This window comes from Equus caballus, chromosome 8, assembly GCF_041296265.1.
Source record: "Equus caballus isolate H_3958 breed thoroughbred chromosome 8, TB-T2T, whole genome shotgun sequence".
NCBI lineage: Eukaryota > Metazoa > Chordata > Mammalia > Perissodactyla > Equidae > Equus > Equus caballus.
In genome coordinates, this window is record NC_091691.1 from 43,525,789 (window position 1) to 43,597,710 (window position 71,922).

At 45.3% G+C, this 71,922-nt stretch overlaps 1 protein-coding gene across 1 annotated transcript; it reads left to right on the forward strand.

The window, feature by feature from the left end:
* Nucleotides 1-16,375: 16,375 nt before the first annotated feature.
* Nucleotides 16,376-50,011, forward strand: APCDD1 (APC down-regulated 1). The gene is made up of 5 exons (XM_005612734.4): nt 16,376-16,768; nt 29,273-29,456; nt 32,278-32,809; nt 46,149-46,470; nt 47,914-50,011. The coding sequence occupies exons 1-5, from the start codon at nt 16,711-16,713 to the stop codon at nt 48,363-48,365; spliced, it is 1,548 nt and encodes a 515-aa protein (XP_005612791.1). The 5' UTR covers nt 16,376-16,710; the 3' UTR covers nt 48,366-50,011.
* Nucleotides 50,012-71,922: the final 21,911 nt, after the last annotated feature.

Here is a 71,922-nt window from a genome sequence, read left to right on the forward strand (position 1 = left end):
TAGCTCCAAATGGAAGAAACTTTATATTGGTTGCATATTCCAAATCTTGACACTTGTTTTTCAATCCTATCCACCAATTTCATGAAGATTTCATTGAAATTGGCTAAAAAATTTCCATTTCCTTTATGTCAATCAAGACTTTGTACTGTTCTGTTTCTTTGCAAGCTAATCAGAAAGCTTTGCACTTTACTGTTTGGGTGATAAATTGGACAGTTTAAACAGTTTTCTTTCCAAGTGTTTTACAAGTAGAGATATGAGGGCTTTGATATTATTTCAGCAACAAAATTGTAAAATGATTGAAACAATTGCAAACATTTATTTTCGATATTTTTGGGTAGCGAGAGTGTTTTGAAAACCAGTTTCTTCCTCATTTATTTTTTTTAATGTCACCTTTGCTTGGAGAGAAATATAATAAATAACTGCTGTTACTTATTTTTGAGCTTTGCTTATCCAAGAGATTGCTTTCTGCCCGCCCCCTCGCCCCCCAAAACCCTACTAGGTAGCTTTCCACTGACATGGACTTATTATTACAGAAAAGGTCAGAATTTCTGAAGCATCTTGCCCTTTATGAAGAAGAAAAATATACTACTTATTTTATGCTAGACAACTCTCCCAAGAAATTTCCCATAAGATAATGGTAAACCTCACGGTGATACAGAAGATGTTCATGCTAACTCAAAATCTCCTTAGAAACGTTTGTAAAGGTTTCCCATCTAAAGTTCTTAGTTCGTGAAAACAGCGCATCCAAGGCATCTTGCGATGCATACTGCCCCACTGGCCTGGGCTGAAAGGGAAGCTGGGAGACAGGTGGGGCTCCCCAGGCTGTACGTGCGATACGAGACTTAAGACCTCCTGACCCGAAGACCCAAGAGGGTGATGGTCAGCCTCTGCATGAAAAATTAGGAAAGCTTAATTTTTCTCCTATTTTTAATGTAAGAATAAAAGTAAGTAGAAATGCTGTCCCCCCATGAGGCAGGAAGTGCACACACTGCACTTGAAAACCGCTGGCTGAGTGGCTTTCCCTGCAGTGTTTGTATGTTCCACCCTCCTGTCTCCAGTCTAGGGTCTGGGAATAGGCAAGGGAGAACCATGTTGTAAGATGCAAAATCAACACATACCACTCACGCCCAGAGAAAGCTGATGCTGGTAACCCTTCCTCGCACAGAATGCACCGAGGGGGCAGGAAAGCGTTGGTGATCGTTCTGGGACTTTCCTGGCTTGGCTTAAGGAGGAGTACAAGTTCTGAGTGCACCCAGTAGGGGCACAGGAGCATCTTCAGTCCTCCTCCGTACACAGGGCTGGGGCTCAGACAGTGCACGCCAGAGCCACCAACAAGGAACAAGATGCCCTGAGCTGCCCTCCCAGCACCCAGGTGCCCAGCCCCTGCTCAGGAGTACAGCTCCCTGTGCTGGTGGTTTTGAGTAGTTGTCTTGGCGACCTCTCTTCTCAACATTCAGTGATCTGCCTTTCATACACACTGGCACAGTGCTTTCTATTCCCAACTTGTTTTCCCTCATTTAATCCTCTGGATGTCATCTCCAAGGAGGCCCATCAGTTTCTGTCTTTTGAGCTTCAGGGAAAACCGAGGCTGGTACAGCTGTGCGGGCCAAAGCAAAACATGTGGGGTATCCAGAGGCCAGCCGCCATCCAGTCCTCAAATATTCCTTCTTGAGCCACAGCGCCCAGTGCTGGAATCGACTCCATTCCCTGAAGGCAGAATCAGGCAGCCCCTGGAGGGAGTGGTGCCGACAGCCTGAAGGAGAAGAGCCCCTCCCCCCCGCCAAGAGCAACTACCAGGGGTCCCAAGGGTGCAAAACTGAACCCCACCCCTCCTCCCCAGGTTTGTGGCTGGAGCTCATGGTGACAAGAAGGGTCCCCTGGGAATCCATTCTGGTGTGAGTCAACTGGGCAGGGGCAGCAGTTTAAGTGGCTGTTCCCCGGGCCCAGTGTCAATGGTGTTCACAGGGCAGTCTGCATGGCCTGCTCCAGTGGCAGCAGTTGCTATGACTTTACCAGACCAGCTCTGTGCTTTCTGTTTAAACTAGCTAAAGTTGTTCTCTGGCTTCACAGCCAGCAACCGTAGCTCATACGATCAGTGACTTCAAGAAAGAGGTGAAGAGCTGCGATCAGCTCCGAGCTGGCGGCCAGCACAGGCTAGCCCCAGGAAGAATGCTTCTGGTCAGCTTATCTCAAAGGCTGCTCCACTATCACCACTACACACTCATTCAGTGACATTCACTAGACGCCAGGCACTACGCACAGAGCTTTATGTGTTATCTCATTAATCCTCACAATAGCCCTGTGAGATCCACACTGCTGTTGTCACCATTCACGAGTGAGAAAACAAGCTTTCTGAGAGAGAATAATGCACCAAAGTTACATGGCGATACTAAAGATCTGAAACCAGGCCCATCGCACAGCAAAGTGCACCCTCTCACTGCTGCGACCCTCTCACCCCGTGCATTTATTACCATGCACATCAGCAACTCATTTCTGACCCTCATTGGACCCCACAATTTGATCCAGTATGAACTAATTTTAAAATGGGGAGCAGTTTTCAACCTAGGCATCTGGACCTCTGCTGCCAAAATGCAGGTGTGAGAAACAGCTGTCAAAACGACCAGTCCTGATTTTTGTAAGGTGTGGCTGTGACCGTCAGTGTAATTGAAAAAAAAATTGCTTAAACCATTGTTGATGCCGAAGCCTTAAGTAACTGAAGAGAAATTGGTTTCCCCCCATTCAGCGGCCCGTGGTACTCTCTCCTGGGAGCCCGCGGCAGCGCACCGCCTCCGAGGCCAAACACCCCATCAGTGAGTAGAGGTCTAGCCATCTCAGCTTACGAACACTTATAGGAGACACCACCGGAATTCTTCCTAAGCGTCCGATCAGCTGCCTTGTCCCAGCCAGTCCTAACCACATCAGTGCTGAATAATTAGACACCTCTTTTGTCATCTGTCTGGAGGCTGGGCAACGCCATCACTAGGAGTTGGGACAATAGAAAATGAGTGCACCAAACACTCTTTCACTGTGGATACCAGCCCCATCGCGCCTCCCTGCGCCCTGGTCTTGCTGAACAGATGGTTTGGTTGAGTTTCACAAAGCCGTGCTGTCGAGTCTAGCGACAGCATCTACGCTTCACACACGTCACAAAGGCAGTTGGTTCTCTATGATATGGCTGTAATGTTTTCCCTCTTTGCATTAACGTTAGTGTTAAAATGCTCACAGGAGATTGTCAACTGCTGGCAGCATTAATTAATCTGTCTGGTTTGGTTTTGTTTTTCTCCAGTGTGTTCATATTAGCATGTGTATTCTGTGAACACTATGAAGCAGGCACCACACACACACATACAGAGCTTGATTGTTAAGCAACTGCCTGAAGATGGCTTCATTGCCTCGTAAGATACAATGTCATTTGATATCGTTATTATTTTTCTGTAATTTCAGGCTGGTTTTTAGCCATTCTGTATATTTTATGGACTGTAAGGAGAACTGCACCCCCATCAAGCAAATGAGTAAAGCTAAACTATTCCATTTCTCCTTTGTACCACTTCTGTGTCCACTTAAAATGAAATTAGCTTAATAAGTTGAAGATGCCACATCTTCATATCACTGGGAAAAGCTGTTCTGCTTTGAAAGAAGAAAATAAACAAAGGGGAAATTTTAAATAAACGTGAACAGCCCACCTCTTGGGAAGACTAAAAGAAAATTTCTTGCATTTCCTATCTCTGAAGGAGTCACAGGGAGGACCTACTGCGTCCAGGGAAATGTTTTTAGTTTTACTGTTTGGTTTCTGTCTTTTTATTTCTATTTATTTTTAACTTCAAAGGGTTTTATATCAGAAAGGAGCAGAAATTTTGAACAATTACTTTGGAATTCTGGTAAGAAAATATCTCTGCTTTCACCTGCAATAATGACAAATCTCTTTCCGCAGTAAAAGAAGTGGTGGGAGGTATCTGTTAGAGTCTGTCCTATTTATTTATTTAAGCAAGGTACACCCATTTTCATAATGAGCTGTAAATAAGTTTGTTATTGCTGACATTTATCATACCAAAGTCTCAGATGTGAAAATAGACTACTTTTCTTTTCAGTAGGTAATATTGAAACATCAGAGTAATTTTCTTGGGTCTTGGACCAGCCATACCCCAGCCCCAGGCCAGCATCCCCATGTTCAGTCTTTGACCCATCTTGAGGTCCATCTAGAGCCTGCAAAGTCCATCATGGCACAGAGTGCTGCTTCAGGGGTCTGCAGCATTTTCCTATTTCATAAAGTGTTCTTGGACACCACGGAGGAGCATCAGCACATTCAGTTATGGGACCATGGTCCAGCTCTCGAAATGCATGACTTCCCGTCTATTGTAGGAGACCTCACTGTTGAGGCCACTGGCCAGTAGAGAACAGGGAACGGGAATCTTGCTTGGATCCCCAACTTGCTGATGATGGAGAAATTGCCACCAGGAAGTGGAAGGTGCAGCTATCAGGGCAAAGCATGCAAGGGAGAGCAGGTCGAGCTTTTGGTTACTGCCTTGTATGTCAAGTCTTTTCCCCAGGAATACCTTGTAGAAGATATAGTGACCGACCAAGGGATAGTTTAAGAGGAGAGGAGAAGAGAGAAAGGGAGGGGGAGGAAGGGAAGGGAAGGGAGGGAAGGGTGGGGGAGAGGACTACATGTGAGAAGTAAAACAATCCTGCAAATCTAACTAAAGATATATGGTGACTATCTGCGCCATGTCCCACTCTTTCCCTTTGTTTTCACATGGCAAAGGGAAGGGTTTTGCAACTTGATTAATGGTTCAGATAATTTAGATACTGAAATTATATTGCATAAGGTGGAAAACAGAACAGAACTAGATAACATGTACAAGTTAGAACAGAACCAAAAGACAACACTCCAGTGGCATTACCAAATTCTCCACCCCCACTTAAAAATAATAAATAAAACAACCAGAGCCATAAAGGAAAGAGAAATCTGGCTTCCCTGGAGTTCAAAATAAACGCAGCGAAGCCAAGTACCCCCGCACGCCCTCGCGCACACCCCGCGGGGAGCCAACGCCTTCTTACGCACAAGCGCAGAGGCTTGTGGGCAGTGCCAGCGCTCAGAAAGGTAAGATGCCCGGGGTGACCCAAGACAGCGTGTGGGTGCCCCTCTGTCCTTGCACCTGATCCCGGATTCCACCTTTCCAATTCATGCTAGTGCAAGGCTTCCTCTGCAGTTTAAATGCTAACACCTTAGACTCATTAATTCTCTATATATGAGGACGAATGTATTGATGAGACCAATTCTTGTTCTGTGAAGGAAGAGCAGAGGCTATGAGGGCACTGGTGTCTCTGGGGAGGATGGGGCAAGGGCAGCAGCCCAACAGATGAGTACTGAGCATGGCGGTGTGGAGCGTGACCCAGGGCAGCGCCAGGCGAATGCATCTTTCTGCGAATCCTTCATCTAGTCCTGACGCTCCTCCGTGTTGTTCTGGTGAAAATAGCAGTAACCTTACGTAGACATCTGTGTCTAAAACACAGCTAAATCATTGCTGTGGAATGAATAAATGACTTACGGTAGACACAAGGGCTCCCCCTTAGCCTGTCGGTTCCGTTCTAAGCAACAGTCGTACGGAAGGCCTAGAATGTGGGAGGACGCAACAGGAGGAAGCCCAGGCTGCAGCCCCTGGCGCCCACCCCTCCTGGTTCCTAGAGCCTTGACTTTGAAGAGGACCAGGCACTGTGCTGAGTGCCTCATACAACGCATCCCTCGTCCACCCAGCAGCTCAAAGAGGTCACTATTTCACTTTGCGACCATTTCACCGATGAGAAGCCTGAGGCTTGGGTTGGGCTCATAGACAGTGAGTGGTAGAGTCAGAACTTTAATCCGATCTATAAACCCAAGGCCTGCACTGCTAACCACTGAAAGGTTTGGAAAGGTCCTAGATACAATTTAGTAGATCCTCATGAGAAATTTTAGGAAACCAACGGTTTTCACGTCAGGAGTGCAGCTGCCAGTAGTAATTCCCACCACGTTTCACTATTCTTGTAACTGCAGAGATTTCAATTTTCAAAAACATTCCCAAAGTTACAAATACTTTCAAATGTGTAGGTGCGTGTGCATGTGTGGTGCACATGCGTGTTGCTGTACGTGTGTGAAACGAGGGAGGCAGGAACAGGGAGAGCGAAAGTCCTGTGCCTTTGGGGACTGTGTGTATCTCATCCCAAAGGATTCCTCTTTTATAGTGAACGTCACAGGCACATCAGAGAATCCTGGGCACCAGGATGGGGTCGGCACTGTGCATGGGCGTTCTCCCGGGGTGATCTTTGGCTCCCCTTGTCCTGTCCTGCAGCAGCCACTTGTTTCTGGGCACCGCTTCTTGTGCAGATGCTGCTGCTCCTCGCTGCCTGGCAAACAGGTGCATGCTTATCCCACCTCCCGGGAAGAGCACACACCTGTTCAATGGCTCCTCGTCCTCCAGGGCCCAGCTCCACTCACGCTTCTTTGAGGAGGCTCTCCCCAGCCACCCCGCACCGCTTATGCTTGGCATCGCCGGCTCTGCCCCCTCGCCTAGCTGATCCCAGGACAGTTCTGTAGCTGGGAGCACAGGATCTGGAATCAGAAATGCCTGGACCTGAATCCTGCTTCAGCCCTTTTCTCTACCCTTGGAACCTTGGGAAATGAACACCTGTGGTACGGAGTTTCCTTGTGGGTAAGACGAGGACAATAACAGCTCCTCACTCACCAAGTCTATGAACTGGATGAGTTCACTTGGGTGTAGCTGGAGCCCAGCATTCAGAGGAATGTGAAGGGCAAGCAGCAGAGGGGTTTCCCAGACCTTACCCTGATGAATACTTCAGTCTCACTGCCACTCTTCTCTGCCAGGGACACTGGGAAGGATGGTATTTCAGCTGGTCACATTTCCACCCTAAATAAAAGGATGTTGATATTAAATCAAAAGGCTAGAACAGTATTAACAGCCAGCCTCTGTGGCGTTGGGTTATATATTTTCCATATCCCGTATACATGCCGTAGCCATGTATATCTTTGCTTCTATACTTACAGAGGTTGAATAAAAACATCATTCCCTCACGCCAAAAGTACATCCTTTGGAGAACATATTTTGTAAGATCAAGAGTTCACCTTCGATGGCTTCTGAACAGTACATAGCATGGTGCTGGGAAATCAGCAGACGATTTTAGAAATACCCCTGTCTCCATCTTCTCCTCCCAGCAAAGCCAAGTTTACATAAAAATTCTTCTGCTCCTCCTTCAGGGTAGGACTCAGTACCAGGAGGGCCTAAGGCCATTAACTATTAGGAGCAGAGTCAAAAATAAACCCCCTCCCCCAACCCTCCTCATCATCTCTCAGCTTTCCCTGTGGTCTCATGGTGCCCCACCTAAGGTTACATCGAATGTGTCCAGAAGTTAGGATTCTAACACATTCTTCACGCGGGCTGTGAGCTACCGGGACAAGGGTTCGATTTGATTCCCATTTATATTTCTAGCACCTGGCTAGATGTCTGAAACATAGTATTCATTCTTTCAATCATTCAGCAAACATTTATTTAACGTGTAATTGTGTCATCCCCTGTCCTGGATGCTGGCTTGAGGCCCTGCCTTCCCACAGTCATCCAGTCAAGTAAACTGCCCTTGGGGTTCCTATGGGGGCAATGGAGGGATGTGTGGCCTGAGATCCAGGAAGGCTTCCAGGAGGAAATGACATCTAAACTAAGATCCAAGGGATGTGTAAGAAGATAAATAAGACTTAGTTCTCAATAAATCTTTGTTGAACAAAGAAGAAAGTTTCTACATATTTTCCTTTCTTTGCCGTTTGGCTCTCAGTATGCTTTAGCTTTGTTCTAAGATTGCTCTGTAATGTCTCTTTTCCTTATCCTTAGATTGTTCCTGTTCTTTGGCTTATTGGAGAAGCTACTATTTGTTTTCAAATTATTTTGTACAATATGACTTCAGTGATTGCTGCTGCAGGAGTCTCGGGTCACAGACACGCTCAACCACCAACCTCTCTCTTTGAGTTAACCTGGCCAGCAATGGAGCATCCACTTCAGCACCACTTATTATCCAAAGTGAGGATTTTAAAAGTGTTGGAGCTGGACAAACACACGTATGGACTTGTCCCCTGCCGTCGTCGTAATAACTACTTCCGTCGTACAGAGCTTTACGGCTCTTCCTCTCCAGCACCCACTCTCCACACCCAGGCTCAGCCCTGCACAAGCGCTTGGGCTCGGGGCAAGGACATTTCTCTCGGGCAGAGCTGTGGGTGAGCGTGTTGAGGCAGAGAGGGGGGGAGCTTCTATGTAAAGTTTTGTGCAGGAGGTTGGGTCAAGGTTTTCAACCTGAGTTACTGAATTCAGTATAATATGCGGGGTCAGCACTTTTCAAATGGCCTTCTAGCAAGCTGTCCCACCTCTATAAGTGTCAGGTCTCATGGGGTCTGTCTGCCACAGTGGCTTCCATGGAACTGGCGACAAGGTAGCACCATGTTAGACTCAGAGTGGGCTGGGAATGCCTTAGTCTCCCTTCCATGAAGCATGGAGCCAACCACTGCCCCTCTCCTCATCTGCGGTGTTCTCGGGGAGCTACTAAGTCTTGGCATACACAGATGATCGAGCTATGCAATGGCAGGGACAATGTCTCCATGTTGCATTCTGCATTAAAATACTGGAAAGATGCGTCAGAGGATCTTGGAAGTATGGCAGAATATATATCAGAATGTGGCCTCTAATTTTTGTCCTTTGTCATCTCTCCCCAGGCCTGCTCTGCAGCATGAACGATTTCTCCAGAAGTACTTCTCCCCATGGCTCACTGTCATGGAACCACAATGGCCACCCTGCACAGAGGGGCTTGTAGGAAATAGCTCCTAAGATGGAGACAAAAAAGCGTTGAGTACCATATATGAGGTTGACTCACTGAGTTCACAATCTGAAAAACCTACCTCATGATTATAAACCAGGACCTTGCTGTGAAGTGGAAATTCTTGGATACTAGGACAGAAGAACCTAACATCTCCAGAAGCAGCTAAGGCAGAATCGATGCAATGAAGGAAAGAATTAGTGACGCAGAAACATATTTAAGAGGAAATCCAAAACACTATTAATTTAATAAATATAATGCCTCCTAAGGTCCTGCTGTCCAAGTTTTTAATCATTATGAGAGAGAAAATATGGATCTGTGGAGGTGGTGGAGGCTCTGAAATGAGATGGGGAACCTGGTGTCTGGTGCCAGCTCCAGACCCCGCCCCCAGCTTGGGTAACTTTGGGAAAGTCTCACTTCAAGGGGCCTCAGTCTCCTCTTCTGTGGGCCTCTTCCTCCTCCTCTTTGGCTGTGACTCCAACTTCTTTGCCCCCATCACAGGTAGTGCCCACCTCCCGTAGTTTAGGAGTATCTGTTGGCATCGCTCCCATCAACTTCACGGTCAGAATCCTTCTTGAATTCCCAGATGAAAGAAGTGAGCTCTGGCCTAAATGCCAACAGCCTGACTGTGCAGCTTGACTACCTGCTCCATCTCCGGAGCATCTGCAGACACTGTGTGTGATGGCAACTGTGCAGCCATCCTCACAGGTGCTATTCTGCCTACAGCTGTGTGGCCATCCCCACTAATGCAGGGTCAGCCACCTGATCAGAGTTAGACTCTCAGGCCCAGAGAATTCTTCCTAGACAAGCTGGCCCTTTTGTTCTGGATGAGCTTCCTGTATGTTGACCTCTTGTTCTATGAGCCTGGCTGGTGTGCTTGACCCAGTTTCTTACCTCCTTGTCTATCTTCCAGCACAATTTGCCAGCCTATGTACTGCTCTTCATTTGACTCAATGGGTCCATTGTAGTAAAACATTGTTTCACCTAATTGATTGAGAGTCAGTGAATAGCTACTGATTTAGGCACTGGGATAAAGCATATGAAAAATCTAACGACAAAATGTGAGAAAATAAACCATATACATGTATGAAATTTTCCTGGATGTATAGGGTTAATTCATTTTCCACTGAACTTGGGGCTTCTTAAGTTCTGGGTCTGTTTCTAAAAGCTTCTCCCATGCTGTCTGCCTGAGGATAGAGGCAGCAGAGACACCAAGTTCTGTGTAAGAAAATAACACAGAAGTTAGGACCTGATACACTCCCATTGAATCAAGCACACGCCGTCAGCTCCTGGAGACGCCGAGAGGGTGCAGTGCTGTGTGTCTTGAGGGGATTTTGGTGAGACACAGTACACCTCTCCAAACCTCCAGTTTGCACCTCTACAACAGAACAGCCCTGGCTGGCCCATGCCCTTCACAAAATTGCCTGAAGAGCAAAAGAGACAGTTTATTTGGACTTTTTGAGGATTACAAAGTGTTACAAAAACAGGCAGATGAAGCATGAGTATGGACTTTGTGATGTTGAATTTGGTGCCCCGGAGACTGTTTTGTCTAAGTGCAGCCCTGCTTTAGAGACCTAAGATTCAGGCAGATGAAGTGTGGTCGAATATGGCCACCCCTACACAGCTCATCACTGCAAATATGCACAGCCCCAACCCCGAGAACACAGACGTGCACCTTCTGAGGGGCTGCTCGCGTCCTAACGCTGAGACTCACAGCGGCGGGCCGCGTTTCAGTGACTATCCGGTCCACCCACCTACCGTACAGATGGCAACAACCTATTCTGAGAACTAAACTGTGTGGATATTTTACACACGAAACAGTGAAACGGAACACGAGGATCCCAATACCAACCGCGATGTGTGCAAACAGCCAAATAGCGTTCTTCAGCTTGAATATCTCAAAACGCATCAAAAGCAGATATCTACTTCAGAGAGGAAAGGAACACTTTTTTGTATAGTCTTAGAGCTGAACAATAGCACTTTACTGAGAGTTAGAAAATCTACTGATACCCTTATAAAGTTGTGTGATTTTTAGACAAACCACTGCATCTCTTTGGCCTTGGTTTTCCCATCTGTAAAGATAGACTAGTAATGGCTGAATTATCTAAACCAAAGAAAAACAATATTGTTACGATGATGTAATCAGATGGTCGAATGCCACGCCAGATGGTCAGTTGAGGGAAAACACACTTGGTTTCAGATAGTCAAAACATATCCAGTGAATTAAAGAAATGAAGTTACTAGAAATGTTGGATATATGAGTAATTACAATAAGACTAATCCTATACTTTATTGCTCTAGTACAGTGTTCCTCAACCTTTTCTTCCACACCCCGCCCATTAAACGGTAGGTCATGTGGATGTACATTACACCTGGTTAAGCACTGTGTCCCTTTGGAGGGCCAGAAACCATTATAATAACTATATATTTTTTCACACACTCCCCCCACAAAGAATCAGTTTCACACACATGGGGACAATTTTGAAATTGTTGAGAATGAATCTAAAGTCACTGTCAGTGGGCTATTTTCAGGGTACACTTACATAGTGCCTGACTATGTACTACTATTACTATTATCCTTGTTTTACAGCCGTTGCCCAAGGTCCTACAGCTGGGGGAGCTGAGCCGAGTGAATCTGGCTCCTTAACAAGCACACCACAAGCCTCTCATTTGTCAAACAGGTTCCGCGTTGCAAAGTGTGCCCTAACAGCCCAGGGCATGCGCAGATGGAACGCCAGTGTTTTTGTGTCTTCCTGTTTCGGTAGCTGCGAGCTGCGGTGGCTTAGGGTGGTGTTGGCCTCATAAAGACTCTTTCTTGATGGTCTGATCTTATCCTTCCTCATCTACCAGCCCAACAAATGCCCATTATGGAAGCGCTTGCAAAGGGGCTGGGGGAGGAGAAGCCAACATAATACCCAATTTTCTTCCTGCCCTCGAACAGCCAAATAATCTATTTAAACAGATAAAGCAGTTAGACATACAAGGCAGCCAGCATTACAACAAAGAATATTATAAGGGGCACATGAAAGTACAGACAAAAATGTTGCTGAGATCCTTTATTGCCTCCTGCCCCTGGCTGAGCTCATCTTCTCCTTCAGTGGTAAGGTCCTCAGTCTTCTTATCAGCCCCTCAAATAAACCTGTGACAGAGTGAATGGACGGTTAGCTGAATCACCCTCAAACATCTCTATCCCCATTTTCAGATGATTGTACATATATATCTGATACTCAGCAGTGTGTCGGTCACGTTGGATGGATGAACGAGTGAAGGAATGAATGCTAAGCTTACAAACATTTTAGTGGTTTTCTCTGATAACCGCCATGAGTATAAAATGGAATGTAATCTTTAACTTAAGCTCAGAAGACCATGCTGCTCAGAGATAGATCTAAACGACATTTTATTTTCAAAACAGAGTTTCTTCTAATTAATGTGTTTTAAAAATATAACTCGGGGCTGGCTGGTGGTGTAGTGGTTAAGTTCATGTACAACACTTAGGCGGCCCAGGGTTTGCAGGTTGGGATCCTGGGTGAGGACCTACATGCTGCTCATTGGGCCATGCTGTGGCAGTCACCCACATATAAAATAGAGGAAGACTGGCAACAGATGTTAGCACAGGGACAATCTTCCTCACCAAAAATATATATATATAACTCAGAAGCATGTCCGTTTCTAAGGACTCCTCAGGATAATTGTATTAGCTCTGCCTCTGAGGAGACCATATAGGGTTTTTAAAATTTAACATCTTTACCATTTACTGAAGTCTTGCTGTGGGTAAAATACTGAAAACACTAGCTTAAGTGCTGAAAGGGGTAGCGAGATGTCGAGGCAGCTTCCCGTCCTCCCAGCTCTTACAGTCTGGAGGAATTACCACGCTGTCACAGGTTTGGCACTGACATCTAGCAAGTTTCAAGAACAATCTGTTCCCAATGACATTTCCCCTCCTCTGAGGATGCAGAGGTAGTAAAAGGTTGTCAACCACATTCATAGTTGAACACAATGCAGGATTAATGTTTTAATTCCTCTGATGCTTCTTAAAACTACCATTTTCTTCAAGAACTGAAAGATCTAGAATCTCTGAACTTCCCAATGACTTCCCAATGTGTGATTGCACACCTTTAGATCAATTTTCACAAGTACTGCATAGGAAACCCAATTGTAGCACAGATTGTAAAGAACATTGGTCCTTGCACCTCCCAGCATAACGTTGCAATTGAGCTCTTTATTACTCTGTTCTCATCAAAAATCGAGACACTCTCCTAAGAAAACCAAGCCAAGGTGATTACACGCTCTGTGCCCAGCATAGTGCATCTGAGAAAATTTGCTCATGATTCAATTACTGGGGAAGAGCAAAGGGCTGGTTCTGACTCAAAGACTGAGCCAACTATAGAGGCTGTGCGTTAGGATCAGCAGTGCTCGTGGGAAAAGACCACTTGGTAGACATGTGAGAGGCCTCGTGGGCTGGTGACTAGACAATCATGGGAGTTCCAAGTGTGCCTCTGATTTGCTGTGTGGCTGAGAACTCAGCCCCTTTGAGCTTCTTCTTCCCCATCAACATGACAGAGGTTATTTATGAGAAGCCCGGAAGATTTTAACATACTTATTGATGCTACTATGGGCATCTTGCCCAGCTGTCCCTGCCAGGGACTCTGCCATTAACACCAGGACCCAGCTACACACACTCCTGCTCAAGGCTTGGTCCTTAAGTGGTCTGGGCAAATTCCTCATGCCTGTGTCAGGGGGCAATTCTGAGTTGGAGCTCACACAACCACTTTATTGCCTCCCTGGAAATGCCCTCCTCCCAATTCCGTCACTCTAAGCATATACCCACATACAATCACACTAAGACAAATTGATACCAGTTTTTTTTTTTCTTTATTCTCTTCCAGAAGTGAGCACACTAACAACAAGAGTAAAAAATAATGCAGACAGTGAACCCTATGGCTAGGACAAGTCCAGTCCTTCCCACCAGGCAGAGGGTGATGAGGGAATTGTCGGGAGTAGCGCCTCCGGCTGGATGTTGTGTTGAGGGTCAAGGATCTAAATCCACGACACTACATGTGGAAAATAAACGGGCAAAACAAATTTCAAACTGATGACATCATTCTGGCTATGTTTACACCACACCAGTGAAACCAGTTGGGAAAAAAAAAACTGGATCAACTTGACTGTCAAGATGACACCAAATTATAGCTGGTCTGTTGGTTTCTTCTTTTTTTTAAATAACAGAATCAAATAATTATTTAAATAAATGTATTACCTAATTGTTCTGCTAACATGTGATGAATGATCTTCACTTTTTTCAATTGCTCTCAGCCCAGTTGCTTATACTGAACACACCACCCCTAACATTCTGTTATGTTGTCTGTTTGTTTCAAATATTCCTGATAGACTAAAAGGCAGCAAACGACTGAAAGGCATAGAAAGCTGAACACCCCTAGAATGTGTTCTTGGTGACAAGGCTAAGGCTCTGCTTAAGCGGCCAAGTATGTTGTTTACATCATTTCCAAGTGTCCAACGTTCGTTAAGAAATCAAGTGCCCGCTGTAAACCCGACTGACCCTTGGGCAACATTCAAATCCCACAAGTCACAATCTGCCACCCAAACCTAGTAACAGGGACAAGCGATCCATCGAGAACAAAGTGAGCCCAGAGAGCTGCCGCAGAGCGAGCCCAACTCAAAATAAATCTGCTCACAGGCGTTGTGACAGCTATCTCCCCTTCCTTCACACACAGGGAGCCTTTCATCTCCGAGATTTGCAAACATTGGCACGTAATCTTCATAACATCCTTGTGAGCTAGGCAGGTGGTACGTGTTATGATCCCTCATATTAAAGATGGAAAGATGATAATGATGGTGATAAAAATTAAAGCACATCAAACAGTATCAGCATCATCACATCAAAAGACCCATGGCTTTCTCAGAAAAAAAAATGGAAACTGTCAAGTGTATTCTCATCTGTTTCACTAAGTTTTACACCAATGCAAAGGTCCTCCCAGTTCTGAAGGTCTAAAGCATAAGGAGATGAATTATCACATTGTTCAAGGGGCAGAAAACTCTCTTGGAAGTCAGGCATTCTTTTTTAAGTGTTTTATTTATGAAAAACACCGCAAGAAATGTTCTCTGGATCACATCTGCTCTGGTGGCTGCCCTTATCCCAGTGTGAGGGGGAGGTGTCACTGAGCCCAGGAGATCATTTTAACCTCCTCCTGGGAGCCGGTGAACCGCCCATGGTGAACTTTTGCAGAGGAGAGACTTCCAGACAAATCCGAGAGCCCTGGGCACAGCAGCCCGCAGGCGAGCCGCCATTCGCAGAGGGCAGCTGGTACCAGCGCCCTGGGGACGAAGAGAGCGGAGCTGATCCTCCCTTTGGGTCTTAAGAAGTCACCGTAAAATTGAACATACGCCCCAAAGACCCACAGAACATAAACACTATCAAGATTTGGGCTGGGAGAGAGGAGGAATCAGAGAAGGGGCCGCAGCGCACTTTCTTGGAGACTGTCCCGGAGCGTTTCTCTGAGGTTTCTCCCGTGTTTCAACAAGTCATTTGCCTCCTGGAGGCGGGAGGAGAAAGAAAGGGCTCCTCTGCCTATACCTTCCCTGCGCAGGTTGCGGCCTGTGACAGGGCTCCTGTGCCCCCGGCAGCCCAGGCACTAACCCGCAGTAGGGGCTGTCGGTTAAGACACGTCCTGCGTGTCTCCCGAGGGAGCGGGGCAGTGCTGCATCCCCACCCTGTACAATTTTCCAGAACTGAACTCTTCTCTTTAATCTCTTCTCTCTTCTCTGCTCCTTTCTGTCTCACATGCGCGCGAGCGCACATGCTCCATCCCCCCACCCCCCATCTTTGCAAGCCCACGTTTCTCAGATCCCACTTGAGAGCCCCAGCCTCACAGCGCCGCCTGCCCGTCCTTTCAGAACACCCTTCACGGGGGGGAACCCGTCCCTGTCGGGGAAGAGGAAAGGTCCCGAGCTGCCCGGGGCGGAGGCAGGGCGTTAAGGGCACATTTTCCTTCCCTGCCGCCGGGCGCGCTGCCCAGGGCTGCAAGCCCCTTGCAGGACGCAGCTCTCTTGGAGAGGGCCGCCGAGGGCGGAGAAAGGGGCGCGCGGACCGCGCGGAGGAGACGAGGTGAGGAACCAGGCGGGAAAGGGGGCGGAGAGAGGGGAGCGCGGAGGCAGAGGAGGGGGAGGCGAGGGGGCAGAAGAGGCCAGAGAGGAGGGGAGCGGGGAGGGGAGGGGAGGGGAGGGGAGGGGAGGGGAGGGGAGAGGGAGGAGGGAGGAGGGCGGGCGAGGGGGAAGGGAGCGGGGGAGAGGCGGCGCCCACGCGCCCTTTCAAGTCCCCGCGCCGCACCCCGGCCCGCCCCGCCCCCGGCCCCGCCCCGGCCCGCGGCCCGGCCGCCCCGCCGCGGCGCCCTGGAACTATGAAGAGACGCTGCAGCTGCGGCGGCGGTGGCGGCCACGGCAGTGGGAGCGGCGTGCGCGGCGGCGGCTGCGGCCGGGGCGGGACGCGGAGGGCCGGGCGCCTAGGGGCCGGGCGCGCGGGGAGGGCCGGGCCGGGCCGGGCGCGCGGGGCCCGACGGCGCCGAGGGAGCTCGCGCCCCGCAGCCCCCGCGCCGCGCCCCCCGGGCATGGGGCGCTCGGCGGCCGCCTGAAGCGCGGGCCTGGCCCGGCCGCACGCGGGCTGTGGCCGAGGAGCGGAGCCGCCCCGCTGTGCCCGCGCCCGAGCGCTCGCCTCGTCGCGTCCTCCCGGGCTGGCGGCGGGAGGGCAGAGCGCGCGGCGCCGCGGCGGTCCCCCAGGAGCAGGGTGCCAGGACGGCGAGGGGCTCGGGCGGTTCGGTGCGCGCGGGTGATCCCGGAGGAGGACTGGAGATGTCCTGCCTGTGCCGCCTCCTGCTCACCTACCTGTTCCCGGCCCTCCTGCTTCACGGTGAGTCCCGGGAGGGAGGGTGACTGCCGCCGCCGGGGCCAGAGGATGGGACCCCCGGGAGCCGCAGAAACCCCCCGGAGCCGGGTCCCAATCGCGGTAGGCTCCCGGTCCCCGCGCACGCCGGAGCAGAGCCCTGCCTCCTCCTGCTTGGCGCTTCCTAGGCGCCCCTTCCCCCAGCGGCGCCCACGGCTGTTTGGCGGTTGGAGTTGTCTTTCTGAAAGGGTGCAAAGCGCTCACACACAGACACCTTTTATCTCCTGAATCGATTGCATCAAGTCCTAGGGAAAACTTTGATCCACTCTGTTGGGTTTTCAAACTGTAGCCTGTCATGAAATCGCAGGCTTGGCGATCCTGTTTCCAAAGCGTCAGAGTGCAGGAGGGGCTCCTGATGGGGTCCAAGCGTTTATGGGACTGTAAAGAGAAACTGAGCATTTAAGGGGAAAAACAGCTCGCGGTGTTTCTGTATGCCCTTCTGAGGACGATTGTATGTTGAAGGGGTGGTGATGGGGTTTCTCCTAAGTAGACTGGCCGCAGTTTCAAGGAGCAGGGGGCTTCTAATAGCCAAGATGTGAACATTAAAATAAATCTTCCAGGCTCTCGGAACTTGGCACCTTATTGCCCTCATGCTCTAGCTTGATCGTCTTGTTTCTGTTACTCATGTGCCACGTTTTCTCAGGAGCTCTGTAAACCCCTAGCCAGAGACCATCAGCGCTTTAAAGGAGTTCCAGGAATTGCACTGAGAAAAATAAGACAGAATTGCAGGGAGATTGCCAAGGCAGTTTCGGTGTTGGGTTGGTGTTGATCATCAGGACAGGCGGTGGCAGAACTCGTGCTGATTCAGATGTCCTGAGCCAACTTTCCCTCATGGACACCTGACATTTCAGCAGAGCATCTCCACCAGGAGCACCTGGGCTCTGCTTCCTCACCACCTACCACGCTTCCCAAAACCTCTGCAGATCAGATCAGCACCCTGAGGGAGGACGCTCTTAAGTTTCTGAGCAGGACCTGCAGCTGGAGTGAGCTTCAGAATGCATTGTAGCCAGCGCTGAAGATCAGGTTGTTACTCCCCAGAAGATGGAGGAAGGCTAGCCTGAAAGCTGTAAACGGCTGTTTTCTTATAGTCCTGCTTCCGGGCAGGCAGCTGGGCAGCTCAGCAACTCCGGCTGTGTGACCCTGTCCACTGGGCCAGACGGGCCAAATTGCCAAGGTGTGCTCTGAGCCCCAGTGATCCACACTTTAAAAGTCAGGATGGAAGGCTCGCAGTTGGAAGGCCAAAGAGAGAAGGTATAATTATAGGGTTGCACTCCTAGGCCCATCTGCTTAGAATTACAGAGCAGTTTTAATCTTTGGCTGAAACACGAAACAAATCAGAGCCAATGAACAGATCAAACGGCAACTGCCACACACACCAAAAAAAAAGAGGGCGAGAGAGATGAAACAGAGAAAATTGTCCCCTTAAAAAAATCTGTTGTAATATCTAGGAAGAACAAAGATAGTGTGGTCAAGTGATTTTAAAAAGGAAAATTTTGCAAAAACAGAATTTTTTGCGTAAAACCATTGCCTCTTGACTACCAAAGGGATGCTCAGAGATGCAGCCCAGGCGAGCTCAGACTAAGATTTTTTTCCTCCTTTGAGAGGTGGGGTGGTAAGTATACTTCCTACCCTACCAGTCCAAGCTGGGATATTAATAGCTGGCAGGAAACCTTGGTGAGGTTCGAGGAGAGCCCCAAACCTCCAAATTCAAGTCTGAGTTGGGCTGAACTCCTCGGGATCTGGGATTTACCCAGACCCGGTGGTGCCAGGAGGAGAACAGTCTGGAGGGAGCGAGTAAAGAGGGGGCAGTCCACGCCGTAAATGGGAGGACGGTACATATATGCTCTATGTGCATGTGTGTGTATGGCAAAGAGGATAAAAGATATAAAAGGAGGTCTGTGAAGTTTAATTGGATGACAAAATAGCCCTAGAAAAAGTTATCCAATTTCAAAGTGAGTCTGCAATGGCAAAGTTAACACCGAAGCCCGCTGACGATCTACTCCAATCCCACAGGCAGCGTTGTACTCTAGCGAAGAAGAGAAACAGAGGGCCTAGTGGTTGAATGTAGAAATCTTGGGAATTGGCTAGGATCCTGTAGAAGACCGGGAGAGAATTGGGTACTCTCCCTTTCTCCTCTTTTTGCCTGATTTTTACTTGATTAAGTCATTTTAACAAAAAATGGGTTGTAACCAACTTAACCCAGGAGAAGGGCTTGCTGAGTGCATCCTTCTTGATAGTTTGGGGTTTTGCAAGCGTTTAAAATTTTGAAGTAGCAAGTGGAGCTTGGTCATTTATTTTAATAGAAGTTATAAGTATGAAGGAAATTACCTGAAATCTTTTCGGAACAGCTGAATGGCTTTTTTCTGATAAATAGCCATTTTAGTTTGATAACCATAGGACACCATTTGTCTGTTTAGGGTAGCAATTAGTAGGTAAAAACGTATTTCCTGTGATTTTGAATGTACTTGTGACAAACTTTAATAAATTAAGTGCAGACATCATTTATAGATTGTTGCACTAACAAGTCACATTTATAAGATTAAAAAGTGCACAGGCTTTCATGATTCTGTGAGGGCACTGCTGATACCAGTACGTCTGGCATCCAGTCTTTGTTCAGTTTTGGGGTGATTTCTGTTTCACCTCATTGAAGTCTTAGATCACCTCTAGGTCCCGTTGGTGAGTAAATTAGGCTCTGGCGGGACTCGAGCCTGTTGTTTATTTTTGCTGTTTTTTAAAATGGTAAGTGTAATGCAAGACTCAAGTTCCAAATTTGATGGCGTAAAAGTATACATGTCAGTTTTCCTTTCCTCTCCTTCAACCTCTGAAAACAATTGCATTTCTTAATCCAAGTAAAACCTATTGAATATCATGAAGGTATGTGGCTGGAAGATGTCCATTATTGCTGTTTCTTTGCTTAGGCGAAGAACCACAGAAATCATTCAGCTCCAGAAACCCAGATTAGCGTGAGGTATTCCAGAATACGTGGTGCTTTAACACGCAAGTAATTCTCCCTGATAATGGAAGGTTCGGTTTTCAGGTCTGGAGCCGACGCTGGGAGAGATGTTCTGTTCCCCAATGCTGTTTGCTTTTGTAGAATTCATTGACTTTTCTGACAGGGGAAGACACTTTTGAGCTGTTCCCTTTCACTCAAGCATATTCTATCCAGATTTTAAAAAACTGTAGATAACCGAATGATAGCTTAATCAACAAACTGTGAGGGAACATTTAAGTAGGATAAAATAGGAATCTTTGAAATACTGTTTTACTGAAGACAGTTTTGTAACCAAGAAAACATTGTTTTTCCTGCACTTTACCCCTCTTGTTATAAAATGAAGTCTTGAAATATGACTCATCTCTACGTAACAGAGAGCAAGAGTCTTAGATGTTAAATATCCTCCTGTGAAATAAATTGACTTGCTTCAAACATGCGGCTAAGCAGATTTATAAGAGCCCCGTTCATCCTTTTCTCTCTCTAAATGAGAAAAGACCTGCCCATAAGTGGATGATGTAAGTGTGTAATTACATGCCGTTTAGGGACAGGCTGATGACAACTTGATATAATCAAAGTGAAGCATAGAACCTTTAGGACCAGAATGTGAGAGGACGTTAGTGATGGTATTCGTCTGCTGAAAGCTTACCCACAGGGCTGTCTTCAACACACTCTGCATGCAGAGTGCACGTGATTACAGAGAAGACTTCATTGAAACCTGACAGCGTCATCCATGCACAAGTCTCACTGTGTCAAGATTCTATGTGTACAGGTCGTCCTTTCGTTCTCTCCAGTTTGGGAATAAAATTATTCTGGAAACTCACATGATAGGTATCTAGGTTAGAGAAAGGATATGATGTCATCCAAATTATTAAAGGGAGTCTGCTCTATAAGGGTTTTCCAGTTTCATTCATTCAAGTCACCATTCATTCGACAAGTTCGTTTACGAGGGCCTACCACGTGCCACGTGCCACTGCTTGCAAGCGACGGGGGTTGTGAGGAGCAGCAGTCCCCCTCTCCTGAAGAATATCTAGGGGTGAGGAAGAAAGACTCATTGTAGAGCCCCAGAGCTGGGAGGATGGCAAACTGTAGTCGACGGCAGTATTCTCCCTGCTGGGAATCCTGGCAGACCACACTGCGCACACACACCATGCACATACACCACACACGTGCCCAAACACACGCTGTGCATACACACCACACACACACACATACAACACGTGCCATGCACACACTTCACATGCGCTATACTCACATGCAGAAACACATACTCCATGTACACAGGCGCACACATACACTCCACACACACTATGCTGAGGAGCATGGGCGAGGCAGCAGCAGTCAGCTACAGACCCAACATGCAAATTTCACAATCTTTGGTTCGAACCTAGTGTCTAGCCTGGGGACCATGGCATTAGAAGAAAACAACAGAAAATTACCTTGTGTTCAACTAAAGTTAAATGGAGCCAGGGATTTGAAATCTTGACTTTATTATACTTCTCATAAAGGGAAAATACCTTTAGACATGAAGGTTTAAAGATTGGCAAAAGCAGCTTTCTTTGCCTTTAGCTCAAAAAAATTGGAAATAAAAACAAGAGCTTGGTAAGCATAGGTACCTGTATAGCGGTAAAATTCAGTATGTCTGTGATACATACGTGCGTTTATTCCAAAAAATGGGAAGCTGTGCTGGCGTTTATCTAGCAGGATCCACTTCAAAGCACGCATTTACAGTAATGACTGCTTATTTACGTGAGCAGGGCAATTTCAGGACCAAGTAATACCTGCATTTAATCTAATCGGTCACCTGTTATCTGCTTGGAGTTTTCACGTATGACACCAGTTCTAACTTGAGAATACTTTCTCACTCTGATTATCAAATTAATACATGTCACATTATATAAAGTACAGAAACATGCTAAATGAACAAAAAAAGAGTTATTCAAAACCCTCTACTCAGCGACAACTAGTGTTAATATCTTGACATTATACTTTAGCCTTTTAAAATTTTTCTTTAAGCATTAAAGTACATACATAGACACTAACCTGATCAAAGATTAGTTTAGTCCCAAGTCCCAACAAGTTCAACTTGAGAATTGTTTCCTTCCCAACTGCTTTTACATTTTATGAGTTGTAAATGTAAAATGATTTGGAACTTTTGGTTTTCAATGTAGATGGCAGGTGAAAAACTGCGGGATATATCTAGATGTCAGATTTTTAAGCGTTAGTGAAAAACTGGGGACTTGGACATGGAGCATCCTGCTATTTCACTTCTTCCGTATGTCAACATGGTCCATGCCGAAGAGGTGACCTCACAAGTAGTAGGCATTCAACTGTTGGTTGAACCAATGAATATTGACGTTCAACGGCAGCAGTCACTGCCTCCCTCCCTCCCAGCTCCCTTCCGCCATTCTGCCCAGTCCCTGTCCATGGGCTGGCTGGCTTTCTGAGGCCCTGGGGGTCGGGAGGAAGTTCTGCTATGGATGACAGAAGTAGAAGTCCTACATTTGTCCTCTTGAAAACTATCCTAAGGACTGCATTGTGTGTGCATGATCTGGTGAATTCAGTGGTGTCAGCAGTACCTGGTCACGTGGGCCTTGTATTTAGTGTGTAAATCTCTGTGTAAATGGTCAACCCTATGCTTCCTTTCATTTCAGAAAATATGTTCTTTCATTTGATATCATTGGGAGTTTTCACTCTCTGAAGAGTAGACTATTGCAACTATGATAGTAGTAGATGGTTCTACAGTCATTTAGGATTACTGTTGTGGGTGATTTATCCTATGGGAGTAAACCACTCACACACAGACACACACACACATGCACGGGAATAAGCCCTCCAGAGCCCCAGGACCTCATTCAGTTCTCCGGAAGTGCTAATCTATAAAATGGTACCCAAAGGCCTCAAGAATTAACTTGTTTGCCACAACTGAAGAATTTCCTTCCAGAGTCTACCTTTTTCTTCCGCAGTCACTTGAAAGAAATGCCACCTTTGTCATAATAATTTTATCCAGGCCACGGGGCCCTGGTGTTGGAGACCATTTTATAGTGAAGTCATTTTGATAATCTCCGTATTCAGAGTTCCACTGGACGGGGAAGTGCTGTGGGGAGCTTCTGGGTTAGTTGTACAGCGCACTGGCTGTTGACAGACCACTTCACGTTAAGGAGTGGTGTTCCGCTTCACCTTTGTCTACCCGTATAGGAACTAGCATTTGATAAATGAGGTAATATATGCACAGAGTGAATTGTCAAGTGTTATACAAACTTTAGTTATTATCACCATTACTATAATTTTTACTTTATACAGGGAAAAAAGGGCACACATTAGATGACTTACCCAAAGCCACCTTGAATCCTGAAAACTCATAGCCACTTTCTTCCTGTACCATTGTTGTTTGGTCCCTTCAGATACTCTTCCTTAGATTCATTTACAGCAAAATCTTAATGAATGGAACCTAATTAACTGGTCTTCTCAATTAACTAAAACATCTAGAATCCTCAGTTAGCCAAAATGTTGTTGTCGGTTGTATGCGCTCACACACATATACTTTCTTATTCTTATCTGTTCACTCCAGTACCTCTGTATCCAAGTACCATCCTACAGCACTGATGACCTAACAATGACCTTGAGCTACTTTAAGAACCTGAATCATCAGAGAAAGCTCATAATGTCAACTGTATTCAATATACAATGGCAGAATTTTCAACAGCTAAATATTGTGATTAGCCAACACTTCCAGTTACACAAGCAATCAAATTAAGTGAAGGTTTTTAAAAGTTATTATATGTAACAAGCACATTTATTATTATAAATAATAGGTATTCTCAGAGGAGCTGTTATCATAGTTAGTTGCCATCCTTGGGTACTGCATTGCTTAGTACCAGGATGACGGACTTATATAATTTAAGATATGAAAGTAGGACATATAAATATTTTGCAAAAGTTTCTCTTCAGACTTAGTGTTGAATTAGTATAGATTCCTCCCTTCTTTCCTTTCTTTTAATATAACTTCTTGGTAATACTTCCCCCACAACATGCCACAAATGGTCAGTGCCTGTCCAGGATGACAAGACAGGGTCGCTGCCATTTGTTGAAAGCAGCTCCCTTCTCTTATCCTTCTCATCTTATTCATTCAGGCAAAAATGATACACTGAACCATTGCGGAAGCTTCATAATTGATCTTCCTGCTTCCATCTGCTTCCCATCCCTCCAAAAAAGGGAGAAGTGGTCTTTCCAAAGTGGAATTCTCACCATGCCATCACATTGTTAAAATCTTTTGGTGGTTTCTCTTCACCTTTCCCGGCAAATCTATACTCATTGTGACACATGCAGCCTCTTGATCACGACCCTGCCTCTCTTTTGCTGCTCCTCTGTCGTAGGCCACCCTGTGATCTCCTCCCTGACCCTCTCCAGTTCCTCCTACCTGAATCTCTCGGGCTGCCTCTTTATGTTTGAATGTGCTGTATACTCTACGTAGACCTCTTTTGTTCAGTCTTCAAGGCACAGCTGCCTCTCCAAGAACCCCCCAAGGATGAATTCAGAGCCTGCTCCCTCTGTCCTTATGAGACCCTCCACAAGCCCATTTGGGGCCTGGTTTCTCGCTCAACTGAGACTCCCTCAGGGCATAATGTTTGTACCTTCTGTGCCTGAACAGTCCTGCTCTTCAAGAGCCTTTTCTGATTGAGTAAATGAGTTGCTAGATTGAGTCCCAAATTTGGAGTTGACATACTCTGGGCAGTGCCCTGAATACGGGGTCCCTGGGTTGACCAAAATTCTGAGGCTGGAATCCTTGGAGGGCACACCATGGTTGATTCTGGAAAGGAAGTCTTGGGGTATAAGGATGTAGCTATTATACTTGGCTCCTCCTGCTGCTGGACCTTGCGCTTCAAATGACCTTTTAATTCCAAGCCATTTAATAGAAGTAGCACTTGCAGGAAGGCTGGCCACATTTTCCACTCCAGACGAGCCAAGTCAATATTGGAGACCACTGTCAGTAGGTGAGTGCAGACCTAAGAGGCTGATTCTCCCACCTTACGGCAACTCCTGCTTTCACTTGACCCATGTAACTTTGCTCTCTAAGAGTAGTGGAGGTGGTGGGGACTTCAAAGGGAAAAGATAAAAAGACAATGAATATCACCCGTTTTTTCCACCCTAAAAATGCAGTATCATCCCTGAGTGTGAACTCTAAGTCACCACGTCCTGAGGGAACCTTGCCAGCTGTGTAGTTCTCCATCTGGCTGCTCACTTTGACACTCTTCTGCACCGACAGCCCTGCCAGGTTCCTGAGCTTGGCTCATTGACAATAGTGAAATGGAGGTTTGCTCTAGGAACCCTGAGTAATTTAATCTTTTCCTGCTTCCTAAGGATTTGCGTATTGGTGACTCTTGGATTTTACTTCTTCCACCCTTGGTTCAAAAGCATAACGGTAGGCTCCCTCCTGTTATGACTATCCTTATGAAGGACCCATACAAATCCTGGTCACCTCTCCCTCTGCCTTTGAACTCCCCAGTTTCCTTCCCAGAGCCCTCCTTCATCATCTCTACCTTTGTTCTCTGACATCCAGGCCAGTGAGACCATAAGAGCCTCAAAGTCAGAAAAACGTATATTCATTCTTCTTTATATTTACAGCTCCTAAAATGTACAAAGTAATAGTGAATAGGTATTTGTTAAACTCAGTGGAACTTAACACCCACAGAGCCTGGTGCTTTGGGTCCCATCCTCTTCTACATCAGGGCCGCCTGTTAACCCTGCCTGCTAGCCCGTGTCTTTATTCTGAGCACTCTGTCCTTCTCAGAGCTCAGAGTGAGCCTGGCTCCAGTGACTTTTACCATTCTTTCAACTGTTCTATTAGTTAGGAAGGACTTATTGAGGGCGGGCTAAGAGCCTAATCATTATTTAAAATAGTAACAGCTAACATGTAATGAGGACCAGACACTGTGTCAAAGAACACTCTTATTTAATCTCGAGACCAACCCTAAATGGTAGCTAATGTTCTCCCCTCTCTACAGATGAGTAGACTGAAGTCTGAAGAGGTTAAGGTCACAGTGCTAATAGTGTGCTTCAACAATTGTAAGATACACATTTTTCTCCTGTTGTAAGATCTTCGCAGTGGATGTGCATCTTCTGGTCGATGGGGGTTGCAGTCCCTGTTAGTCTGCGGGCAGCAGTCATGAGGAGGGATGCAGTCCTTGCCTTTATAACCTGGACACAGCTGCAAATAGGCTGGTTTTGAAAACAGAGTAAACATTCAAAGAAAGCGTGCTTGTTTTTTTCTCCATAACTCACTTATAAATTACACTTTCACTAAAAAGAGAAAACACTGAAAATCAGACAGGCCTAGGAACAGAGCCGTGGGGTGCTGGTTTGACGTTAGTGAGGCAAATATTTATCCTTGCAGGAGTAACTGCAGTTATGTGTTTTCTGATGTAGTAACGGTCAGTTACTGGGAAAGGAAGATACCCAAAAAAAGACGAGGCTGTGCTTGCATTTCATGATTGAGATACTTGCAGAGCAAAGGGATGACCTACCATGTGTAAAGCAGTGCCACCAACGGCAGGAGACACTGCCACATCTCTGAGTAGAGAGAAGAAATGTTGAGGCAGTGGAGGCTGCCGTGCATGCTTCCTGGGTCTTTCAGGGCTGTGGCTAAGGCATTGTGTCATCAGGTAAATGCGAGTGTTTTTGTCACTGGTGGTAAAATAATGGTGCATCTCAGCAGTCATTGAAGTCTTGGATTTGATGAAATCCTTTAAGCAGCAGGTCCTGTTTCAAACTCAAGCAGTCCAGCTCCTGAGGACATTTCACCCACGTCCACTACCCTCCCAGCTTTTTCATCTTTAGTGGAAAACATTTGCAGGGTGTAAAGGGGTTTACAGGTCAGGTTTTTGAACATAGTTGGGTTGATAGTAGATGATGGCATGTTTACTGAATGTTTAGTGTCATATTTCAAGCAGAATCTTCCCCAACACAACACCTCGTGACCTGAATTAAATTCTGTTTTAAGTTGGCCACATAATTATAATTGATCACACAATTGACCCAGCAGACTGCGACTCGTATGGTTTCATTCCTGGACTGCCTAACAGGGAATTCGGGAAGTGCTTCCTATATCCAGATGATTTCCACTGTTGGCGTTGGTGGAGGGACAGTGAATAGTGGCCATCTCCCTCCTCTAGTTCAAAGTCAACTGAGAGATCAACACAAGTGTCAGACAAGTGGGGATTAAAACCTGAGAATCATGATAAAGATCCATCAGGAGACACTGTATAGATGGATGTCCATGGTAGGATTGCTAATAGTCCATCCCTGGATGTTTCAGACTTTCCCCCCAGGGTAGTGCCACAGTGAACAACTGAAGGGGCAGGGTCCTTGCTACATGGGGCAGGGCGGTGGGGAGCTGATCAAAAGGCATGCATTGAGAACAGGCTTGTTTTGCAAAGGGAAAGAGAAACACGGCTGAGTCAAGCAGGCTTGTTTCCTTCTCTGTCCTGCAGGCTGTTCACTCCGGGAGGGTTGAGCGAGGGGTGGGGAGAGGACACCCCAAGTGTCACTCTCGTGGGAGCGCCTGCCCTCCATGGATGCGCACGGGCCAGGGAAAGGAGCTCCTCGCTTCATAGCCACAAGGATCAACGTCAACACCACCAGACATGGATTTCTGAGTTTTAGTGTTCCCTTTTTCTAGCTCGGGTCTGAATCCACTGACTTGGCTATTAGTGCCTGGTGGTGAAGTTGCATTTAATTTGAGCAAGCCATCATCATCTTATTTTAGAGTCTGTTTTCACAGTTTCGTCTAGTCGAATTGTACCCATAGGTGTCTCTGCCTCGTTGCCCTTCACTTCACTTAGGATCTGCAGGAGCAATCTGAGGCTGTCGCTCCCTCCCAAGGCCAGCATCTCACTCCGAGGAAACCCCGAGAGTTCCATGGGGAGACTCTGTCTTCTCAGTGCCAAAGACTTTCAATAAAAGATTAGTCCAACCCTCTGAATCATGGCAAAAATCTGACTATTTTACAAATATCTGAAGGTTATCAACCTGCGGGTCTGAGTTTCTCCAGTAGATTTTCCTTCTGTTGCTGTCAGTCACTAGATTCTGGGTCTAACTTATCATTTTCAAATGATCTTTCATAAACCATGGTTTCTCTATGAAGTTATTCGGATGTTGATTAAAAAATACATCATTGCCCCCTCATAGGTAGCGTTCTAATAGATGCATTTTAGTTGTTTTGTGTATGTTTATGTTTTTCCAAGAGAGTTAATAATTTTATTTTTCAAAATAAATTTTTTCTTTTAGTTTTGAGATATAGTTGACATGCAACACTGTGTAAGTGTAAGGTGTACAGTGTGATGACTTGACTTATGTATATTGTGAAACGATCACGACAGTAAGTTGAGTTAGCCTCCGTATTGTATTTTCGTATGTTTGTCTGACTGGCGTCCTCTTTGCTGAGTGTGTGTGGCAGGCTCACAGTGAAGACTGCGGACTTGTCAGCCACTCGGGAGTGACCGAAGAGGCACCCGATGGGTTTCCCATTATAACCCCTTTTGTTTTCGTTGCTTTACTCTGAACACCAGGCTGGGAGCAGTTCTGCATATGTAATGATTTTGGCCAACCCGAACTATTTATACTGAAGATAAACTTGGTCCTTGTATTCCTTTACCCATGGAAAATTAAAACGTGCAGGCTTCTTTAGTTACTCTCAATTTTAAGCTCTATGATGTATGTTTAGTTTGCTGCCGACTTTGTGGGGGTGAAGGGCTGGATTTCGAAGATAATTGGGGAACATGAGACCCCCTTCCCCCTTTGTAGGCGGAGTATGTGATTTGCACCCCAGCCGTGGGCAGCCCTGTGGAGGGTATCTGTTTGGAGACTGAGAAAGCCAGAAGATGCATGACTTGGTGTGAATAGATGGGAGCCAAGGCAGAGAGCACATCACAGTTGGGAGACTTCCGAGCTGTTCCCTGGGCCTTTCTCTTTCCATCTTTGTCCTTTTCACTGAGGCTGATCTCCTCACTCTGTCCCTTCCTCACTTTAATGTGTCACTGCACTTGTCCACCCTTCCTGATGACCCCTTTCTTACCTGTTTCTTCAGTCCCGTCTCCAACTCTTTGGTGACTCTAGAGCACGTCCATTTTTGTCTTCTACAACCCGTTAACATTCATTTGTCTGCACAGCTCAGCTGCTCATTTAGATGCACGACCTTGTTTGCTGTTTCATAAATGCTTGGATTTGAGCTCAGGCTTTGTGAGGAACTAGCAAAGTGACCTCGTGCAAGTCATATCCGTTATCTCCGTGGACCTCGGTTTTCTCAGTTGGGGAATGATGTCGCGGGACACTTCCTGCTTTGGAATGTGCATTCTATGAGAGCAGAGACAGCGAAAGGCTGGTGGAGCAGGAGTGTGATTTCCCTGCCACAGAGGCGCTGCTCCAGCCTGATGCCTGTCTGCTGCCGGCTCTCCTTCCTGCTAATCTCCACTCTTCGTTTACAGGGCTGGGAGAGGGTTCTGCCCTCCTTCATCCAGACAGCAGATCCCATCCTAGGTCCTTAGAGAAGAATGCCTGGAGGGCATTCAAGGAGTCACAGTGCCATCACATGCTCAAACATCTCCACAATGGTGCAAGGATCACTGTGCAGATGCCGCCTGCCATCGAGGGCCACTGGGTGTCCACCGGGTAAGACGGCCAGGGCCAGGCGGGCCTGGAGAGCACGTACGTCTATGGAAGGCTCTTCTTAAGGTTTCTCAGGTGCATAGAGATTTTAATCTACATTGGTTTTGGTGCTAAGTTCTAACTAAGAGCCAAGCAACTCTTTGAAACTCTGGTTGGTAAAGAAACAGAGCTAAGCACCTAGAAATCTTAGCTAAAGCAGAGGTGATACGGTTCCACTGTTAACCACCCGCTGTGAGTGAATGGGTCCTTGTTTACCGAACTCTGTGGGACCACTCGTATATAAAAAGAAGCCATTAGCAAGTGAAATTAGGAGTCTGTGTTTCAGCAACCCTGAAACATGACTTGCAAGCTTCTGATGGTCTGACTGTTCTATCCATATTCTGGTAATTTAATACATGGCTTCAGGGTTCTAAGAGTAAGTTAAAAGGTACTCAGACTACCTCTACTAGCCAGGGTGTAGTTCTTGGATTCTTTTCCAGGCTGCAGAGCTGAGATTTATCCCAGTTTGAGCTCTGGCTTATCTTCCATTTGAGCTTTTAAAAATAGCCTAGAGACAGACCTGCAATTTTTCCCCTCATTAAGTTGTTGAGAATTAACAAGGCTAACTCTGGGATCTGATCACTTCTCCTTCAGCCTCCTGAGTACCTTGGGGAGGGATCAGATGAATGTGGAGAAGAGAAAAAAGGAATTTCATAAGATGATGAAGACCCAGAAGGTTTTTTTCCCCCGTAAAATGGGGTTTCTCAAAATAACTGCATGAGAATTATTTGCACAATCTTAATGTGATGTACTTTTAAATAATTTATCATTTTATTCAACAAATATTTATTGTGTGCACAAATATTTACTGTGTGCCAGCACTATTCTAGATTTGTGTGTATAGCAGTGAAACAGACATGGTCCCTGTCTTCAGGAATTTTACAAACAAACCCACAAAGAAGTACTAAGAAGAGGGAAAAAAACAACAGGTGCTGAAGGAGAATACCAAGGGCCCTATTTTAGGACAAGGGTGGGGTCAGGAAAGGCTACGGAAGAAGAGGACACTGGAGCTGAGATGTCCTTGGCTGTGCAAAGACTGAGGGAAGAGCTGTCCTTCTGGAAGAACCGGCAGAGGCTGGCCTGGAGAAATGAGTGACCGGAGCTCTTGTGGCCCTGATGTGGTAAACCAGGGAGAGCAGCCCCAGGGAGGCTGCGAGGAGGATGGGGCCGCACCCAGGCACCTGCAGGCCGGGTCTCCTCTCTGAGTTTGACTTTTAATATAACAAAGTGGGAAAGCCATTGAAGAGTTTTCAAGTAAGGCCCATGTTTAAGATGATTCCACTTCATTAAAAGGCAACTTTGGCTGCTGTGTGGCAAATGGATGGTAGAAAAAGTGATTTGGGACCCACCAATTTAGCTGTTATAGCAGTTCCGGCTAGAGAGGACGGGGGCTTGGGTAAGGGCAGGGCAGGGATGATGGAGAAGTCAATGGACGTGAGATCTGTTGATATCGTCAGTGCTTAGATAACATATTACGATGAAGTGGCTTCTTATCTAAACCTCAGCAGACATTTGTTACTGCTCACAGTGAACTTCTCCTCTCTCCCTGGGGGGACATCTAGGGTCTCCTCTCACTCCTTTTTCACAGATGATGGATACTCAAAGTTCTGCTGAGGGCTCTATGTGCATACAGTGTTATTTGACATCAGCTGACAATCTTTACCTAGCAAAAGATGCCCACTTCTAAATAGTATTTATCTTTCACCAGTTTGTTAACTAAAAAATGGAAATATTAGCAATTTTGAGAACCACTGGCCTTTTGGGTTTCAGCCAAAAATTGATGAGGCGGAAGTCATGATGTACCTGAGACTAGGATCTAGCTAAAGGTTACGGACACATGAATTCTTTGGCAGTGCAGTGAAGAACCACCCCGCACCCCCGCCTCCCTGATGTGGGCAGTGCTGCTCGTATATGAAGTGATTGCAGTTGGAGTGGTGGGAGGAACGGGCCTGAGCTGAAACCTGCCAAGCCGTCTGTGCTCTGTAGACCAGTACTGGTGTTTCTGGCCTAGGAATCTAGCATTTATCTAATGCCACAGAAAAAGCATTTTGTCATTGTCAACAGCACAAACAAAAGGAGCCTTATTTCTGTTGTTATGTTAGCTGTGCTTTCACTAATTGCCTCTATTTTTCTGCTAGAGGGAAAATTAATTTTGACTGGATGGGAGGGTGAATTTCCAATTGCCTCTAAGTGACACTTCCCGAGACTGGATTCCATTTCAGGACAAGGGGCATCTGGCACCTGTCTGCTCTAGACAAGGTCCATAAAACGGAAGTGTTAGGAAACCACCTGTTTTTAACTAGCTTAAGGGAACTCCTTTTATAGGCCAGCACTATACTCTTGATCCTACCAGAAAGAAAGAAATTTCTCTGTAGCTTAAGCCCACAGGTGGGACTGAGGATGGCAGGTTTCTGCCCTGCTGGCTTGTTAGTAAAGTGAATGAAGGGCTTTCTGGTGTAGAGTGATTAGGAGCCCAGGCTCTGGAGCCAGACAGCCGGATTCGTGGTCTGGCTCTGATGCTGGCTGGTTACATGACCTTGGGCATGTCCCCTAATCTCCTGTACCTTGATTTCCCCATCTGTTAAATATGGCCAATAATAATACCTACCTAACTCTTAGATAGTTGTGAGGACTCAATGAATTGGTGTCTATAAGGGGCCGAGAATAGTGTCTGGCCCAGGGGAAACATTTTGTTGTTATTCCCATTGTTTCTTAACACTGTAATGAATCTCTTCCTCAAGGCTTTGGGCTTAAACACGTCTTTGCTTTGCCTTTTCTCCTTCAGCTGTGAGGTGAGGTCAGGCCCCGAGTTCCTCACAAGGTCGTACCGATTCTACCACAACAACACCTTCAAGGCCTACCAGTTCTATTACGGTGGCAACCGCTGCACGAGCCCCACCTACACGCTCGTCATCCGCGGCAAGATCCGCCTGCGCCAGGCTTCCTGGATCATCCGCGGGGGCACCGAGGCCGACTACCAGCTGCACCACGTCCAGGTCATCTGCCACACGGAGGCGGTGGCTGAGCGGCTCGGCCAGCTGGTGAACCACACGTGCCCCGGCTTTGTCCCCACGGGAGGCGCCTGGGTGCGGGATGTGCCCTACGACCTGTGGCGGGAGGAGAATGGCTGTGAGTGTACCCGGGCGGTGAACTTCGCCATGCATGAGCTGCAGCTCATCCGGGTGGAGAAGCAGCACCTGCAGCACAACCTGGACCACCTGGTAGAGGAGCTTTTCCTTGGTGACATCCACACTGATGCCTCCCAGAGGGTGTTCTACCGGCCGTCCAGCTACCAGCCCCCGCTGCAGAATGCCAAGGTACCTCCCACAGGCCTGCGGTCTCCTCTGTATTTAGCAAGATGAATGACCCTGCGTGAAGGCCTGACCATGGGGTCACGGGGCCAGTGAGGGGGAGCCCTGCCTTCTGGGTAGGCTGCTGCGAGGTGGAGGGGATGAAGCATTTGGGGGACACATAGCAGAGTCAGGAGACCTGGGTTGCACCAGCTTGCTCAGTGATGGGGGCCTGGGTTTTCCTGTTTGATGCGGGTGGTGGGAGTCGGGTTGGTGGTGTGGAAGGGGCTAGAAAGGGCAGTGGTCTTAGAAAGCTCCTGAGGCTCCTTTTAGCTTGAACACTCCAGGAACCTCCTCTGTGATTCTCAGAGGAGAGCATGGAGGAAGCGTGGAGGTGTTCTAGCCACATTTGGGAGAGACACAGCAGCAGTGGTGGCCCCGGCCTGGAGGAGGTGACAGGGACAGTGCTGATGGCACAGCGCAGTGCTGTGGGCCCTGTAAAGACTTCCCACCCACAGTACTGCTTTCAGTCCTCACAGCCATCCTGTAGGGCAGATATTCTCACCCTCTTGGGCAGAAGAGGCGGCTAAGGCTTGAGGCATGACTCTCCTACCGAAGGTCTCCAGTTAGTGAGTTTCACTGCCGGAACTTGAACCCAAACCTCCTTCTGCAGACCCCAGGCTCTTTCCATGTGACTCTGTGAAATGTCGATTCCTGCGATCAGGAGGGCACACAGAGCCGGCAGGAAACGATTAAAACCTTCTAACGTTCTTCTCTTGAACGATGGTCCAGCAGTTGTATTTGGAACCCACAAGGCATTTCCTTCCCACAGGCTCAGGATCGGTGTGGGGGCAACGCCCCCGTGCCCACAGCAGCAGCCGGGGAAGCTGGAGGCGGGTGGGGCTGGGCCCGGTGGGGTTGTGGCTCTGGTCCCCAGGGCAGCCGTTTTCTCTAGAGTGGCTCCCCACTCAGCTTGGCTTTTCTGGAATCCTCAAGACAGCAACTCTAATTGCAGGGCCTGTTTGACATTTGTTTGGCAGTTTATTCGTTTTTAAAAACCGTTTCTCTTCCTAGTCCCCTAAGTCATTCATGATTGGTGGACACAGCACAGAGCGCTGTCCCTGCCGAGACCACGCAGTGCGCTCTCCTTATCTGCGTTACTTGTGAGCTCGCGTAAGGACAGTGCCTTTATGTAACTGGAAAATCTGCTGAGGAAGCCCGCCTGGAGGAGGCTGCTTCCTCAAGTTGCGCCTCGTCGGGGACGTCCCACGTGAGGAGGCCGACTGAGGGCTGAGGGCCCCACCCCCTGCAGCCCCTGGGCTCCCGGCGCTTGGGCCGCATGCCGGCACCGCTCAGAATGCCAACCGGGGGCTCCGCGCTCCGCGGTGTAGGTTCAGGCCCGCGGAGGAGGAAACAGTGAGTCAGGGCAGAGAGGGAGAGGGCAGCCTCCATCCCGGTGGCTGCGGGATCTTAGGGGTTCTTGCAGGATGAGTTGGGTCCGGGGGGCCGCAGCTCTGCGTTCCTCACGTCGATGCAAAGCCATCAGGAGGAGAATCGGCTGCAGGGAGGCACCTGGGAGTGGGCCTGCTTTCTGGGCTGGCTTTAGTGCATCTCCTGGGAAAACCGATAGGGATACCCGGCTTCCAGTTCCAGGTGGGACCTTTCAGTTGGTAGCGTCCTCCACAGTCAGCGTTGAGTGCTGAGCTGAACAGCATGCTCTTGAACTCTGGTGTGAGGCAGCAGCAGAAGGAAGGGGAGGGCGCACGTACATGTGGCTTCCTCCGAGAGCAGTCTAGCCAGCTTTTAAATTGTCTCTGTAATGGGAGGTACACCTGTCGTGAATACACACGGTCCACAGATAATCCAGAAACCCCGTGCGAGCCCACAGCACCAGCCCCTGTCTCACCCTGAGCCTCTACGAAGCTCTGCTAACCGAGCAGAGGCCGCTGTCCCTGTGCACCCTCCAGCGAGACTCTAAGGAGCAGCCAGACAGCCCAGATGCAGTGAGGCAGGGCTGAGAAAGGAGGCGAATGGCTCCAGGCGGAGTCAGGGGCATCATGGGCTGGAGTCAGGACCGCACTCCTGCTCCCTGCCTGACCTTGGCTGGTCGTTTGCACCGACTCAGATTCAGAGTCCGTTTCCTTACCTGCTGACACCCATGTAGGCTCTTCGATCTCTTAAGCTCACTCTAGGACTGGAAAAAAAGGATGAAGCATACCCACCTTTCTGTTCTTGCCTCTGCGTCTGCCCCCTCAACTCACTGTGTACTGGGAGTGGCCTGGCTCCTCAGAAGGAGGTCTGAGAGGGTGAGTCAGTGTTCTGAGACTCTCACACGGCCCTGGTCCTGCAGGAGGGCCTCCTTGTTCTGCTCAGCGTCCCTCAGGAGACACAGCCCGTCTGTTGGGGGAGCAAAGGCACACGCCTGTGGCTCCTGGAGGAAGACTGTCTTGAAAGTGAGTTATTAAACGTTGGCACGGGGATTAAGGATGCCCATTGTGAGGCTGACCTTCTTAGAATTTTTATAAGCAAAAAAGTTGAAGGGTTGCTTTTTGTTTTTAACACCGTCTGGATAGATTGGGGAGAATATGGACTTCGGAGTTGGTAGCCAGCCCTGGAGTCCAGTCCTGGTTCATCAGCTGTGGGGCTTTAAGACCTCTTGGAGCCTTAGTTTTTCTGGTCTATAAAAATAGTAAAAATAGAAGAATTGACTGGGTTGATGTGCAGAATGCTGTCTGGCGTTGGAAAGGGCCCCGCGACAGCTCCCGCCTCCCCAGGCCTGGAGTAGGAAGCCCTTCTGGGCAGATGGCTCCTGGAGGCATGAGAAGATGGTCAGCCAGGGGCCTCCAAGTGTTTCCTGAGGGCTAGCTGTAAAGCACTTCCTCCCATGTTCTACCCCCTCCTCTGCAGTTGAGGGAACATTTACCCAGATTCCTAAGAAGTAAATTTTTTAAACACTAGGCCTGATTTCCGCATTCAAGAAATATTAAAAGTGGAAAGAACCTTGGATCTTAGATATTATTCAGGACACACTGTTAAGTGAAAAAGAAGGGTACAGAATAGCAGGAGAAGTGTGGTACCATTGCGTAAAGAATAAAAGAATGGGGGCTGGCCCAGTGGCATAGTGGTTAAGTTTGTGTGCTCTGCTTCAGTGGCCTGGAGTTTGTGGGTTTAGAGCCCAGGCATGGACCTACACACCGCTTGTCCAGCCATGCTGTGGTGGCATCCCACATACAAAATAGAGGAAGTCTGGCAACAGATGTTAGCTCAGGGCCAGTCTTCCTCAAGCAAAATGAGGAAGAGTGGCAACAGATGTTCACTCAGGGCCCATCTTCCTCACCAAAAAAAAAAAAAAGAAGAAGAAGAATAAAAGAAGGATAAGGGGTTGGCCCCGTGGCCAAGCAGTTAAGTTGGTGCACTCCACTTTGGTGGCCCAGGGTTTCACTGCTTTGGATCCTGGGCAGGGACCTAGCACCACTTATCAGGTCATGCTGAGGCAGCGTCCCACATAGCACAACCACAGGCACTCACAACCAGAATATACAACTATGTAATGGGGGGCTTTGGGGAGAAAAAGAAGGAAAAACATAAAATCAAAATAAAGTTGATGACAATTGTTAGCTCAGCTGCCAATCTTTAAAAAGAAAAAGAAGGATAAGAAACATTTACCAAGGAACCTGTGTTTCTGGAAAGGTGCGGGGGAAACGACGATTGTCTCTGAGGAAGGGACCTGAGTCGCTGGGACAGTGGGACAGGGACGCATCACTGCATAGCTTTCTGTACCTTTTCCAATTTGTGTCATGATTTTACATGACCTAAACACAATCACCACACAAAATTAAAATAAATTTTAAAAAGCTAGGACTCTGAGGCTCAGAGGACTATTGTGGCCACAGCTGAAGATGGCGGCAGGGCCGGGAGGAGGGGGCAGGCAGGCATCCAGGGCCCGGCGTGTGCCCTCCGCCGCCTGGACTGCCGGCTGGTCTGGCTGGGGGCTCCTTCCAAGGCAGGGCCCCACGGTCCACGTGGCTCTGGGAGTGAAAGGGCCCGTTCTTCTCGTGTTGTCCCTGGCCTCGTGCATCTTGGCCTGCAGTGTGCAGCAGAGTTGTCAGGAGGCTTTAGATCCTTCCCCAGGATCGCTCTGAGGAGGAAGAAGTGGACTTGCCCTTGGTGCCTTTCCAGACACAGCAAATGCAAAGCCCCAGGTGCTCCCTGGCGGGAGGGAGGGAGCGCGTCCCTTGTCCCTCTGGAGAGACTGCACGCCCCTCCCTCTTTGAACTCTTTCCTAATTGCCGCTCCGGAGAGGCCTGGCTGGAAATTAGTTTAAATGCTAAATTGAGTTTGAAACCACTAGTCTCAGCCTCTCTGGAAATGGGACACCATGTAAAAATAGACACTTGAAATCAACTTGTTTTTCTAAGCTTTATACAGCTTTGCTGTGAGGTTCAGCGTCCTTTGGCAAATAAGCGTGTTTGAAGAGAATCAGGTGTGCTGGGAAGATTCTTCCAGGATGGAAGTGGCTGCCCTTCATTAAGAGACCAGGACCGCCTCAAGTGTCCCTGGAGGAGGCTGCCTGGCTGCATCGAGTTTCACATCAGGGCCACGCTCCCCTCTGCCTGGGTTCCTGTGCAGTGGACGGGTTAGCGAGGTGCGTTCCTTCCGTGGTAGAATCAAACAGTAATTAAAAGCAAATGATTGCGGGGTTGTTGGAAGCGCCAGAGCCTCAGGACCAGACTTGTAAGCAAATGGAATTGGTCTTTCTCCAAAATCCTGCGCTGATTTAGCCACAGGGTCGTAAATCAAAGGGGTTGTCTGAACACCAGACGTCTTTCCCCAGCGTGTATCCTAACTGCTCTGCCCAGCGCGCTCACAGCAGCGGGCTGCACGTCGGAGGAAGCAAAGCTCCAAAGTGTTTTAGGGGGCCTGAGCACTGCAAACCAAGAAGGCGGTCCTTGTGTGCCTTCTCTCCTAAATTCTGTAGAAACTTCTAGGCTGTGAATGAGCATTTATTTTTGAGGGAACTTGCCTTTCCAAGCCTTTTCAGAGAATGTGAAAAAATACTTAGTAACTGTGAGACATTCTGATATCTGTGTCGTCAGAGGGACTTTGGACCAGGTGGCCGTGGGCAGCAACCTTTCAGCCCAGCCCCAGGAGACGGCTCTGCAGAGGAAGGGTCTCTCCTAGGCTTAGCGTGGCTCCTCGGGGAGTGGGTGTCGCAGGAATTACAGCAGAAGGAACCAAGTGCTTGTGGAGGAATTTGTATCCCTTCTCTTTCTGCCAGTGGAGGGAAGGGAGACGGATTTGCAGAGGTGATGGGAGACGGAAGAGGTGGTAGATGGTCCTCCGGAGGTCCAAGGAGTCAGGACCTAAAACAGTTTCAGGAGCCCATCTTGCATTAAGAGTGACTCCTGAAGAGCACTGTGACCTGCTCGCTGGGGCTCAGTGTTCACTATTAGGCAGCAGATGTTGCATGTTGTGGGAATAAAGGGATCTGTCAATAGGGGTCAGATGATGGGGTCTTGACCCTGAAAGGCTTGCTTGTGTGGACGTTTTATTTGGGCCAGTGTATGAAATGTCACCTCATTGCTGCACCACACAGCCACTGGCATACACTTTTATTGCAGAAACAGTTCATTATATTTCTTGATTCCAGAGTCTTTCAGCAGATAAACAGGCATGTGAGGTTGCTTTGTTTAAGGAGTTAGCTGACCAGGAAATACTTGTTGTCAGAGACAATGCCAGTGGTAAACATTTCATCCCTTAAAAGGCAATTTCTTGACAGAGTGGAAGCCTGGGCGTGCAGGAAAGCAGCCGCTCAGAAGGTCTGTGTGCACCCCTACTATGTGGGAACGCTGGCTCAGCACTGTGGGGAGACGGGAGCAATGCGCCAGCCCAGGGGGTCCCCTGCACTACAGCAAATTTATTTATTAGGATGAGTCTAGTTTAACTATCGAAAGGAATTTAAATTAACAGTAGAAGAAACCATCAAACAAGTAAAGATAAAGAATTTCTCCTGAAACCATCCTTAATGTCATTTCTATTAAAGAATCAGCTTATTATAGTTCTCTTTATCTAGCTGTTGGGTCTGTGCCTAGTGTGTCTATATGGGCGAGGTGGAGGCAGAATTCTCTTCTGTGTGATTTACTGGTATCTCATAAAACAGGAAAGGGCTTTGTGAGCTAACTTCTTAGTTTCTAAACTTCTAAGAAAACTCATTTTGAGAAATGTAGTGTTGCTCCCGAGGACCTACGAAGTCCCCTTCTTAACTTTAGATGCAGAAGAGTTTTCAGTTGACTTTTGCTCCCCCTAATAACTTGGCAGTGGAATACAAAACCCGAGGAATTGGCAGTCCACCTTTCTTGCTTTCTCCCATGGTCCTTTTGGCTCAGGCCCCTTCGTGGATCCTTGTGTCAGGTTTTGGGTTGCTGGGCAGTATCTCCGTGAGGCCAAATCCTCTGCCCTCAGAGGGCATGCTGCCTCCCGGCAGGCAGTGACCAAGCGGAGTAAGCGTGACGTGTGGGGCTGGCGTGGCTGCCCCTCCCTGTGGAAGCAGATGCTGCACTGCAGGGCAGACAGACTGCCAGCTCCTGACGGTGGCCCCCAAAGCTGCAGTTAAAGAGACTTAACAGCTATGCACACAGCTGTTCACCCTGCTTCCTTCTGAAAGTGGAATCATCCTGATTCCTGCAGGTGGTCAGAATGAGCCCCGAGTTTATAAACTCCTAGGATCCTGGAACTGAAAAGCACCCCAAGAGGCCCCTCCCACAAGGGTGGCAGCTCTTGTCATTTGTAATGGGTGCTGGCCCACTCTACTAATATTTTTAAATACCCAGGGACAGCTTTCTGTCAGTCATGAACCTTTCTCATACCCACTGCAGTCTCCTGGACGTCTCACGGGAAATAGGAAAAAGGGAGAGTGCTTTGGTCTTGGCCTCAAAGAACTTATAGTGAAGTGGAGAAGACCCGGGAAGGATGGACGTGTAGGAATACCTGCAGTAGAAATGTAATCAAACACGTGTTGAATTACACGTGTCAAAAAAGCCTTCAACATCCGTCACTGGCCATGGCAGGTTTCTTTCTGAGAAACTTAATGTGTTTTTTACCCCATGGAACAGAACTCTATGAAAGGAAGTTTCCAACATCTATTCCCATTTCTCCTCCTCCTTGAGCAAAACTTTGAGTCGAAGAAATGTTTTATTCAGCCTGCCTCTCTATACACAAACAAGATCGTATCAAGTAATTTCTCCCACTCTAGGAAGATGCAGTCAGCAAATATTGTTGATGCTCCAACTCTCCAGAAATAAATACTGGCAGGGAACGGGAGAAAGCCTGGAGAACCCCCACCAGTCGTCCGTCAGAGAAGACCTTTTCCAGCCACTGGAGCCGTTGTTAGGGACACGTGTGTTCTTTGCAGGATCTGAGCCTAAAGGCAGCCTGGGGCCAGGAGGTAGCACTCAGCAAGCCCCAGGACCAAGTTATGTTCCAGATTCTATGTTTGGCTTGTAAAGTCACCTGAGCCACGTTATTCGGTCTCTCTGTGCTTTGGTAAAGTGCACTGTGCTCTCTGGGAGGCCGTGAAGCTGAAGCAGATGAGTACTTGAACTTCCTCAGAATCAGACGTTCTGTGCGTGCAAGCTGCGGTCATTTAACATGTGACCAGGGTGCTGGGCGGGAATCCGGAAGCACAGTGGGCAGAACCCCACTCTGCCTAGAACATTACTCACTCGTAAAGTTCAAGGTCGATTTTTCATTTTTAAAATAAGCTTGATTTTTTTAAGAGATTAGTTGTGGAGGGATCTTTTTTCTCCCCTCTTCGGAATTGAAGCTTTTCATAGATTGGCAACACTGAAGCATGTTCCAGTCCCCCTGCTTTAACCTTCAGATCTTTTGTATGCAGAAACCCTGGCTTTACGCCGGCCCTTTCTGAGATGCGGGGAAGGGAATGATGTGGAAGCCCAGTCAGAGGGCCTGGGACAGGACAGCTCCTCACATGAGAATCATGTACTGGATCGTGGAACAAAGAGAGTAACTTCATAAAGCAAATGATATTTCACAGTACAAATCACTCTTCATGTTGAAAACTCCTCCCATTTATTCATTTTCAAAGGCTACTGTTCAAGAAAAGCATCTTGGGAAAAGAGAAACTTTAGAGGCAAAACAATATATAGGCCTTAATTTCTGCTCCACTATAGTTGTCCCTATAGGTCTTTTGGTTTTTATTCAAGCCCAGGATGGTGGGATTTAAGAGCACAATCATGTTTTTTAAAAATCTGTCCACAAAACAGAGAGGTGTCCCCCTTATCCAGCCATGGCTAAAACTGTCCCCTTGTTGACAGTATGCACAGGGGGCCAAAAATCCCACCCTTGTTTATGATGTTTGGTTTCTTCATGCCGGCTAAAGAGTTGTTTAAAACAGTCACTAGTTGGGCCAGCCCCAAGGTGTAGTGGTTAAGTTGGGTGCAGTCCGCTTTGGTGGCCGGGGTTCGCAGGTTCAGATCTCAGGTGCCAACCTACACCACTTGCCAACCATGCTGTGGTGGCATCCCACATATAAAGTGGAGGAAGACTGGCACAGATGTTAGCTCGGGGCTAATCTTCCTCAGCAAAAAAAAAACCCCAAACAAACAAAAAGAAGTAACTAGGCAACTCAGCCAGAACAACAAAACAACCCAATTGAAAAATGGGCAAAGGACTTGAATAGGCATTTCTCCAAAGAAGACATACAAATGGCCCATAAGCACATGAAAAGATGCTCAGCATCACTAATCACGAGGGAAATGCAAGTCAAAACTACAGTGGGATGCCACATCACACCCATTAGGATGGCTACTATCAAAAAAAGAAAATAAGAATTGTTGGTAAGGATGCAGAGAAATTGGAACCCTTATGCACTATTGGTGGGAATGTAAAATGGTATAGTTGCTACGGGAAACAGTATGGCACTTCCTCAAGAAGTTAAACATAGAATTACATATGATCCAACAATTTCACTTCTGGATATATACCCAGAAGAATTGAAAGCAGAGTCTCAAATAGATTGTACATCCATGTTCACAGCAGCATTAATCACAGTAGCCAAAAGGTGGAAGCAACCCCAATGCCCACTGAGGGATGAATGGATAAGCAAAATATGGTCTATACAGAGTGGAATATTACTCAGCCTTTGGCACATGCTACTACATGAATGCACCTGGAGGACGTTATGCTAAGAGAAATAAGCCATTCACAAAAGAACAAATACCATATGATTCCACTTATGTGAGGGACCTAGAGTAGTCAAATTCATAGAGACAAAAAGTAGAAGGGTGGTTGTCGCGCAGGAATGGGGGAAATGGGGGACTGGTGTTTAATGGGTACAGAGTTTCAATTTGGGCAGATGAGAAAGTTCTGTAGATGGATGGTGGTGATACTGATGGTTGCACAACACTGTGAATGTACTTAATGCCATTGAACTGTACACTTAAAATGGTTTGGACGGTAAGTTTTTACGTTATACACATTTTACCACAATAAAAAATGTAACTAGTTTAGGAATTTGGCAAGACCAATACCTAAAGGCCAGGTTCCTCTCACTCCCTCCCTAAATTCTCACAGACCCAACTGATGGACAGCAAGCTTCCCTAAAACTATCTGTCCTGCTTTTCTCTGCCGCCGAACAGAAACACTTCAGCCCAAGGCCACCATATGCCTAAAGCAACCAGAGTTCAGCCAGGTCCTCATCTTGGAGCTCAGGACCCCTGTCCCTTTGTTCTTAAAGAAAAGTACCAAGTGAACACCACATACTGCCAGCTGGGCGTGGTGCCTTTCTGGAACAGCCTGAGCCTGACATACCCCAGCTGTGGTTGTTGTAAGAACTAAGACCCCTTCTTTCCCTGCCCCATCTAAGATGCTTTCTGGGCAGTTCCTGAATTGATACTGGTATTTGAGGAAACAAATCTTTTCAGGGATTGAGAAGCATCTTAGAATGGCCAGAAATGAAGTAGTCACAACTGATGTTTTTAAATTCCCAAATTACAGACAGCAAACAAAGTTGTGGGGAATGGGAAGTAGGGCAGTGGAGGCTGGGCTGGCACGTAAGTAAACAGGCAGTCCACTTGCATGGTTTGGGAGCTGCCTGGCAAGTGGGTGGGGTCACTAGCAGGCTTCTCTGCCAGCTGCTGAGCGGCAAGAGTAGCACGGAGCTCCTCATGGCAATGTGGCAGCCTTCCGGCTCATGCTTCTTACCTTGACCTGACATGTGCTCCAGAGGGTCCTCTCTTTCCAGAGCTGTCTGCTGAACAGCTCAGTGGCCTTGCTCATAGACACCGGCACCAGAATACCACTGTCCTGTCTGAGAGATCTCAGAGGTCTGGATCCAAGTAGGGGGCTGGTTCCTTCAGAGTGTGGGCCAGGCAGGGACGGCAGGTGCTGTCTGATGAAGGTGCTGACGGTGATGATGCTCACTGGTGGTCATGGGGCTGCTTCCTGGGTGCAGGAGCCTTGTGCTGGGCATGTTACAGACGTCATATTAACTTTCCATCCCAGACTTTCGAGTGTCAGAACTCCCTTTTAGGGTAAAAAATGTGGAACCTTCACCTCCTAGTAATTTGTTAAGAAAACACATAGTGGCAAAATTACTAAATTCAGTGATGCCTTCTTAACTAAATTTGTATCTTATTCACCCTAACGCACTTTCGAAAGACTGCACATTTAGGGGGGGACATGCCGTTTATTTCGTCTTCTGTCTGTGTGCACACGTGCGTCCCCGCCTGCTCTGCCGCTCTGAGGAACTCCTCCCCGCAGTGGTGCTGCTGCGCTGGGTGGGAACCACTTTCATCTACTGTTCATTTCTTGCAGCAGTTATGCGAGTAAGTAGAATGATCCCATTTTATACATGAGGACATTGATACAGAGAGAGATTAATAACTTGCCCAGGGTCACCAGTTGCTACGCAGCAGTCGCTGCTAAAAGCGGGGGGCTGGCCCTGGCCCGCACCACCTCCTTCTGTGCACTTAGGCTCGGCCCTGATGGGCTGTGTGCAGGTGTTCTTCCCTCCCTACTTGCTTGCTGTAGGTTGCAGACAGCAGCTCACTGCTGACCACAGGCCGCAGAGCAGTTTCTCCTGTGTGCCCCACAGAGCCCTTTGGAGGAAACCATAGGCCAACAAAAGCACCAGGACCCCAGGACAGTGAGCACCCTGCCTTCTTCTCACTCTGCAGCTGCCCATTTGGTCTCATTGTCTACAAGCCAAACGACGTTAGCAAAGGAAGCCTTCTCTCCCATAAATTACAGCTCTGGGCTCATCTAGGGAGCACAGCAACAAGTTAGCGCTGAGTTCTCCTTGGAGGAGAATGCAGGGGGATGGCAGCAGGGGAGCCCTCTTCTCCCACTGCTGTCCTCCTCCAAGACAGCAGAGCACCTAACCATCAACCACCACAGCAATCTCACATTGAGTGAGCGCTGGAAACGAAAAAGCCTTGGAGATTTGAATTTCCAGCTTTAGAAAATTCAAGCCTGCCCTTGGCGGTTGCCTGTTGGTCCCTGTCTGCAGGCCTGAGGCCACACCAGTGACCCGCTGCACCCCACAGACCTCTAGGCAGGGGGCGCACAGGGCTGGGTGTCTGCGAGCTGTCTACCTGAACACTGAGATACAAGTCGCCTTCCCACCATAGCACTGATCCGATTTGCGTCATGCTTCTGGCGTGGCCAGTGTCTGTTAGCCTAGGTGGCTTTATGACACTCTAGGTGGGAGGGAGACCAGCAGAAAGATGGTCCCCACGTCCAGGGGGAGGCAGCCCCTGGCTCACAGGTATCCTGTGACTTAGGTCAGACAGCCAGGCAGTGACAGGTTTGGTCATGAACCCAGATTTCCTGACTTCCAGACCTTGCCTTTTTTGTGTGAGCTTGGAGACCTCTAGGCAAACAGCATTTACATGGCTGGCAGTCTCTGAGCCACAAGCCTAGATAGCCCTTGGCCCAGGGTCTGTGTGAGTGTTAGAAAACAGACTCAGCGAGAGAGGCTCCTGGAAGACAGAGCTGCGGCTATCTCACACTAATTAAATGGCTTAGAGCTGTAAAGCAGGAAGCCAATTAAGAGCCTATCAGCCTCCCAGATGGAGAGGCCAGTGGACACAACGATGAGGGTGTGTGCGCGGATTTCCCAGACACCTGTGGCTCCCGCCTTCTGTCGGGCCTTGTCCTTCCCTCCCGGCTTTGAAAAGACCCCTGCCTTTACTAGACAGCCCCGCTTGTCAGCCAGAGGAACTGGAATGCTGTCCTTTTTTTTCTTTTGTGTGTCGTGTAATTTTTTAATGAAAAAATCTAACGGGTAAAATATACATAACATAAAATTTACCATCTTAATCATTTTTCGGTGTACAGTTCAGTGGCATTAAGTACATTCACATTGTTGTGTAACCATCACCTCCATCCAGCTTCACAACTTTCTCATCTTCCCAAACTGGAACTCTGCACCCATTACACACTAACGCCCCAGTTTCCCCGCCCCCAACCCCCGGCACCCACCCTTCCACTTTGTGTCCCTGAATTTGACTATTCCAGGGACCTCTATCAGTGGCATCGTACAGTATTTGACCTTTTGTGTCTGGCTTATTTCATTAGTATAGTGTCTTCAAAGTTGATCCACGTTATACATGTATCAGAATTTCCTTCCTTTTTTAGGCTGAATGGTATTGTTGTATGGATAGACCACATTTTGTTTATCCAGTCATCTGTCGATGGACGTTGGGTTGTTTCCACATTGGGCTATTGTGAATAATGCTGCTGTGAACGTGAGTGAACCAATATCCATTCAAGACCCTGTTTACAATTCTTTTGGGTGTAAACCGGAGATGGAATTGCTGGATCATACAGTAATTCTTTTCTACAGCAGTTGCATCATTTTACATTCCCACCAACAGTGCACAAGGGTGCCAGTTTCTCTACCTCCTCACTGTGGAGGAATATGAAACAACACTGTTATTTTCTGTTTTGTATTTTCTGATAGTAGCTGTCCTAATGGATGTGAGGTGATGCCAGCCTTTCTTTTTGAAATCAAGTGTCCAGCACATGTGGTCTGAAAACGTAATAGAATTCTAAAGAGAGTCCATGTCGCAGCTGAAATATTTAGGCAAGTCTCTAATGTCAGCTAAATACGCGTGCACTTGTGAGCACAGAGACACATGCACACACACTATGTGCACACCTCCCCACCCCCCATCTGTGCACAAGACCATTGCTCCAGGTGCTTCTTAGGTACCTGGGTGACAGGAGATGGTGCCCTGGGTGCCTTGCCCAGTCTGCTGTGGTGAGCCCCGTTTGAAGGAAGTGCATGTACACTACTCTGTCATGAGGATGACGGTCTTTCCTTGTGCTTGTTTCTTGACTTCAGAATCATGACCACGCCTGCATAGCCTGTCGCATCATCCACCGGTCGGATGAGCACCGCCCGCCCCTCCTGCCCCCCAAGGCTGACCTGACTGTGGGCCTGCATGGCGAGTGGGTGAGCCAGCGCTGTGAGGTGCGGCCCGAAGTCCTATTCCTCACGCGCCACTTCATCTTCCACGACAACAACAACACCTGGGAAGGGCATTACTACCACTACTCCGACCCCGTCTGCAAGCACCCCACCTTCACCATCTACGCCAAGGGCCGCTACAGCCGGGGCGTGCACTCCTCCAGGGTCATGGGAGGCACGGAGTTCGTGTTCAAAGGTAGGCTTCCTGCCTCCATTCTCGAGTGAGCGCCCAGTGGGCGAGGGACAGGGACGGTGAGCAGCTTTGTGACGTTTTTGCTGAAGCAGAGCCTGAGGGAAAGGGCTGCTTTTCTGCTAGAGACATGGGGAAGGAGATAAGGGAGTACTTTCTGCAGCACAGTTGTCCTTCACAGCAGCCCCTGAGCTCGGAACAGGCCAGCCAGGGTGGAGGGCGCTGTGCCAGCAGCCCACACTGCGGCCCGCGTCAGGGGTGGCCAAGGAGTCTGTTACTAGGAGGGGAGTTTCAGGTCTGCGTGTTTCCTTTTATGCACAGCTCGTGGCGGATGCTGAGCGGGCCTGTGATGATGCCACACTTGCTTGCTGCATGCAGTGTGCTTTCTTGAGTGGGCAGTAAAGAGCAGGGGTCAGTCATACCTCAGGTGCTCAGAGTTGTCATTTCCAACCCTGAGTCTGTTGTGCGCTTGAGATGGTGTTGTGCGCTCGGAGGCGGGAGTTTTGGGCTACACAGCGATCTCCTGAGCTGGGGAGGTGAGGGCTGAGGTTCGCCAGGCTGTTTTCAGCAAGGGCGGTCTTGTGGTCTCTATTTCTAGGTGTTTTTGTAAAGCTTGGACATCTTTGTAAGATGATGTCAGCCCTGGGATGGCCGAGAGGGACGGCCTAGGTTCTGGTGTGACCCCTTCCAGGACGGGAGTCCATGTTTAGTCTATTTAATATAGAATATTTCTGTAACCCAGATAAATCCCAGGACAACTTAGCATTCCTCTTAGGAAGGAAGATTTGCTCCAGGAAGGTGGACCTCTGATAGAAGGCCCAGGAGAAGCCATCTTTGATTCCTTCCCAGAGCTCTTGTGGTATACCCAGAATGTAGTCCCCTGAGAGGGCCTTTAAAAGCAGAACTGCACAAGTACTGGGCTTGTGTTTAATATATTTGCTCATATTTTTCTTGCTTGCAGCCTAGTTTATTTTAGATGCCTGATTTATGGGCCAGTATTAATTTGCAAGAATGCTAACTAGAAGAGGTATTTGGCACCAAAACTATTAAAAACCCTCAAAACCTTTTCACATAGACAAAATCCCAGTTTTTGTTGAATATCTTGTCAATCCCAAAGAGTCAGTGTCACCAAAGACGACTCCCGGGAGACACTTGGTGTGATAGTTTGATTTCACAATAACAGGGACAGTCAGGGTCCAGCATTTATAGGCCAAATGCAGGTTTTTCCTAGTCACACCTGCAGTACATTTGGGTGACCTCCCTTCAGATCAACGTGTCGACCTCCTCACCTGCCGATGCTGTGACGCAGTCTGAGGTCCGCGGGCGGGCATGCGCTGTGGGCTGTAGGACGGAAAGCTTGGGGCTGAGGCGTGCAGCTGTATTGCTCCCGGGGCTTTCTGCTCCGCACGCTCACTCCCTGGGGGTCACGGAACTGTCCTCTTTCCGCAGTGACTCACATGAAGGTCACCCCCATGGATGCGGCCACGGCCTCGCTCCTCAACGTCTTCAACGGGAACGAGTGTGGGGCCGAGGGCTCCTGGCAGGTGGGCGTCCAGCAGGATGTGACGCACACCAATGGCTGCGTGGCACTGGGGATCAAACTACCTCACACGGAATACGAGATCTTCAAAATGGAGCAGGACGCCCGCGGCCGCTACCTGCTGTTCAACGGCCAGAGGCCCAGTGACGGGTCCAGTCCCGACAGGCCTGAGAAGAGAGCCACATCCTACCAGATGCCCCTGGTCCAGTGCGCATCCTCTGCACCCAGGGCTGAGGACTTCTCCGACGACCACAGGGCTCACCCGTCCGGGAGCCACGCCCCCAGGAGGAGCGCTTGTCCCCTGCTCTTTGCGGCCCTCTCCTGCCTTTTGACTCTGCCGCCCTGGAACCTCCTCAGATAGAAATTTTTAAAAAGTTCTATTTTTCCAAACTAGGGTTCTTTACAATTTACACATTATCTTTACGAAAAGAAAGGACACCACTTCTGATGCACTTGAGCCCCCGAGAACCGTCTTCCTTTTCGCCTCTGCTTCGCGCCACCTCCCCACCTGGGTCCTGAGCGCTGTTCGAAGTTTCTGCTGTGAACTCCATCCAGTCGGATCCCTGGCCTGAGCGTCTTCACAGTAGAAATTGCACTTGGAGACGCCAGAGGGTGTCTGGCCGGTGTGTTTGGTAGAGGGATCAGGGTGACAGCTGGGGCCTCTTCTTTTCTTCCTCTTTATTATTATATTTCAGAGTTGAACTTAGAAGAAACAAATATTAAGCTTCAGCTTTTCCTGCCACTTTCCTGCGGTTGTTTCCTGTCCTCCTGTGAAACTATTTACTCTCCGAGTTTTACAACCTGGAATCCGGTGCAGAGTTGGTTTGGGAATGTGATCAAGACACCTTTTATTAATAAGGAAGAGACTTGAGTGTAGATATGTACAAAGGAAAAGACGCAAAGTCTAACTTAACCACCTTGACCGCTTTTATGCAAAACAGGAGAGAATCCAAACTTTCAAATGTTGAGTAGGAAAGTATCTGTAATTAAAGTTTCAAAATATTTAAGCTATTGTTGTTTTAACTTGTTGGGAAAGAGACGTTGGTTCTATGCTGGTTCCTGGGTGGCTGCAGAATGCATGCTGTTTTCTTACGTGCTCAGTAGGCAAGGGTGGCCAAGCAAATACCAGAAGCAGTCCCGTTAGCAAACAGACAGGAGCAGTGGTGCCCCGCATGGTGGCAGGGCGTTAAATGCCCCATAAATGATAAGGTGCCCGTCCGTTCCAGTGTCCTCTTTGTGGGACCCTCTTCTTGGCTCACGCTGCATCTGGTTGGGGCCGAGCGGATGGAGCTTCACTCTCGCTCTCTGCTCCTTCAAAGACAGATGCTCAGAGACCTTGCTTGGTGTCTAAGGGCCTGGCTGTTCAAAGAGAGAGCAAGGGGGCGCCCAAGCTGGGGGCCCCATTAGACCCCAACCCCAACGTGTATGTGAAGTCCCCTTATGATTGGACATGCCAGTTCGCTCGGTCTCTGTCCTGCTGTTACCTTGGCCCTGGCTGCAGAGCCTCAGGGCCGCCTTACGTAGAGTCCCTGGGCTTCTTTCAGACAGACATCGGGAGGGTACGTGAGCCATGGCCACCTGTTACTTTGGATTATTCCAATGGTGCTATCTGAACACCAAGTGTTATTGCCAGTAGAGACTGCTGGAGGGAGACGGTGGGTAACGGGAAAGCCTGGTGTGACTAATAGTGAGCACGGAAACCATGATCAAGGTTGAAAGGCATCCTGTGTTTAAGAATTAACCTCATGCAAGGCCGTGGCACTCGATGTGGTGCGGAGTTGTAAGGATGGCATGGAGCACCCAAGTGCATTATCTTTAGACTATATTTTAAGTTGTGGTGCATACTGAGGGGGTTTATTCACATGAAAATACTAACTTAATGTCTGCCAAGTTTAATAAACAACGATGTCAAAAATACGCCCACAAAATACATTTTACCTGTGGATCTATTTAATTAATACTAATTCTATCTTTAAATGATGTAATAAAATTATATGAAAAACTGTGTTCACTGCTAAGAATACCTCAGTGATTTACTATAAAGGTTGTAGATTTGTAGCCATTTAACTCATGGCCACTCACCTAGATTTAGCTATTCACACTTTTAAAGAGTACACTGCATATATATATATATACACACACACATATACGTATATCCAGATATATAGGTATTAACATGTACAGAATATATGTGTATATGTCTTAGGGATGACATGAAATTCATGTGGTCATATCACTTTCTGATACACTATAAATCATTACAGAGTGATAATTTAATCACAATTATTGACAGTTATATTTGTGCCTGTTACTTGCTATATCACCCACGTATGTGACATCTTATCTTGCTTAGGTCATGTTAACACAAATAAGGGTCTCTGAAAGTAAGCCCCCCCCATGTAGCCCATGAAGATCTTCATCCTCAGTGATTTCCCATCTCTAGAAGAAACGTAGTGATCTACCTTTAAGAGTCATTCAGGTTTGAGAGTCAGAAATTTTAACTCAAGACCAAGATGCTTTCTCTGGGCGAAGGTATGGCTGACTGTAGAATATTCCATAACAAGCTTAAAATGCTCCATAATATGCAGCCGGGGGCTGGCAAGTGTACTCCTAAGCCAGTAGCAGGTAGTTCTACTTGTGAATACTAGGTTTGGGGAAAGTGGTGAGTAAATGAAGGGTGGCTCCTCCAGAATTCATCGGCCTGCTGCAACTAGACTTCTCTTCCTGGGTAGCAGGCTGACAATGGGTAGGGTCAAAAAGATATTCTTTGGGCAATGATAAAATTTGAATGTGAGCTCAGCTTCCAAACTCTGTAAAATCCAAGTAGATCCTGGACTCAGAAAGGAGCTTCCTGGAATCCCATCTCCCAGGTACAGGACAAAGGTAGTTTGTTCGGACATGATGATCTGGCCATGTGTCATGGAGCACGCATCATGCCAGTGTCTGTGATTTCCAGGTCATGTCCATCCTAAACAGTCCATCACAGCGTTCAGTGTTGTGGTAGCCCCCTAGGATAATTCTCAGCAGGGCCCTACATGAAAGACTCCTGTTTGAGAGACTGGCCATCCAGGATGTCCTCAATAGGGCCTCACACACCTTGTGGAAACAACTAGAATGTAAGACTCTTGTGGTTCCTGTTTGAAGGGAAAGCTTTAACAAAAATATATTGAAGAGCCATTTTCTATTCCATCAACTCTTTATATCTTGGAAACAAAGATGATGTTCATAGCTGTCCACACAAACAAGGCAATGTTTAATTTTAAAATGGTACATCCATCCCTATAAGACATACTGGGTACCTGGCAATGGAACATGGAAACCAACAGACAGCATCTAAGTTGGCATTTTAGGACACTGTCCTCAAAGGAAAATACTGACCATCCTGCGGCGGGTTATTTAGGAGAAGGGGAGTTGGGTGGGGTTAGAGGGAGAGTGGGCCCACCCTGAGGCAGAGAACTTCTCTAACCTTCATAGACTTCTCTGGCCTTTTTGAGACCTCTGAGATTTCATGAGTCCAAACATCTTTCATGACGACACATCTGCATCGAGAGCAAGTAAAAGCTTGGATAAAGATTTCCTGTTGATTTCTAGATTCATAATAAATGCATAAGCATTCTTTTCTTGCCAGTAAGAGAATCACATATTCTAAAATACTAATTGAATTCTTCAGATCCCTATGATGACCCAAGAGGGTTTCTGGCTTGCAGGGTAAACAACCTCTGAATATACATGGGGTCCCTATTTATTACAATCCTGTAGTTCCCTGGTGTTTCAAGAGACAAAAGTAACAGTATCATTAGAAAAAAATATTAGAGGAGTTATGCCCTCCAACTTCTCCATTGGCCAAGATGAGATGAAGTGGACATGGGAGACCTAACTGACGCCACAATGTCTGCCTCCCAGGGGGTGAGACTGACAAATGCACGTCTCCTTCACTCAGATGCACCATTGCACTGGAGAGCAGGTCTCAGGATCTGACTCGTGGCCACCCATTCTAAGAAGAGGGCCGTGCTTTCCATGGATTCGCTTTGGTCTCTTGATTTCTGACATCTGTTGTGCAACCACCTCCGAGGCCCCTACGCCCTCTGGAATACCACCTGAGCAATTCCATCCCTCCTTCTTTTAATCCATCTCATGTGGCCCTCACGTTAGAATTCAGAGGCGTGAGAGTTTGTGAGCGCAGAGAGCTGCACTTTGCAGCTGCGGGCCTCTAGAGCTCCTCTGACCACCATACTAGCTCTCTCGTCCTCATCCTGAGCTCGAGGAGCAACTGGCACTTTGGTCGGCCTCTAGGGAACTACTCCAGCATTTTTATTTCTCATGAAATCGCTTCCTCTCAATTGATATTAAAGGCTGAGGAAGATCCTTAGAAGATTGGGAAGTATATTTTCCAAGAATTTTAGGCATTTGAGGCCCAATCCCTTCTGCAGCTGATGAAGCAACATACTTAAGACAATTGAGAGGCTGTGACCTTCAGGAAATCAAGGTTATTGTAAACAAGCGAGGGCCACCAGTTATTAAGAGAGCTCATTTACAGAATGTCTTCCTGTCCCCTAAATAAGGTAGTCCGGGTTCTCACAGGCTGGGCCCAGGGTAACACATCTGCCCTGGGATCCATTTACATAGATTGAAAAATTGAGAGATCTGGTGCACGTGGTGGTTTTATCCTCCAGCTCATTTTGGAACTAAAGCTATATTATATCTCAGTGCCAGCACTGCTTATGTGAAAGGAAATAGTTCATTAGCTTCATAGCATCCTGAACTCATCGCTCCCAAGCAGAGCACTGAAGCAAAGTCCCTGAGAAGAGCCTAGAGTCTCCAATGGGTCTCAAAGCAGGAGAGGGTATACAGCATTATATTAGAAGCAAGCAGCTTGGAGGGTTCACTGAGGTAGGCAACAATTCTGTGGAACAGGAGTGTAACAGGAGGGTAGCTCTCCCCCACCATCGCTGCCCTGCTCTACCTGGAAATAAGATGCACCTTAGCAGCACGGAGAGCTGCTTTGCCTTCAAAGTCCTTTGCACATATTAAGCTTTATCGAAATGAACTCTCTTCCTCATATCAAATGGAGGGCGCAGAAATGCAAGTACTGTAGTCTACTAAAAGCAGCAACATTCTTTATAGAATTCTCTGCCATTTGGGTAGAAGGAGAAGCCATCAGTATCTAATTCCAGCGTAGACCTTTATCCATTTTCAGTGCTTTTTCAGCACTTTATCAATGTGAAGATCTTTTTGTTTTTCAATTACACGTATGTTTTGTCAATGTATAAATCACTTCTTCCCTGCCAAGTGTTCCAGATTACATTGCCCAAGAAATTTGACCAGGTGTTAAATGTTTATTAAAATGAGGCTAGTGAATAGAGCATTAAATTCCCTGGAAACTTTGTCCCACTGAAGGGAGACCAAGAAGGTATTATTAATCTCATGTGACAGGAGATAAGAGTGACGCTCCGTGAGGTTAAGGATTAGGGAACCAGAGAGCTTTTATTGCTCTGCTCTCCTTTCTATGGCCTAGAATTTCTGCCTGGCTTTCTCAGCCACAGCAGCCACGTCTTGAATGCACACTAAACATAGAACATCGTAGTTGGTTCTTTACATACATTACCTTATTTAATTGTCACAACAACCTAGCATTCAACCTTTACAGTTTTGAATTCTTACTGAAAAATCTAGTTATGGTTTGCCACATGCATGTCCTAAATATCTACAAACAAACGTCTTTTTCTTTAAGGCCTTTATCACCCACCCTTCAGAACATGGGGCCACACAGCGAAGCTTACAAAGTATGTGTCTAGTCCCTGACTTCAGGAGAGAGAAAGTGGAAACAAGTGCAGCAGCAGTCTCTGCTTTGAACTTTGAGTGGAAGCCCCCATCCCTACTCCCTCCTTCAGGCTTGGGAATGCTGAGGGAGCCTCTCCTCATTCGGGAACCATCGGGACAGAACAACGGGTGCCTTCTTTGCAGTGAGTGGGCAGTTTCAACTTCCAGACATCTTTGGGCTTGAGTGACCCTCAGTTCTTCAGCTAGCCCAAGATTGATTCCTTTCAGATCTTTCCTGGTCCAAGGTCTGCAGACCAGTGAGTGCAGGTGCCTTCAGGATGGGCTCCTGCGCACACACGAACACACTTGATGTTCAGGTTCAAGTGACAGATGTTTGAGCACATCAGGTCAAGCTGGAGAAAGGTTTAATGCACTCGGGGAAACTCCTTAGAAGAAGGATGTTGGGCAGTGTGAGGGCTCCTCTGGGTGGAGGTGTGTGCACTGGTGTGTGTGCTCTTTGGGCCACGAGTATACTTCAGTGAATTGTCATCCTAGTATGCCACTTTCATCTTGGCCCTGGCTTATCATGCCTTCTGTGTAAAGCCATGTCCGCCTGTGGTTATTAAATAACTCATTGCCCAGTTAATCTCTCACTTCAGCTCTCCATAATTTCTCCCAGTTTTTGCACCCAAGTCAAATGTTCATCATTCCCCATCTGTGGGATAGTGGTACCAGCCAGGCCACAGCTTGGTCATTTCAGATGTACAGGCTTGTCTACATCTTTGGGATGAAGTGCTCAGGAGATGAGGCTACACTCAGCAGAAGAGGCTAAGAGGAAAATGCAGGAGATGTGCTCCATGGCAAGTGTGTAGGATACCTCCCGTTGGTCTCTCCAGATCTGCTCTCACCATCCTCACCTGCTGCCTTGCCTTCTGCCTTCCGACTGAATTCACCCAACCGGCAGTTAGGCAGGCGATCCCAGCTGAGGATAGGGCTATTTATTCCCCTGGCTGTCTACCTCCTGAGTCACTGTAGGGTGACTGCCAGAGCCACAGCGCCTACCGAACCGCCCTCTCCAAACAGCTGCCCTCTCTGTGGTACAGTAACCACCTCCTCCCATGCCCCTGCAGGCTTCCCCACGGTTCCTAGCCCCGGAGGACTGCACTAGCCCTTCTTGCTTTTCCTAAGTTTTTGGTACATAGTTTTGTAAATAATCTTTTTCCCCTTTTGATGATCAGCTTTTGAGTTTGTTTTTCTCTATTTGTAGCACATCTGATCTTAGTAGAGGGAACATATGAGTTTGAATCATTTTTTCAGATGATGCCTTAGTGCTTCTAGGGCATCTGATCAAATTTGGTGGCAGCCTTTCTGGGGCGGTGCTTCCTTTCATAAGCAGTAAAGTCCTTCTTTAGCTGATCCGATCTTCTGGCACGTGCCCACACACGTGGTCGCCCCTCTCACACTACAGACTCCATTGCCAAGGAGGCAGGTTAGTTGCTGGACAGGATGAGTGGACAAAGGAGAAGAGGAGAGGCGTGAACAAGAAGCTGAACTGCTCAGATTCCGTGAGGACATGTTAAATGAAAAATATTTTCCATATTACACAAACTTTGCTTTCCATTTAGGGGAGGGATATAATTGATCATTTAACTCACATCAGATTTTATATTTTTATCCCAAGCTATTTTCTGTCTCTGTTCTCTATGAATCTTCCTTTAGATGACTCATGTAGTCACTGTCTTTGAACTGATTGATACTCTTATTTTCAATATGAAAAGTTCAATGCCAAGACATGCACCATGTTAAAAATATATGTTACATTTTTTACACTTCCGGGTATGTACTCAAAAGAATCAAAAGCAGAGTCTCAAAGAGATATTTGCATATTCATTTCATAGCAGCATCTTTCACAATAGCCAAAACGTTGAAGCCACCCAAATGTTCACCAACAGAGGAATGGATAAGCAAAACGTGGTATATACACAGTGGAAGTATATGTATATATAAGCATGTATAGCATTTTTTATTGTAGTAAGAACATGTAACGTGAGGTCTACCCTTTTAACAAATTTTTAAGCGTATACTACAGTATTAGTAACTATAGGCATGATGTTGGACAGCAGATCTCTAGAACTTATTCATTTTGCGTAACTGAAATGATACACTTGTTGAATAGCAATCCCCATTTCCCTCTCCCCACAGCCCCTGGAAACCACAGTTCCACTCTCTGCTTCTATGAATTTGGCTGTTTTAGATCCCTCGTATAAGTGAAATCATACAGTATTTGTCCTTCCGTGACTGGCTTATTTCACTTAGCATAATGTCCTTCTAGTTTATCCATGTTGTCATATTTTATAGGATTTCCTTCTTTTTAATGCTGAATATATTCCATTGTATAGATATACTACAATTTGTTTATCCATTCCTCTGTCAATAGACATTTAGGTTGTTTCTACATCTTGGCTGTTGTAAATAATGCTGTAATGGACAAGGGGGTGCAGATATCTTTCGAGATAGTGATTTCATTTCCTTTATAAATACCAAGAAGTAGAATTGTTGGATCAGATGGGAGTTCTAGTTTTAATTTTTTGAGGAACCATCATATTATTTTCCATAACGCCTGGACCATTTTACATTCTCACCAACAGTGTACAAGGGTTCCAATTTCTCCACATCTTCTCCAACACTTGTTGTCACTTGTTTTTTTGATAGCGGCCATCCTAGCAGGTGTAAAATGATATCTCTTTGTGGTCTTGATTTGCATTTCCCTAATGATTTTAGTATACCTATTGGCCATTTGTATGTTTTCTTCGGAGAAATGTCTGTTTAAGTCCTTTGCCCATTTTTTAAATGAAGACTTTTTTTAGAGTAGTTTAAGCTTCACAGCAAAATTGAGGGGAAAGTGCAGAGATTTCTCATCTGCCTTCTGCACCCACACATGCATAGCCTCCCCCGTTATCAACATCCCCCACCAGAGTGGTACATTTGTTACAATTGATGAACCTACATGGACACACCATTACCATCCAAAGTCTTTATTTACATTATAGTTCACTCTTGGTGTTGTACATTCTATGGCTTTGAACAAATATATAATGATATATATCCATCATTGCAGTATCCTACAGAGTATTTGCACCGCCCTAAAAATCCTCTGTGCTTCTCCTATTCATCCCTCCACTGTTACCACCCCTTGGCAACCACTGATCTTTTTCCTGTCTCCGTAGTTTCGCCTTTTCCAGAATGTCATATAGTTGGAATTATACAGCTGTAGCATTTTGAATTGGCTTTTTTCATTTAGTAATGTGCATTTAAGAGTCCTTCATCTCTTTTCATGGCTTGATAGAGCATTTCTTTTTAGTGCTGAATAACATTCCATTGTCTGGAGGTACCACAGTTTGTTTATCCATTCAACTACTGAAAGACATCTTGGTTGCTTCCAAATTTTGGCAGTTGTGAATAAAACTGTTATAAACATCCATGTGCAGGTTTTTGTGTACTTAAGTTTTCAACTTCTTGGGGTATATACCAAGGACTGTGCTTACTGGATCATATGGTGAGAGTATGTTTAGTTTTATAAGAAACTGTCAAACTGTCTTGCAAAGTGGCTGTACCCTTTTGCGTTCCCAACAGCAATGGAAGTTCCTGTTGTTCTACATCCTCACCAGCATTTAGTGTTGTCAGTGTTTCAGATATTGGCCATTCTAATAGGTGTGTAGTCATATCTCATTGCTGTTTTAATTTGTACTTCCCTGATGACATATGGTGTGGACCTCTTTCCATATGCTTGTTTGCTATCTGTGTATCTTCTGTGGTGAGGTTTCTGTTAAGGCCTTTGGCCCTTTTGTTAAAATCAGGTTGTTTATTATTGTTGAGTTTCAAGATATCTTGGATAACAGTCATTTATCAGATGTGTCTCTTACAAATATTTTCTCCCAGTCTGTGGTTTGTCTTCTCATTCTCTTGACATTATCTTTCACAGAGCAGAAGTTTTTAATTTTAGAAGTCCAGCTTACCAATTATTTCTTTCGTGGGTTGTGCATTTGGTGTTGTATCTAAAAAGTCATCACTGTACCCAGGGTCATCTAGGTTTGCTCCTATGTTATCTGCTAGCAGTTTTATAGTTTTTCATTTTACATTTAGGTCTATGATCCATTTTCAGTTAATTTTTGTGAAAGACGAAGGCTCTATTTCTGCATTCATTTTTGTTCAGACGTGGGTGTCTAGTTGTTCCAGCACCATTGGTTGCTCTGTTGTATTGCCTTTACTCATCTGTCAAAGATCAGTTGATTATATTTCTATGAGTCTATTTCTGGGCTCTCTGTTCTGTTGCATTGGTCTATTCGTCTATTCTTTTGCTAATACCAAACTGTCTTGATTACTACAGCTTTAAAGTAAATCTTGAAGTTGGGTAGTGTCAGTGCTCCGAATTTGTTCTTCTTCAATATTATGTTGGCTATTCTGGGTCTTTTGCCCCTCCATATAAATTTTAGAATCAGTTTGTCAATATCCCCAAAATAACTCGCTTGTGTTTTGATTGGGGTTGCCTTGAATCTATAGACCAAGTTGGGAAGAACTGACATTTTGACAGTGAGTCTTTCATCCATGAATATGAAATGTCTCTCCGTTTATTTCATTCATCAGAGTTTTGTAGTTTTCCTCATATAGATTTTGTACATATTTTGTTAGATTTATAGCTAAGTAGTCAATTTTTTAGAGTGCTAATATAAATGGTATTATGTTTTTAATTTCAAATTCCACTTCTTCACTGCTTTTATATAAGAAAGCAATTGACTTTTGCATATTAACTTTATATTCTGCAACCTTGCCATAATTGCTTATTAGTCCCAGGTGTTTTTTTGTTGATTTTTTCAGATTTTCTATATTGATGATCATCTCATCTGTGAACAAAGATAGTTTTATTTCTTCCTTCCCCCTCCATATACCTTTTATTTCTTTTTTTGCCTTATAGCACTAGGAAGAACTTGCACTATGATGCTGAAAAGGAATTGTGAGAGGGAATATCCTTGCCCGGGACTTGATTTTAGGGAAAAGCTTCAAGTTTCTCACCATTAAGTATGATGTTAGCTGTAGGTTTTTTGTAGATAGTCTCTATCACGTCCTCTATTCCTAGTTTACTGAGATATTTGATTATGAATGGATGTTGGATTTTGTCAAATGCTTTTTCTGCATCTATTGATATGATTATACAATTTTTCTTTTTTAGCTTATTGATGTGATGGATTACATTAATTGATTTTTGGATGTTGAACCAGACTTGCATACCTGGAATAAAGCTCACTTAGTTGTGATATATAATTCTTTTTATCTTTGACCATTTTTTAATCACATTATTTGGTTTTTTTTTGCTGTTGGGTTGTAGAAGTTCCTTATATATTTTGATTATTAACCCCTTATTAGTTATATGGTTTGCAAATATTTTCTCCAACTCCATAGGTTGTCTTTCACACTAGGAATAAACTTAACTAAGGAGGTAAAAGACTTGTACGCTGAAAACTATGAAACGTTGATGAAAGAAATTAAAGAAGACACAAATAAATGGAAATATAGCCTGTATTCATGGATTGGAAGAATTAATATTGTTAAAATGTCCATACAACCCAGAGAGATTTACAGATTCAGTGCAATTCCTATCAAATCTCAATGGAATTTTTTGCAGAAATAGAAAAAACAATCCTAAAATTTATATGGAACCACAAAAGACCCTGAATAGCCAAAGCTATCTTGAGAAAGAAGATGAAACCTGGAGCATCATACTTCCTGATTTCAAAATGTATTGCAAAGCTACAGTAATCAAAACAATATGGTACTGGCATAAAGACAAATACATATACCAATGGAACAGAACAGAGAGCCCAGAAATAAACCCTCTATTATAAAGTCAACTGATCTCCAACAAGGGTGCCAAGAATACACAAAGATGGTCCCTTTAACAAATGGTACTGGGAAGACTGAATATCCACATACAAAAGAATGAAATTGTATCCTTAGGCCATACACAAAAGTCAAGTCAAAATGGATTAAAGACTTAGACATAAGACCTGAAACTGTAAAACTTCTAAGAAGAAAACACAGGGGACAACTTAATGACATTGGTCCTGGCAGTGATTTCTTGGATATGATTCTAAAAGCATAGGCAACAAAAGCAAAAATAAACAAGTGGGACTACATAAACCTAAAAACCTTCTGCACAACAAAGGGAATCATCAACAGAGTGAAAAAGCAACCTATGGAATGGGAGAAAATATTGCAAACCATATACCTGATACAGGGTTAATATCCAAAATATAGAAGGAATTCCTACAACTCAATAGCAAAAAAAAAAGCAAAAACTCAATTTAAAAAATTGGAAAAGAACTTGAATAGATATTTATCCCCCCAAAAAATGTATTACATTTTATATTGTCCCTTCCTTGACTATTACTTTTTTGCCATGGAAACAACTGAATGATGTCACAGATGGGTTACATAAACATGGGAGTTCAGACTTCACAAAAGAGTTGGTCAAAGATGAGAAACAGCTCTGGTTTCCAAACACAAATCATTTCAATAGCCAAGAAAATAAAGTCCCTGGTAGGATGAAATACATTCTCTAAAGAACCTTCTTTGAGTGTGTTCCAGCACAAATGTCTATCTACAGTATTCATAGCAAACTCTAGCCAACCTCTGCATTTCCTTATTAGCTTGAAACTAAATGGCAGGAAACACCCAGGAGCACCAAGAACACTTCAGAATCTTGTGCCAATTTCAAATTGGGTAGACGGTACCATGGAACTAGTTTCTTAATACTTTGAAAAATTCCATTGAAGTGAGAGATAACAAACTTGAAAGGCAAGTCCTTTTTTGCATTAATAAATAAAACATTAAAGTGATTATTGGACCAAGGATCCAAAGAAGTCATGTGCAATTTTAAGCATAATAAAGCAGTGAATATGAATTCAAATGAGCAGCCTGACTGAAAAACAACAGTACTTCCTGTCTCTGAAGCAGCCTTTCTCCCGGGAACGATGTGGACGTTAACATCGCTGTATTGTGCCCAAGTGTTCACTCCTGCCTTGTTTCTGATCATTTTTCCAGACAACAGAGAGCCAATAAGTTCAGTTTCAATTCACTTGAAGAGCACCAGGATAAAAATAATTAAAAACTAATAGGAACTCTGGAAGCCCAAAGTTCTTATGACGATACATAAATTTAAGGAATTTACCTTTAGCTGACCCTTCTAATTTGTAAGAAGGCTTCAAAGTCACAGATCTTGCCCTGGAAACTGCTTTCTCCTTTTGCTGTTTCCTCTGAGCAGGCGGGGCAGAATTGCCATCGTTTTCTACAGCCCTGATGTGCCTGTGGTGCCTTATGCTCTCTGCTCTAGCGTTCCTTGACATGCAGTGGAAAGAGTATGGTTGTTGGAGCCAAAGAGATGTGCATTTGAGTTCCTACCCACCCACTGCCCACCTGCCCGCTTTGGGTAAGTCATTCAGCTTCTCTGTGCTCAGCTCCCTCACTTACATAATGAGAATCATAACCCAGTAAAACTGAAGCTTTCATAATAGACCTGTATTTCCATGTCCCGGACTAACGAACTGTCTCATTCTCTCAGGAAAATGTACTGGCTGATGCTCATGGGCTGCCTTAGTGCCCTGCTCCTCAGAGTTTGGACAGTGGACCAGCAGCTCTGCATCACCTGGGAGTTTGTTAGAAGTGCACAATCCCAGGCCCCATTCCAGACCTGCTGAGTCAGAATCTGCATTTCACTAAGACCTCTCTCTACGTGATTCGTGTGCACATTAAAGTTTGAGAGGTGTGGCTTTAGTTTACTCTCTAGTACATCCAGCATTTCTGCTGCTACCAGCTCAGTCGTATGCCCAGGAATAGTAAGTTGTTTCAATTCCCAAACTTAGTTATGCTGGCTGTTCTTTTGGTTGTAATTATATAAATAATTTCAAAGCAAAAAGAAAAATTAATAAAGTAATTGTTAAAATATTTTAAAAGAGAATTGTTGTCTCCGTGAATACAAGTTGAATGTGTTAGACAATATGAAAAGTGAAGAAAATATTGCTTCTGAGTAAGGTTTAAGTAAGACAACTGTAAATTACTGGTTGGGGTGGACTCCTAAAAATGTAGGAGTCTGAACTCCAGTGATTTCAGTGTTTCTAAGTTTTCCATTTTCATTAAGGAAAGCAAAACTGGAAACTGTGGGCCATGCATCAGATGTATGCAAGGAATCAGTGGGCAATGAGCAAAGAATGTCTCCGGTTCCTTATGAAAGGATTGATGAGTATGTCTATATGTTTTTAATTAAAATGAAATATTCAAGGTACATTTGGATCATCCTTTATGATATTCTCGCTTTAACTCTCTCTTGGTGTTAGCTGACCAGCTGTCGCTCCCTTGGCATGCTGGTGTATTGAACTTGCAGAATCGTTGTGAAAATTAGAAATGACGAGTGTGCCTGGTTTGGGGCAGGAGCTCAAAAATGGAAGTTGTTAGAGGTACTCATGCTGCGTGTCATTGTGCATCTTGGGGCTTTGACTCCTCTCTCCTCCCTGTGAGGCATTTTACTTTAAGAACTCTTATGTGTAAGACACTGAAAGCAGCCCTGGGGGAAATACACAGAGATTAATACACTGCCTCCAGCTTCCAAGAGTTTGCAGCTGAATATTAATAAGGTAACAGAAATAATGATCATTTAAGGCAAAGTGTTATTTGTGCATTTTGATAGTGAGTACACTTCCAGAAAAATCTGACACACAGTGAGGTGTAGATGAAGACAATGTCTATAAATAACCATTTAAATAATAATGATTTTTATCGTGTTTAAAGTCATATAACATAAATTTGCCATTTTAACCACCTTAAAGCATATAGTTCAGTGGCATTTAGTGCATTCACGTTATGCAACCATCACCACCTTTTAGTTCCAGAACATTTTCATCACCCCAAAAGGAGACTGGTACTCTTTAAGCAGTCGCTCCCGTTGCCCCTTCCCCCAGCCCCGGGCAATCAGTAATCTGCTTTTCATCTCTATTGATTTACCTATACTGGAAATCTCATTCAAATGGAATCATATAATATGTCGCTTTTTCTGTTTGGCTTCTTCACTTAGCATGTTTTCTGGGTTCATCCATATTGTCCCATGTATCAGTACTTCATTACTTTTTATGACTGAGTAATATTCCATTATATACCACAATTTGTTTATTCATTCATCAGTCATTGGACGTTTGGGTTGTTTCCATCTTTTATCTATTGCAAGTAGTGCTGCCATAAACATTCATGTACAAGTTTTTGTTTAAACACCTATTTTCGATTCTTTGGGGTAAATACCTAGGAGTGGAGTTGCTAGATCATAGGGTAATTGTATGTTTAACTTACAGAGGAACAGCTGCACCATTTTACACTCCCACTAGCAGTGTATGAGGGTTTTAATTTTTCTACATCCTCGCCAACACTTGTTATTTTCCATTTTTTTAATTGTAGCCATCCTAGTGTGTATGAATTGACATCTCATTGTAGTTTTGATTTGCATTCCCCTAATGACTGTTAATGTTGAGCATCTTTTCATTTACTTAGTATCCACCTGCATGTCTTCTTTGGAGAAATGTCTATTCAAGTCCTTTTTCCATTTTGAATTGGGTTGTTTATCCCTTAGTTGTTGAGTTATGAGTTCTTTTTATATTCTGGATCCTAGACCCTTATCAAATTTATGATTTGCAAATGTTTTCTCTGATTCTTTGGGTTTTCTTTTCCTTTTCCTGATTGTGTCCTTTGATGCCCAAAAGTTTTTTCATTTTGATAAATTGATGACGTCCAATTTATCTGTTTTTTCTTTTGTTGTTTGTACTTTTGATATTATATGTAAGAAACCATTGCCAAATCCAAGGTCATAAAGATTGACCCCTATCTTTTCTTCTAAGAGTTTTATAGCTTTAGCTCTTACGTTTAGGTCTTTGAACCATTTTGAGTTAATTTTTGTATGTGGTGAGAGATAAAGGTCCAACTTCCTTCTTTTACATGTGGACATCCAGTGGTCCCAGCACAATTTATTGAAGAGACTATACTTTCCCTATTGAGTGGTCTTGGTACCCTTGTTGAAATCAAGTGACAATAGATGTATAGTTTCATTTATAAATTCTCAATTGTATTCCATGATCAGTATGTATATGATCTCATGTATACCTTTCGTTAACATATGTCCTTATGCCAGTACCACCTTATTTTGATTACTGTAGCTTTGTAGTAAATTTCGAAATTAGGAAGTATAAGTCTTGCAACTTTGCTCTTTTTTTTCACTATTATTTTGGCTATTTAGGGTGCCCTGCAATTCTATGTGAACTTCAGGATTGGCTTTTCCATTTCTGCAAATAAGACTATAGGAATTTTGATAGGGATTGCATTTAATCTGTAAACTGTTTGGGGAGTATTGCCAACTTAACAATATTAAGTCTGCCAATCCATGAACACTGGATGTCTTTCCAGTTATTTAGATCTTACTTAGCTTCTTTCAACAAGGTCTTTTAGTTTTCAGTGTACAAATTGTACACTTTTGGTTAAGTTTGTTCTGAACTTTTTAATTCTTTTTGATGCTGTTGAAAATGGAATTTTCTTAATTCCTTTTTCAGATTTTTCATTGCTAATGTATAGAGTGTGTGTGTGTTGATATTGTGTCCTGCAACTTACTGATTCGTTACTCTAATAGTTTTCATGAGGATTATTTAGAATTTTCTATGTATAATATGATATCATCTGTGAAGATAGTTTCATTTCTTTCTTTATAATTTAGATGTTTTTATTTATTTTTCTTGCTCAATTACTCTGGATAGAACATCCAGTAAAATCTTGAGTATAAGTGGTAAAAGCAGGCATCCATGTCACGTTCCTGATATTAAGGGAAAAGCTTTCAGTTTTTCACTGTTGAGTATGGTTTTGCATAAATGCCTTTATCATTTTGAGAAAGTTCCCTTCTATTCCTAGTTTGCTGGGTGTTTTTATGATGAAGGGGTATTGGATTTTGTCAAATGCTTTTTCCCCACCAATTGAGATGATCATATGGGGTTTTCCCCCTTCTTTACTCTATTAATGTAGTGTATTGCATTGGTTGATTTTCTCATGTCAAACCACCCTTCCATTTCTGGGATAAATCCCACTTGTTCATGGTGGATGATGTGTTTAATATGCTGCTGGGTTCATTTTCCTAGTATTTTGTTGAGGATTTTTGCATCTATGTTCATAAAGGAAGTTGGTGTGTAGTTTTCTTTTCTTGTAATGTGTTTATCTGGTTTTGGTATCAGGATAATACTGGCCTCGCAGAATGAATTAAGAAGTGTTCCTTCCTCTTCCATGTTTTTCGAGGAGTTTGAGAAGGCCTTGTTTTAACTCTTCTTTAAATGTTTGGTAGAATTCACCAGGGAATCCACCTGGTCCTGGGCTTTTGTTTGTTGGCAGACATTTGATTACTGACTCAATCTCTTTACTTATTATAGGTCATTGAGATTTTCTATTTCTTCTTCAGTCAGCTTTGGTAGTATGTTTTTTCTAGGAATCTGGTCATTTCATCCAGGTTATCTAATTTGTGATGTACAATTTTCATAATGTTGCCTTATAATCCTTTGTATTTCTGTGAGGTTGGTACTTTGATTTCTGATTTTAGTAATTTGAGTCTTCTGTCTTTTTTTCTTTGTCAGTTTGTCAATTTTGTCGATCTTTTAAAAGAACTAACTTTCACGCTATTTGTTTTTCTATTGTCTATTTTATGGATCTTTGTATTAATATTTATTATTTCCCTCCTTCTGATAGCCTTGGCTTTAGTTTGGTTTTCTTTTTCTAGTTCCTAAAAGTGCACAGTTAGGTTATTAACTTGAGGTCTTCCTTCTTTTCGAATGCAGCTTTCAGTTATGAGTTTCCCCTGAGCACTGCTTTCACTGCCCCCGACGAATGTCGCTACGCTGTGTTTTTGTTTTCCTTTGTCTGAAAGTATTTTCTTATTTTCACTTGCAATTTCTTCTTTGATCCATTGATTAAGAGTGTTTTGTTTAATTTTTACATATTTGTGCATTTTACACTTTTCCTTCTCTTATTGATTTCTAGTTTTATTCACTGTGATCAGAAAAGATATTTTGTATGATTTCGATCTTTTAAACATTTTTGACAGTTTTTTGTGGCCTAACATACGGTCTATCCTGGAGAATGTTCCGTGTGCCCTTGAGAAGAGTGTGGATTCTGCTGTTGGGTGGAGTGTGCTATAGGTGTCTGTTAGTTCTGGTTGGTTGATAGCTTCCTGTATTGCTTCCGGGTACTGTCAGTGTCCTTTCATTTCAGCCCGAAGGAGCTGAGTTAGCATTTCTTGTAGGGAGGGATGCTGGTGATGACCTCCCTCAGCTTTATCTGGGAATGTTTTAATTTCTCCTTCCTTTTGAAGGATGGTTTTGCTGGATATGGAATTTCTGGCTGCATGGAGCAGCCCTCCCTCTGAGGCTCAGTGTGTGTACCCACGTCTCTTCTCCCGTCTTCCCTAACCTGTTCTGTGGCAGCAAGATGGGTGGTCACACCTCCCCCACCTCTCGTCCTCCTTCCTGTAGAGTAGGGTGGCAAGGGGATCTGTTAGATTTGAATCCTGGTTTCACAACATATTATCTGTGGAACCCTCTGCAAATCATTGAAACTCACTGAACTTCATTTTCCTCATCTGAAAAATAGATAAGTCATGATAATCATTGTTCTCCATACCTTATGAGATAGCTGTCTAGGTCTAATAAAATAATAGATTTAGAAAGCTCTTTATGAATTATAACATTTGGACACTTGTGAATTGTTATTACTATTATTATATGAGATTTATAGGAGACCCTAGTGCTTAGGACTAGTAAAATGCTAAATGAAGAACTAGGATTCAGTCTATACCCATGTCACTATCCATTCATCTGTCTGGCTATCATTTCTATTTATCTACCATCTGCATGTCTACTCGTTGTTTTTGAATTACTGATCCTTTTAAAATCATGATGTGTTTCAAATACGTAGAAATATTTTAAATACAGAAAAATATAAAAATAAAAATGCTCGGTTATACAACATCCAGAATTAATAAATCTTAGCATTTTGTAAAAAAGAAAAATTGTTTTGGTTTGGGTGGGTGGAGTGTGGGGTTTCCCCGAAAGGCAAACAGAGGAGAGCTGGAGCCTGCAGTGTGGGCCGTGTGTCTTTCGCTGTGTGAGGGGTTAAGTGCGGGTCCTGATGGAAGGGCAGGGAGAGGACAGGCTGGGATGAACTAAGCATCAGAGGCAGCTCAGAGAATGAGCAAATCAGGTCCAAGGAGCTGCAGTTGCCACCACTCTGCCCAGAGGAAATGTGAACTCGTAGGATCTTGAGAGTTCTACCCAGGTCGGCAGAGAGTCCTGCATGAGAAACACCTGGATACCCCAGGTGCCAGAAGTCCCTCATCCCAGACTCGTCCATAAGGAGTCTGGCTCACACCACCTATCAGGAAAACCCTAATTTTTTCTGTCAGCACTTTAAGTATGTCATCCAACTGCACTTCGGCCTTCGTGGTTTCTGGTGGGAAGTAAGCTGTTAGTTTTAGTAAGGATCCCTTGAAGGTGATGAGTCTCTTCTCTCTTGCTGCTTTCAAGGTTGTTCCTTTGTCCCTGACTTTCGACGATTTGATTATAATGTATCTCAGTATTGGATCTCTGACTTTATTCTACTTGGAGTTCTTTGAACTTGCTGGATGTATAGATTGATGTCTTTCATCATTATTAGGGAATTTGGGGCCATTATTTTTCAAATATTCTTTCTGCCTCTTTGTCCTCTCTCCCTCTAGGGCTCCTATTATGCGTATGTTGGTGTGCCCTATGGTGTCCCACATGTCCCCTCAGCTCTGTTCACTTTTATTCATTCTTTTTTCTTTCTGCTCCTCAGACTGGGTAATTTCAACTGACATGTTCAAATTTGCTGATTCTTTCTTCTGCCTCTTCAAATCTGCTGTTGAACTGCTCTAGTGAATTTTTCATTTTAGTTGTTATATTTTTAAGATCCAGAATATTTGTTTGGTTCCTTTGTATAATTTCTACATCTTTAGTTATAGTTTCTATTTGGTGGGACATAATTCTCCTGATTTCCTTCAGTTCTGTGTCCATGGTTTCCTTTAGTTCTTTGAGCCCATTTAAGACAGTTGATTCAAAGTCTTTGTCTAGTGAGCCCAATATCTGGGTGTTATGAGGGACAGTTTCTATTAATTTCTTTTCTTTCTTATGAATGGACCCTATTTTCCTGTTTCTTTACAAGCCTCATAATTTTTGGTGGCAAATTGGGTATTTTGAATTATATAATGTGACAACTCTGGAAAACAGATTCACTCCTCCGCCAGGGTTTGTTGCTGCTGTTAGTTGCGGGTTGGAGTTGCTTGCCCAGTGACTTTTCTAATTTATTTTTGTAAAGACTGTATTCTTTGTCACACATGCTCACTGATGCTCTGTTCTATTAGCTTTGCCACTAGACAGAGATTTCCTCACATGCCTGGAGCTAAAGAAAAAATTCCTTTCCTGGGTTTGCAGATCGGCTTTTGTTGGTACACTCCTTCTGTGTCTAACCAGGCTGTTTGCAAGTCTGTCTTAATCTTTACTTCCTGCCTTTGTAGAGCCTAAAGGTCAGCTAGAGGTGAAAGCTTGGTCTTCTCAGGTCTCTTCTGAACATACACCTAGCCCTGGACATGAGCATGGCCTTCCAGATTCCCTGATATACATGGGAGATTTTTAAAGCCCTTGTTTACCCATGTATCTCCTTCCCCAGCATTTTCCTTCTCAGGCTTTTTCGTCCGTCTGCTGCTTGCCTCTTGATGGCTGCTGCTAGTATATTTGCCTTTAAATATATTTGACAAATGCTGCCCAGAAGGCCATCCAGCCCTGAGAAAGCTCCCAGGTGGGAAAACAAAGGTTAGCCTCCTGGGGCAATCCCTTGGGGAGCCATCAGACAGGTCAATGTCCACAAACACAATTCTCCAAGAAGAGGGTCCACACTGCTCCTGCTGGCTCCGGTAAGCTGCACCATGGACCCACGTCCCCATTTTCATGGCTGCTGCCATGGAGGAGTGGGAGGTCATGGGCAGGCAGGTCAAAACGCCACCATCCTCTTTTACTGAATTTCAGCAGCTTCTTTCTTCTCGCTGTAGTTTTTAAAATTAGATTCCAGAGGTCCAAACAAGTTAACTCTGACAGGTTTTGCTAGCTTACTCATTGCTTTCGTGGATGGGGGTATTTTTGGAGTTCTCTACCATCTTCAGTCATGTAATAACATCTTAACCTAAATTTTTCTAGAAATGTTATTCATGTTTTGTATTTAATGGCACACTTTATTCTGATCCCAGAAAAGATCTCTGTGCTGAAAGTCCAAAACCTTGCTAAACCTCTGAATCAAATTTTCTTTATGTATTTTCTTAAGGGGCACTGAAGTAGGGTTCACTCCATATATTTTTTTAAAATCCTTGATTGCCTCAAAATAAAATCTATCCATTTATTGACCATGTCTTAAAAACTCAAACCTTCCTTGCTTCTAGTAAATTTTAGGACCTGGTTCTTTAAAATGATATTGTTTACAAACAACAAGCTGGAGACTAATACTGTTTTGCCACATTCCGTCTCTCAGAAAAGACTCAAGAATAACTGTGGGGAATGGGGACTTGGCTCCTTATTGCTGCCAGATTATTTCTGACACGTTTGAGTGGTCTGTTACTCCACAATCTCGCCCACAACCTGTGATTCTGCAATCCTATCGCTAGGCACTGTGGTAAAATGAAAGTAGCTCTCATGCAAAATTCTGCCACACATATGAACATCGATCAACAAACAAATATGAAAACAGTTATTCAATCTGTTCTTGTAAGGTCTGTGAAGTCCCAGCATCTTCCTTCATGCCAATTACACAGCCTAACTGTTTCACTAGGAGTCATGCTCCAACACAGTGGTGCATACAGGCTAGCTAATTCTAGATGATGTGATGTAAATCATTTATTCTAAAGTTCAAATTTTATTTTGATAGCTGTTCACTTATTTTTACATGACAGACATTAAGTAAACCAATCATTAGGCTATGCCTTCCTCCATTTAGGAATAGCAAATATGTTGCAACAAACGTGATTTTACACTCGAAGAACTTTTGAATCTATCTGGTCCTGCCCCATCCCAGTGCAGTGATCCCCTCAATGCTGTAACTGACGAGGACGTCCAGTGTCAGCTTGAACACTTCCAGAGACATTGCTCAAATCGCCAAGGCAGTCATTCTATTTCTGTACACTTGTAATTCTTCAAAAATTTTTTCTAATATTTGGCTGAAATTGATGTGCATCCACCCATGGCCCTAATGTCAGAATAAATTAGACTCTTCCTTCACTGGATAGGCTTCCAAATAACTGTTCTTCCCAACTCTGTTCTTTAGTATGATTTCTCCACACTTTGCTAATATGACTTGGACACAGTGCTTCAAATCACTGCTCCAGTCTTTCTTTTTAAGTTAGCTTCAGTTTGACAAGTTAACATTTGTCTTATAACACTGAATAAAATATCACAGATATAGATGGGCCCATGCAAATAATATTAGTATAACTACCTCCCTTATTCTAGACCAATTCTGGTCTAGTTTTACATTCATTTTTTGCTTCGGTGTCCTTAAAGATTCATAAGCTGGGGTTGTCTCTTTATGTTGCATGGTATAGAAATGTAATGGCTCAACAAACCATTGCTGTAAGAACTTGAGAAGATGAAAAGTTTTTTGTAAAGAAATAATTTGTGTGTGTATTTGTTGTGTCTATCCAGAAGCTATCCAAATGCAACGTCAACTTTACCTCCCTCATGTCTGGCATCTAAGTCATGCATCATATATAACCCACAAAATAGATAGCGCATGAAGATTCTTGTGAACATCTTTTACCTTTGACAGGTTCAGTGTTTGTCAAGGCTCACAGAAGACACTTGATTGCAATGGGAGAACCAGTCAGTCTGCAGGGCACAACCTTAGGGCATGTCTGAGAATCACTGGACGGGACCACTGGGTCTCATTTCCAAGAAGGGCGAAAAAGCTCCAAGAGTTGGATATCTTTTCAGAGGCAGATAAAATAGGGAATATCACCTTGGTTTGATAGCAGGTGGTTGTACTTAGAGCATAGGAGTGGCTAGAAACTTGTGTTTTGCTTATTTTAGTGCTTTATTGTTTGTGCTTTTGAATGGTTGATCTGTAGTTGGCTTCCATCTTCCTGCGTTAGTTTACATCTTACTGCATTAATTTAGTATGGTTAAATTGTTTGAGTTCTTTAATTTGCACTCAATGTTTCTTTATTTACTTATTTTTGTCCCACTTTATTCCAAAAATGATTCAAGGCAGCTAACGGAAATACCTACAATTCAACAAGACCAAATAGAATATAAAAATAGCTGAGTGCATCTGGGCAAACAGAGTGTAGCGCTGCTGCAAAAATAAGAACAATCCAGACCTGACCTAGGGATTCTCAGGAGGTGCCAGAAAAGCTTAGCTCCTCACGAGGGGGAGCCGTGTTTAATGCCAGGCTTTATAGAAGCCAAAGTGGTACCATGGCTTTAAATTTCATGTCACTTGAACAAATTAATTGCTTAGGAAAAAGAACAACTGTTTCTGAAAGCAGAGAGATTTTCCTTTGGGAGACTTACTCAGTAAAGAAGAATCCACCTATTTATTCCTCAGTCTAGCACACTCATTTCCATTCCGGAACGTAGAAGCTACGTCATCTTTGCACACTACCTACTGGGCAGGATGCCATTTTGTGTACCTTTTAGAAGAAGCAATAAGGATGCATGTGTTGCACACCCCAGGTCTGCCCTACCTTTAGTTCAAGTATGGAAGTTTTCACTTAAATTTAAAACCCTGGGTCCGTCTGAAATTAGCCTTCACTGGCCCAGGGATCTTTAGAAAACATAATTCTCTTATTTGTGTGTACCTTTGATGTATGTGGCTTTCATATTCAATTATGTGTAAAACACAGGGGTCTTCCTTTCCAGGGCTTTGTGTAGCAGAATTTGACTTTCATCCTTTAGTTAAATCTAATTAAGGAAATCAACTGAAGGAACTTTCCATAAAAGTGAGATGTTATTATGTGCTAATGAAAGGCAGATTGTCTCCTA

What these genes read in the sequence shown, in the direction of transcription:
- APCDD1 (XM_005612734.4), top strand. Translation starts at nt 16,711, where the DNA reads ATGTCCTGCCTGTGCCGCCTCCTGCTCACCTACCTGTTCCCGGCCCTC. An exon ending in CCCCGCTGCAGAATGCCAAG is followed by an intron (nt 32,810 to 46,148) that starts GTACCTCCCACA and finishes TCTTGACTTCAG; the next exon opens with AATCATGACCACGCCTGCAT. An exon ending in CACGGAGTTCGTGTTCAAAG is followed by an intron (nt 46,471 to 47,913) that starts GTAGGCTTCCTG and finishes CTCTTTCCGCAG; the next exon opens with TGACTCACATGAAGGTCACC.